The following is a 72,089-nucleotide window of genomic DNA, read 5'->3' on the forward strand; positions in this document are numbered from 1 at the left end:
CATAAGTTTCTGTATTCCAGGAGAAAAATCTTTAATAAACATGGGCAAAAAAGGCTATCATCACATTGTTTGTGTCCCATGGACACCAATGTTATCTGTGCTACTAGCAGCACCATTCTGTATTTCACAATTCTCCTGTAAAAGCACAATAATCACGTATGCAAAAGCATGGTATGTAAAAAAGATTAAATCTCAGAGCGTAGCTAGACTATTTTTATACCAGAACAATTTCACTGAGGTAGACTTTGGCTCACATTGCCTCGGGCTTTTCAAGCTGTGAGCCAGCAGAAGTAACAGAAGCTGCGACTTCTTAATGAATAAAATGTAAAAAACAATAAAGAGGATCTTCAGTCTTCATATCAAAAGTCCAGTCCTATATACTGTAACATGTCATCTCTCTGCGAAGTCAAAGTCTTAACTCTATTGTCATCTTATCCCATTTTCCCATGTGGGATAAGAGGTCGCTAACTTTAATATGTCCCATTGTCTTTATTTGTTTATTGTGTATACACTTACATGTGTTACCTCCATGGATTTAATGTGTGTTCATTACAAGTGCACTCATGCATGTTTCAGGGATTCCGAAATCTTTTTTTTGTCTGTGCAAGTCACCACAAAGTCACATCACTTCCACTTCAACACCTGCAGATCCGTGAGGTCAGTGTGCCGTGGTTGGATGTTTTTGGTCACATGATCACTCTTTAGCCAAATTTACCCAACCTTCCTTCTCCTTGGCCCTTTTTTTTGGAAAGCAATCCTCCTTCCGACCGTTAACAGGGTGGAAGTGAGCTGATGGATGGGGAGCGACAGCATGTGACCCACAACTCAACTCTTCAATGTGTAGCAATTCCACCCATGGGGGCTTCCCATCAGTCCCACAGCAGGCCAAATTTCCATCTGTGCACAAACACACGCACGCTCACATGCACAACCAAACAGCCTGCTCATGTGACATGGCAACTTTGTGCTGCTGTTGTAGTGATACTGTCAATATAATTATTTTGATCACCAGTACTTTAAAATAAAATACTCACTTCTCTTTTTCCTTCATCTATTTCACAGTTTAGGAAATAGCATCATCAATATTGCTCTTAAGGGATTGCTGCAACCAACACATTTCCACATTTAGCAATTAGTACATTTTCAAATAATAGCAGCCTATTTATGCAAAGTCCAAGTTCATTAACATCTACTTGTCTACAGTTTAGTTACTTACAGTTCGGAGAGAGTGTCTGGGTTTTCCTTTGGCTTACGGATTAAATGCATTCCATGGGACGTTTAATGTTTAATGCTAAATATAAATATTACATCACTGACTTTATGAATGTTTGTGTAACGTGACAGACTCGTCCCAGGTCAGTCTATCAGTGCCTTTGATAAAGATGGTGTGTTAATTGTTGTTGAAATAATACTATGAACTGTGTTGCAATAACCAAAAAACTGTTACTGTAAAGAGTTTGTTTTTTGTTTAGTACCAGTTACAGTATTACACATCATAATAGTTATATTAACATTGAATATTTTACAACATGTCAATACATTAAAACTATAAATATATATTTTGATAATTGAGAAGTTATAAAAGTTAGAAAAAAACAATTACCAAATTGGGTTATTATTATTCTAGTAGTCATATTACATTTACAAGCAATTATTTTAATCGGTGTTACGTACAGTGGAAATATATATTGTAAAATACTTACAAACGATTTTATGTTTTTGCACTACGCAATTGTATTTAAAAAATGCAACTGAAAAGCAAAAGAGACATGAAACCAAACTAAAAACTGTACTTCCAAAAACTGAAGTGTATAATGTAGGTGTTGCCTTCGAACGCAGAATACTTTTCTTTAAAAGGGTTTTTTAAAGCTTATTAACAAACTGTCTGGACCTTTACTGAATGTTCACATTTCTATAAATTAGCCTTGCTTGTAAAATCATTTTACAAAACCAAATAAACATAAAGAACTAATACAGAGAACAAGAAGGCATTTGAGTTATGCTGCGTTTAATATTTATGGAAGCAAGAAACAATTAAACATTCCTACAAGGCACATTTTCAAAATTTTTAGAAAATATATTTTAACTTTCTTCATTTAATTTGTATCAATTGGAATTATTCTCAAATTGCATGTTTTCATGTAAGACGCATGTCGGTATTTATGTGAGATATTGCAATAAAGAGTAATGTGATTCCTTTTTAACCCAGAAAATACGGCATCATATCGGAGCAGATATTACATTACAGAATTGACTGTAAATATCTGGAACATGGTAAATTCAAGAGGAAGGGAACAATTTATCTTATTTGATGTCTCAGCAAAGTGACCTATAAGTCTTTATGTTTAAATCAATATAATTATATGACAAGTTGGTGCCTCATTTTTATAACAAAATCCTTTCATTCGAAAGTCTTAAACTTTTAAAAACTTGACTTTGAAAACTTGAAGAGTGAAGGGCTTTTTTTTTAATTTACTTTATACCCAAGCAAAACCTGAAATGTCCTTTTTTTCCCCGTATTTATAGATAAACAAGATTAGCTTTGGAAGGAAAAAATACGTATACACTCTCCTCAGCCTTTATGAAACTATAAAACCAGCTTTCTATCTTTCATGGCCAGGATTTTATTAGACAATCCACCTCCTCTTTCACATAACTAATTTGATAAATTACTTCCAATAATATGACATACTGCCAAAGTCAAAAATGTTTTGAGGAGTACATCTTTCTGTTTTCTTTTCCCTCCATATATCAAATTCATGTTTACGGGACGCAGTATACATAAAATTCAGCCTAAGTGGTTGTGCCAGGTCATGGATGCTGGCACACTTGTTTGGCTCCGTACGGCCTTAATTCCTTCTGTCAGGCAGTAATCAGGTCTGTTTCACATAACGGGCCATTAGTTTAAAGAGCAAATCTGCTTTGGGCGCTGCTGACAATGGACAATGTGTGTATGTGTGTGTGCTGTGGGAGAGGGTGGGGTGTCTCTGTATGCCAAACCTGACCTGGCAGGGCTGGGATAGAGGGAGGGAGAGGAGGAATTGGATGGAGATGTGGAAATAGAGAGGGAGTTAGAAGAAGAGAAAAAGGAATAGTGTTATAAGAATGGCACAGCCTTACTCATTGAGTCCACTTGAGGAAAATGAGGCGGACAAGTCGGAGTGTGCCCTGAAGATGTTTCTATTTTAGCTCCATTCAAAACTGAAATCACTGCCCTCTGCATGAACCCGCTCTGCTTTACCGCGTGGAGAAAAATAAAACTCAAAGATACAAACCTCAAAAAGGAAGTGGCCTGTATTTGTGTCGCCCCTGGTGGCCGTGGACTTAATCCTCCGTGTGGTTCCTGAGTCCTGCTCTCCCAAAACACAAGGGTGGGTTTTAAAATAAGTGCATGCAGGAGACGGGTATGGACTAGTTGATGACAACTCTGTGCAGTCACCCAACAGCCCAGCCCAGCCGAGCCGGTGGAGATGCCACCGTCTTGTTAGATCAGCTCGCGCCGCCACAGTCCAGCTAGCACATAATTGGAAACACAGCGGGGCAAAAGTCACAGAAATACCTTACACTGCACTTTCACAGAGCCGGAGTTAAAGTAAATTCTCTCATGTGAGAAAGGCAGCTTTGTGTGAGGCAGTATTTTCTGTCCGTCCATGTCTGGCAGACAGGGGTGGGGTTGGTGGGGGGGGGCGTTAGGCCAAACACCATTCCTTACCCTAATAGCTTAAGACACAGCCAGCATTTGCTTTCATCTCTCAGGGGGAGCACTGACACTAACAATTTTCGTTCCTCTCTGACCCCCCCCCCCCCCTCCATTTGCCGGGGAACACATGCACACTGCACTTTTGTGATTCTTTTTCTCCAACAGAATACTTTAGTCAGGAAAGAAGTGAGAAAACAACAAACAGATTGAAGATTAATAAAAAGAAAAAGGGACGTTGTGGAGAGATAGATTTTATATTGCACCTCATCTCTGGTTAAGTGATAAACAATGTTCGAGAGGGCGCAGTCCTTCTTCATGAGGCAGCACATTGATGCTAAAATTACATTTTCTGGTTTGAACATAAATTTGATAATAAGATAACATTTATCAAAAGTCAGATTTACTGTTTATGGAATGTTTAAAGAAATCCTGGGCATAAAAACCCTGAGCTGGACTTTGTTTGTGTCTGTGGTGTTTTTAGGTTTGGACACCAGCAATATGTGCTCAATGAGGCACCTTTTGTTTTTAACGTTGTCCTCCAGAGTGGCTGGGATGTGGCCCACACCTCCTGGCAAATTCTACTCTTCCGGAAGCTCTTTTTCCTCATCATCGCACCCCCCCTCCTCTGCCCAATCCTCCACCCCATCAGGCTCAGTCAGCAAGTAGCACCCCCCACCCAGCCCCCACCCCGCTTGAACCAGCGACATGGCATTTGCACTGCTGAGGAGAATTTGAGCTAATGAAAGTGTAAAGCCTGTGTTCACTAGAGTATAAAATTCACATTTGGCCAAGACCGGCTGTGCAATGTGATATTATGAGCTCCGCCGCAGAGAGAGAGAGCAAGGGCTTGAAGTAGCACTCCAAAAAGCAAACAGCGAGGCGAACACAGGAGAGGGATACACAGCAAGAGCACGTTTTCTGTCGTATGATTATATGTTACAGACAACAGGAATAGACTTTGCTAATAATTTAAAATGAACCTTTATGGAGGGAAAAGAGTCCAAGACATGTCTACCATCCTGTAGCCATGCAGAATCAAATCACGGCGGAACAGTTCTAACAGAAACCTCCTCCAGACGGCTCAGTCTTTGCTTTAAGAAAGAAGAGACGCAAGAGATGAGTGACACACAAGGTACCGTATGCCGCCATCTTGTTTCTTGTGTAAATGCGACAGCCGCTCTCCCTTATTAAATGGAGGTTTGCTGCAGACAGAAATGAGGTCAGCGGTGGCGTAAAGACGTGACGTAAACAGTAGCGAAGAAAAAGGGGAGGAAAAAAGTATAAGCCTCTTTCTGTTGTGACAGAGCGGACAGAGCTGTAGATTGAGAGATTTCAGCACAATTAAGAAATAAAAGAAATACCTCTAACAGCTCCTCCTGCAGTAAAATAAATGATCTCGCATGCTCTTCACGGATTCATCTTTTATCATCTGCGCACTCAGCAGCTTCTTTTTTCGCTTACTGTTTTTGAAGTAGTTATTTCACAGACATAAAAGTGAAATAACGCAGCAAATGAATGTACAAGGGAGATTCAAATTAAATAACAGCAGGAGAAGTTAAGTGGCAGATAGCGTTGGTCTTTTGTTCAAAGACGTTCCACTTCATCCAGGTCAAAAGTTCAGTCACATTAGAAGCGGTTGACCTATTTTCTCTACTGAAACTTTGGAATCCAGATTTCTTCAGTTTGTCCTCTAGCTTCTGTCCATTCAAATGAATCACTGCTATTCTTTTTTAGTACAGAAGTAATAATTTCGTTTGCATGCAGAGAAGTTAAAGTCTTGTTCAAATTCAGCATAAGTGGCTGTGCTTATGACTTGAACTCTAGTTTTTGTCACTAATATAAAACATCTATTATGTTTTTGGACCTGTATATCTACGGCGGATTTAGATAACTACTCTACTCACAAATTTTCTCAAACTACCACTGCCTGTGCTGTTAATCATTGACCATCCATACAAATGAAACTACAACTAATATCCAGCCAATTCTAACTACAACTTCTATCGCCTTCTTAGATGTATTTACCTTCATGCAGGTCTTTCATTTTGGCTTACTTTACTTTTGCTAGTAATAATCTGTTTTACATATTGATTGATTTTTTCTGTATAAAGTATCATTCCCAATTTTTTTAATGCAAATAGTACTACATATTTATATGTCTTATTTTCTAGAAGTTGATGTATATAGTGTAATGTTGCATATAGTGTAATATGTTTACCAAAATTAATGTCTTCATGGATAAAGGTACTTAATATTACTTTAATTATGTAATTATGTAATAACAATCAAGCTAATTGGCAACAACATTAAAACAGAGAAGTGGTTTCAGTGCCTTGTCTGATCGCTTTATGAAACGTATTTACCCAATATAGAGAAGCACTATCGCATCCTAATATTAATTCACATTTCTATTGCCACAGATATTCATGCTATTGGTAATAATGGCCTCTAATGTACATTTTGTTCAAGGACTTGTGTAGTAACATTTCACTGGCATATTGTTACTTTTTACCGCACATGTATGGCTAGTCGGCCAAATATAATGCATTGTACACAATACACCGAGCAGTATGATAATGATACCATCATATTACATACAGTACATTATTGTTAGACAGTCAAAGATAATGTTTTCATATTAAAAGTTCCTTCAGTTCTGACTTTACGTGACAGGGTGACACAGAGGTCTTCGGCTTCGATAATAACTTGGCTGTTTGCAGTTGAGATGGATGAGATGTTTTTGTTTTTTTCACCTGTTATGTTGCACTTCGCGGCACACACACATGCACTGCTTTGTTTTGTGATTGTTTGCTCAATCATAAGTTGTTATATTATTATTTTTACATTAGTCAAGGACAAGTAGGTCCTTGACTATTGCTGGCCTCAGTGCAGCCACTGATAATTACTTACACTTTGACCAAAGTACTACTCTATATATGATATATTTAAATTCATATTGTCGTACAATTACACAAATTGTAATCTAATATTATTCTGACTAATTTGATAGTACTGCGTTTCATGATTAACGATTCGAAACTGGCGGCAGTTTTCATATTATAAGATTCTATTACCAAAACAGTACCATAACCCTCACCTAGAGTTCTGACTTTAAATCAGACACACATTTTCATTTGAATTTCATCATTTCGCAGGTTATCACAGTGACTCATCATTAGTCACCAGCATCAGCTGCGAGTGCAGACCTTTGTTTCAATCGTTCACTCAGAGGATGAGTGTTTGATAAAAGATAAGGTCAAAAGTGGTGGAGGCACAATGGTTGTTTTTCTGCAGCCGAGCAGGATTTGTGTGCAGGGTGCAGCATCCTGACAAGCCAAGCTGGCAATTATCATCAGGCAGGAGCAAAAATTACAGCCATACCTATATGATTGCACACTATCGCCTTTCAGCAGAGCTGGGTGCATACAGCCTGGAAAATACAGCTTGCTCTCCGTCTGGAGGCTTTTTTATTGTACAAAGTGTATTATATTCTACCTACACACACTCAACTGTACATATGATACACGTAGGACAGGAGGACCTGAGAGGCAGTACTATTTTAGCAAGTTCAGTAAGGGTGTATGTAGGCCAGCGTGTGCAAGTGAGTGCAGTGGCCGTTCAGCTATAGGCCATATTATTATGGGCTTGTCTTTCTCTCTCTCTCATGCGTAGCACCTCTCATATGTTCTCTATAACCAGGTAAAGCTGTGTTCTGTTGTCTGGGGGAGTCTGTCTTTCCAGGTGTTTGGCCTTGTCTGCTCAGTGCTCAGCACGTAAAGGTCCCTATTATATATATTAGACATCTTATAACAAAGAGGTGAACTGAACTACATAACATGATTCAGCCAAATACGAAGTGATGGTGAAATAAGGCTGCTTTAAAAACTATATGCTGTTTCCATCTGTAACCATAAAGACGTATTTAAGATCATTTTAAGGTATGTCTCTGAAGATTACCGTCCACATCTCAGTTATGAAATGCTCTACTCTCATGTTTAGGTGCAGTTGGAAGGTGGATTAAATACAAACGGTGTTCCTTTTTATGTAAAAAAAAAACGCTTTAGACATATTAACAAATGTCGAATGAGTTAATATACTTATTTAGACAAAAGCCAAGAATAAACACAATCCCAAATTGTTTTTTTACTTTATTTGAATGTATCACTTTACAATTACTTTTATAATTAATAAGGAACATAACTGCTTATTCATGGTCTGTGATTTATTTTCAAATGTCGCATAACTTTTACACGGATTAACTTCCATTCAATAATATCTATTACGCTTATTAAAACATTTCAGTGAGATAACAGAAATAAGATCATTCATCGCACAAGTTTAATCTTCACTTTTTAACAGATATGATATTTCTAGTCACTCATATTGAATGTTCAAAATAAAATAAAATCGGTGTATCCTGTTGCAAATATATTTTAGTAGCGTCTCATATTTTGAATTCTGAAGATAGCTTCCGTTACCGATGAATTCTTCAATAATAATATTTATCTTATTAGATCAATCATTTAAGGTTGAATTGCATAGGGTCTTCAAAACAATTAGTTACTCAGCAAAAACAATATGTTTTTTTGGGGGGAATATATTCTTCAATAGGCTGATTTGACATTGAGTCTTTTTTCTTGTGTTAACGTAAGTCGTGTACATGCTTTGCACTTGAATGCCACCTTGCATTAAACATTTACCTTCACGATAAAAATATAATATTTTTAAATGAAAAAAACATACATGGACATATTTCTGCTTTTTCCCGTTGAGTGGTTTGTTCTCAGTGTGTCTCATCCTTCGGTGTTTGAGTGAGTGCGAGCAGCTGGTCACTGAGAGTTCACCCGGCGACAGAGAGAAAGAGTCAGAGAATTAGAGAAGTTGTGTGCAACAGAAATACTGAGGAATGGAGAGAGCAGAGGAAATCACATTCAAATGCACACAAATCAAACTCACCTCATGGTGTATTTTTGTAACATTGGGGCTTGGAAAAAGTTGAAAGGGCTGTGTGGAAAAAAGGTAATGCACTTTCATAGTGCCATGTGTATGTGGCATTTCAGCCGGCAATTGCCAGAAAGAGCTGCTCTGCCCTTTTCCATCACACCTTTAAGTCCACACTTCAATCACAGGGCTGGAGTAGTATTTTCTCTGACATGCTGCCCTCCGGTGCTTTTCCATGTCCTGGCCTCTCACGCAGGAAAGTTCACACTTTATACCAATGACAGCCTCGGGCTCCTAACCTTGTTCAGAGGAGAGATTCAACAGGTGAACACCTTGGACTCCTTTAATTTGCCTTGGGTATTCATTTTTCCCCAGTGAGCAGGGAGTGAAGTTTCAGAGGAGCACTGACCTTAAAAGGTGTTGTAAGAAACCGAGCAGCCATAACCGAGCATGCATCACACATTCAGGTCCTCGTGCCATAACAAAGACGCGTGTACACATTTAGTAAAGTGAGTGAAGTTAAATGTATGTAACTAAAATACAATATAAGTTTGTCTCCACATACAAATTGAAAAAAAGTTATGTGAAATCCAAATCAGGTTCGCAATGATCTATTTTGAAGGGTTTAAAAAATAATAAGCCCCCTTTTAAAATGTATTTTATAATTTCATCAAATTTTCTGCAAACAAAAAAGGTGAACTTTGTGAACTTAAATGGTTAATGTGTTTTTTATTTCATTTGTATATTGTAAAAACAAATGTTTATTTTGACTGACTGTTCCATTTTTATAATTAGTTATTCCAACAAATACATTTATTTAATTAAATATTAAATATAATTCCTCCACATGAAGGGTTGAACTTGAAAAGTAGAATTCTTATTGTAGAAAACGTGTGATTAAATAATATATACATTAAATGCTATATCAAAATTGTCAGAGTTAAAATAGAACATTTTTAAAGTTTACATTCTTTCAAATTTAAGATCTATTTTAAATTGTAGAAAAGTATGTTTTAAATTGTATATTATTCAAATAATATTAGATTTTTTTATAATGACATATTTTTGTCGCAATTCAAATTTTAAGTAAACTAACCCGAACCCTAACCATGAATCTAGACGGAAGGAAAAACACCTTCGACAACTTAGGTGACGCTATGTGAATTGTTCAATAAAAAATAATTGTTTTTATGAAAACAAAGCATCATTCTATTATAGCTATGATTTAAAATGTATTAAATGAGACAGGCGTGCATTATGAAGATAGTTGGCTGTATTACATCATATACGATGAAAAATTGTTACAGTTCATAAAATCGTGGCCTTGATTCAGACGTGAGTTTTTCACTCCACATTGCATGTTTCATCAAAGCGAATATGTCCTAATCTCCGGTATTTCTTGTTAAACATGCAGTGCAGACAGAGCGTGTCATGGATTAATGATGACGGGGTCAATTAGTCTGACTGATCGTATGACTGGATGTTTTGCCTTATTGAAGGTATACACAGCAGTGCGTGGGCTCAGCTAGCGGTTTTTCCATCGCTGCCCGGTTTGTACGGTAGACGGCACACTCGCTCCACATTAGATCAGTGCACGCCTAATGGCTGCTGCTGGATCTGACACAATTGTGGCAGTGTGTGGACTGTGTAGACGCGCTGACCGAGCACTCACCTCTCTCTGAACACTTTATTTATTTATTTCTGCTCTTGGATTAAAGCGGTTTTGTGGAGCTAACCTACATAACAGCTTGGTGCTGTGGCAAGCTCGGTGACCAAGCTCCTTGATACAGATATGATGAGGGTGCTTTGAAATGAAGACAATGGATGCTCAATCAGTCCCATTGGCTCAGATCATTACTGAAATATCACACAGACTCTTGATTGAGCCTTATTGAGTTTAGTCACTGAAGCACATTATGCTATATTGAATACCTCGGTGGCCTAATCAAAACTAAATTATATCCATATCTGCCGGGACTGTCAGATAAAAGAGTCATCATTCATCTTTGTTTGTATAAAGTGGACGGTCAGAGTATCGTTTGTTGATTACACCTTTAACCCTTTGTTACGCATATAAGGATCTACATTCACATGAGATCATAACATTTGCAAAGGCCGAATGCGTTACCTTGGACGTGTGTGCTCATGACATAGCTAACATACTTGTTATTATTGTTTTTTTGTGCATAGTATATTTATATATGTAGTAAATGTATAGTGTCACTGTTTGGAATGGTTCTAAATGCCATATTTAGATTGTTGACCTTATTGACGTTCAGTCTTGTAGGTTATTATTACCATTCATTTTTCTATTACTTCAAATTAAGTATCCAGTATGTTTTTTTCATGCTTTTGATATCAATTGGTTTTGTATGCAATGCGAAAAATTACAATAAATTGCATCCCAGGCCGCTTTCCCATTCACTTTAATGGAAAGTATTCATATTCTAAAATATTTTGATATTAAACTTTCTATACCTGTACATTCTGAACCATCACAAATGTGATTTAAAACTTACTTCATAGTTTCACTTATTTTTTCATTGCTTTGTAGTTTGGCTTATCCAAAAACTAATAATAAAAAAAGGTAGATGCTGTGTGTATGGTCTTACTACAGCAAGTCTTATTTATTTTTATTTATTTATTTAGATATATATATAAATTAATAAATTCGTTATGTTAAAGTCATCTTTAACATTCTATTGACTGAATTATTTAGCTGCTTCATTATGATAGTTAACCTTGCGAATGTGTTGCATTGTTAAAAATAAACCCCACACCAATGTGACGCATAAAGTGATGAAAAAAAAACTCCTGTTAATTTTGTAATATTTACGTTGTAGTCTTAACATATCATTACCATATAACACCTGGTAACTGACTGTTTATATAAGACTTTTATTTCAGTTTTTTCGTAGTATTTTTAAATGTTACTCCCTGCACAACTTCCATCACTGCTAACCACTGACTGCTGACACCTGAATATTCACTTCTCGTCGAGTATTTCTTAATGTGCTGTTGCTACCTTTACACACACAAATGTATGCAGACATAAACACACACACACACATGTTGCTCTATGAACTCTTTATAAAGGAATTAGCGGTGTATAAAATCACTTCAGGGAAATCCGGGGATGGACAAGTAACTTCTAAATTCATCAGACAGCTTTAAGTGTCCCGTAATGATATCACAACAACACATCCTGACCTGGTTTAGTTGCTGCTCTGCAATCCTTGCTTGACAAAATCAGGGGGTGAAGGGTTCACAGCCTGGTCCCGAGGCGGGGCGATTGTCTCTGAGGTATTACGCCTTTAATGCTCTCAGGGGAGATGAGGAACATGCGAGGGAAGCAGGGCAGTTTACACACGAGGCACACGTCCCCTGTCCTGCTGCCACTTCACATGTTTCTACATCATGGGGTGGAGGGGATTATTATGGAAAGAAAGTAGTCCCCTGGTAGTTAATCAGTAGCATGTAATGTAGGACTGTGTGTCCTGATTGATGGGCCCGATTTGCCGTGCAGGACTCACTCACAGCCCTCCTGATGGCAGCAGTGTCCCAGTCAAACACCACAAGCAAAAGCAGGGCAAACACAGATTACTCTGTGGGGGATTTCAGTAACTGGGTTTCTGTTTGTCGTAGCTTGTGGAAACGTATTTTTCATGTGATCAGGGTTACGTATAGTATTGGCTGAGTGTGTCTAAAGTTTCACAAACATCACAGAGGGAAATAAGTACAAAACACAAAGAAATCAATGACGTAGATAATAAAGGCCTCATGACAACCTTCATCTCAACAGGTACTCCATGGCTGCAGGACGAGTTCACGATTGAAGCAAAGTCGAGTGTGGCTGACAATGTGCCCTCACATTCGGTAGATCCTCCGCCATGGACACCATTATGAACTCCTGATGAACCTGCTTGTATCTGTGGGAGATGGGCAGATCAGCCCATGTGATTGGATGATGCTGGCGCTCCATATTTGGGAGATTACTGAAGCCAGGTTTGAGTTGCCATCGCTGCCCCCCACTTGTGAGAATAACCTATAATCGCTCCACAGGCTTTTTAATTATCTCATAATATGTGTTGTGTCTCGCTGCCAGGGTCTAGAGGGGAAAGGTCCTGGAATCAGGAGGCTACACGGCGCACTTCTGTGTGCGTTGTTTTTTATTATTCTATATTACTGTAAAATGTGCATCTACGATAAAATAATTTAACCTGTGAAATGAGATTTGGAATATGTTAACAAGTTGTGTCAGTGGTTGTCCTCCTGCAACACACAAAAAGTTTAAATTCCCAAAGGAAAAATAAATCAGAAATAGATCACATAATTATATTTGCATTTTGTAATATAGTGTAGACATGTTCACTTATTTACATTCTGTTAAATCAAATCTACAACACAACTAGTAACCGTATTGCAGTTATTAGTTGTAACCGCAATATTATTGCAGTTACAACTAATAACTGCAATCATTTTTTAATAATAATTTAAAATATAATGTTAATAATAAGAAAATATTATTATTTGATCCAGATTATTTGACACGCTCTACATTTCTTTGTAATTAAAATAAATATTTATATTTATTGATTTGCATGTATTTAAAAAAAGTAAAACAAATAAATGTACGTGAAAATGTTTTGAAGAAATCATTAAAGGTAAAGTAAATGAGTCCAGATTTATAAATGTAACTGATTTGAATAAACAAGCATTTGTTTAATTCCACCAGTAAAATCCCTAAAAAACTATAATAATAATAAATAAGATAAAGGTTATAACAAAATGTTGGAAAATGTTATGTACTGTGTATACTGCACTTACACAGTTAATGATACTTACAATTCAATGTTATGCTAATGTGGTCACAATTTAGAGGTTACTAAATATACAGACACACGCGAACATGACTTGTTTTCATTTAAAATCTAATGAATATTTAGTGATATATGTTTGGGGAATAAAACAGACAGTGTGGTGTTAGCAATCGACCGTACACCTCGCCAAACTCACGCTAGGGTTACTTCAGGTCACAGTGGCCTCTGTTTCACCCTGTGTTTCATGGATTAAAAACAAAACAACTTATCCTAAAAACCTCCTGACCTCGTGACTAAATTAACAGACTTGTCAGGGTTCATGGGGAGTTGAGCGATGCTGATGCACACTCGCGATGATGCCACACGCGATGGCGGCGGCGATGAGGCTGATTTGGCAGAGGCGGAACAGTCGGAGTGGAAGCGGCAGCCCCCTCCTCTTGCCACACTAACCCCTACCTGAACTTGTGATGTCTCTGTCCCATGGGCCTTTGTCTCTGTCCCTCTCAAACTGCCACGCGATTTTTTGATTGTCGGCTTTCACCCCCCCAGCTGTCCAGCCTCCTGACCGCAATGTTTGCATTTACAAAGGATGTGAATCCCTTTCCCTTCGTTATTTCTCTTCTACGTTCACTTCCCATGGAGTGGAACGCATAACTGAATGCACAATGTGGATTTCATCTTACTTTTCTCTAACTTTTTATTTTTTCTTATTATTTATGATTTTTAATATTATTTTACAAAATTGCCCTAGGATAATGTTTTAGTTTTACAATGTCAAAACAATCACAATTTTCTTGGTTCATGAATCGGATCTCTTTCCCCATTGTGAGTGTTTATGAACATGTAATGGTCTTTGCTTCCGTTTTGTGGATGAAGTCAGAGAAAATTGAGTTGTGTGCCGTGTGTTCACTGTAAGTCAGAGTGATTTGTCACTCTGAATATGATCTACACTGACCCCGTCTTGCCACTTACATTTGAAATTCAACTTGTGCCTATGTGTACAGTTCAGTTTCGCTTGAAGCACTGCACTGTCGGACCCGGCCAGAGTCAGTGGTGGCGCAATAACCTCACAGTGGAGCTGTGCTCTTTATTGGGCCTTTTAGATCTGTTTCTCTTAAGCAGGGTTTAGCACGAGGCAACAGCTGGCACAAGTTTATGCATGGAGGCCGTGGGTGGGAAGGGAGAGGGTGGAGGGGGGTCAGATTTTCCCCCTTAATTTTTTTTTCTCAGATAATCCCAACACCCTGACCCTTGAATGAAGCCTGCGGGCACAGTTGCGGGGATGGAGTACAATAAATAACGGCAGTGTTGTGGATAAAAGCTTCCTAAAGCTTCCACAACCGGTCACTTGGCTACACAAGTCCTACTATTTGCTGCTGAAAGTGTTACTTTCGAAAACTCGCCCATCTCTGTTAATGTTTTTCTTTTCGCTCCAGGGCTTCACACTGTGAACGGAGTAAATGTTCTTGGTACACTGAATGTTTTGCACTGACATTTTGCTTCTACACTTTGTTTGTTGTTTATTAAATATTAACATTACAAAATGATAAGTGTATCCTGCAACGTGGAGCTTAATCACACCATATTATAAAATACTGTTATTATTAAATGTTCTGTAACAATGTTTTTTTTGTTTAATATAAGCATATTCAACATAATCAATTGTATACTATATTTATTGACATATCAGTATGATTTCATAATAGCAGAGTTTCATGTGATGAAACCAAATAATTACCAAGTTATTACAACGATCAAACTTTGGGTTAGGGTTAGGGTTAGATAAAATAATATTTTTAATAAATAGGTTTGACCAACAATAATCCTTAATGTGGCTTTGTTTCATATAAACTATGTATAGGAAATGTCACTGTTCCTGGTCTCATTGTATGAACTGTACAAATTGAAGCACATTGTTAAATTTACAATATTTGGATCCACTGTATGAAGTTTATCATTTGTCAGCTGTTTTTTGGACATAATGTAACTGTGTCAGTTTGATAAAAGAGTCTTCTTCTGTTATCTGCCAGAGACAAATTTGACAGGAATTCAGACCGTTTGGCGGCTGGGAACTGTGCACTCCGGGCACGGCACATGAAACATGATAGACCATAGGCTGCACGTGGATAAACCTACGTAAACATTGGACAGTCTGGCATCACGCGCCTGCAGGCTTTATTACTCAGTCCGAGCTGTGCAGGAGGTGCAATTAGGAGAGGTCGAAACCCAAGAGTGTCGGTAAGTTAAGTCAAAGGAAAATAATGAATGGAACGGAGAGGGCGCAGAACAAAATGGTAAAAACCTCTTTGAAACTGTTTGTTGTTGTTTTTTGGGAAATGTTAAGAATTTATCATGTTGTGAAATTATTTAGAAACTATTTTACATTTTCAATGAAGTTGCGTTTTTTCTTTACTTAGGTTTTTTTGGACTCTATTTTGTACACAGATATAACTACAAACTTTTACAATTTATTTAAATATATTAGGTAAATGAAATGTAAAAAAGTAATTTTTGTTCCCCAAACTCTTTTAGAACAACTTGTCCCAGTTTTCAAACTAAGACACTCTGACATCTCTGCCAGAGGATTCATGTTTAAAAAAAAATAGATACGAGTGCCTTGTTGTGAGATTAAAGGTCCAAATATGTCCCTGCTTCATCCACTATACTCTCCATGCTCACAGTTGTCCCTGATATCAATAATAAATCAGTGCAATCGGACAAATGGAACAATTCTTTCAGGGGATTTCTTCAACTGTATTTTTAGCCAGCTTTTATTTGCACGCATTATTTACTGCATAGGAACCAGGCACTGTCGGCAGCTATTAGGGGAACTTCTATTGCACAAAATGCATTCCATTTCCAACACGTGCCGCTCACTACAGGCAGAAGGCTTTCTCTTGCCAGCGATGTGTATTTTTCCATCTGTTTCTATCGTTTATTTCACATCCTTGAGTCCAGCCAGTCAGGGAGCAGATGGAGGCATCACAGCAGACTCTGTGTTAATACTTAATACCATGAAACATCACTCATGCAGCCTTTTAAATGCTTCAAAAGTCACTAAAATGGGATGATTTCATTTTGTTAGTACTTTGAACCGGGTCACGCCATGAATAGAATATTTCTGTACATGTGCAAAGAGATGCTCTCCCCGCCATTTTCTGCTCAGCCACTTTTCAGTTTTAGTTTTTCATCGAGCACAGTTATACTTAATGCTGAAAACTGATTGAATTCAGTGCAAGTCGAGGATAGTCCATCAGTTCATAAACCACTACTAAAAAGGGAACCAAGTAAAAGAGTACCATAAAATAAATAAATGATAAATATATATATAAATATATTCAAGTCAAATCAGACGTGGCCGGACCTCTCCAAAAATGTCTATGATGGAAATGATCAGAGTCTGTCTACCCTGGAACATGTCAATCAGTCTGTGAATAACCACCAGGACAGTCTAACTGGGACACATCCCTTTTACCGGATAGTATTTGCATCATGGGAAGGAACAGTGGTCGGCTGCAACTTATCTCCGAAAATGACCAGTAGGGATGCTGTTGTCTACTAGATCCAGTTCACACACACACACACACACACACACACACATACACACAAAGATAATATCTTTAATCTGTTTTACTCCTATCCAGTCCTGTCCTATTTCGTATGAGACAGAAAAAAAGCTCAGAGGGGGACAAACTGCACTCCTGTGGACTTTGGCTCTGTTAAGCACTCTGAAAAACTCATCTTTTTAGCCTCTCCCTCCTCTATCTTCCACCCTGAGCCTCTTGAGTCCTAGGCCCCATAATGCCACATCAATACCACAGTAGGGAGGAGGCACCGCACTAATGTAAACACGCAGGTCGACCTCATTTTGCTTCCCAGGGCTGACGCCAGAGAATAAAGTATAGTACAAAGGAGGGATGAAAAAGGTGAGACATGTCATTCCGATTAGTTTTAATAAAAGAGACAGAGAAAACCACAACAAGCTGTGGAAAGTGATGGAAAGGCAGTTTAAAGAGGATTGCTGGATGCTGTGCAGTTGTCACTAAAATGGCAGCATGGGCATAAGTCAGGCCCTAAGAATGGCCACCCTCTGAATGCCTCCTGTATGTTGGGTCCTGTGAGAGAGGCGAACAGGACCAGCAGGTAGCCGGGTGTGCCTCACAGGAGCCTAATCCTCCACACTCTGACAGGGAAAAGCAGGAGGAATAGAATTTTTCACACTTGTTACTGTGGCGGTGGGCACCTGCTGCTGCCCTTTCTGTGAGTCATAAAGTATGCAGTCAACGCTCGTCTTCTATTGGACACTTTGTTTTTTCTCCCCCATGTGAACTTTTAGACTTGCTGTTTTTCACTGAATCCAGCACAGTACTCCAGCTGGAACCTTTCTAATGTCCACCCATCACTGCGAATGGTTTTACTAAAAAATTTAAGCTACAGTTTTTTTTGGCCGCTGAGTCAAAATGACATTTTCACAAGTTGAAATCTACCAATCTTTGAGAATTAAAGGAACAACGTTCACTGACCACGGCTGAGGAAATACAAATTGATAGAGCTCCATTGTTTTGGTAGAGCTGCATTCATCAATTGGGGGTAAAACTAAACACAGACATTATCACTATGGAATTGGTGAAATTGGAGTCGTAACACACTTTATTGAGCTCAAAGCTCTCAAACCCTGATAAGTTGTCTGCTAGATATTTGGGAATATTGTTTGTGTGAGTGGAGTTTACAGAGAGTCTAAACCATCAAGATGAGAGGCTTATTGAAGAATCTGTGCTTATCATTTTATTAAACAGTACAACATTTATTTTATATTTTAAATCTTTATCTGTTTCCTGTTTGGTTGTGGCCTTGTAGTATACTGTCTGAACATAAACTGCTGCCAACCTCAGCTGGAAAGTTCTGGCTTTGCCACACACTGTGACTTCTACTTCAATACACAACGTAATTTGATCCATTGCTAACATTAAATATTGAAAAGCTTTAAGGTGAAATAAGAGGTTTTTAATGTAGCATCACTACTGAAGAGGATATATACTTGTCTACAGCAGTGTGTTGTAAAATCATCAATCCTCACGCTGTCTGAGCAACTGGAAACACAAACTTGATCTCCACCCCTAAGATAATCTATAAGACTAACTATGAATGCTTAAGTTTGTTTTGGCTTTTTGTTTTGTTTCTGTATTCCAGCCTCATGTTATGTTACACTTGGCTTCTTGACAATTTACAGACAGCCACAAGAAGAAAGAAAGCACAGAGAAAGGACATTGTGTCAACATTTCGTCTTTTGAAAAACATTCCCTATAGAATGAGAATATGACAGACAAAACGTGTTACTTGCACAATTGGTTATCGAGAAAAGCTAAAGAATATTGTTCTGCAAAGGCAGAATTCTATGTTTCCATAATCAAGGATGTCTATTTTTTTCTGAATAATTTATTGCTTTTTTTCCCCAAGGCAGGCATTAGAAGGTGAAACAATTATATGATTCTGAATAATAACCAGTACAATTAAACAAACTTTGAATGCCCTTTTCTCTGTGTATCTGAATGTATATGTATGTGATGTATTCCCTCAGGGGTTACTCAAGCCAAGAACTACAGAGCAGTGAAAAACAAAGAGAAGGGGAGCGGCTCACCCGCTGGCCTTGGAGTCTAGACACCACGTAGGGGGCTAATCAACTAGATCAAACAGATTTAACACTTTGCTAATACAGATCAAAGACTTACCAGCCCATATTATGGATGAGGAGTACAAAGAAATGAACTGAGCATCCAATGTCAATAGACACAGGAAAATTAACTGATTATAGATTGATGCATTCATGTGGAGCAATAGAACAGAAATGGAAATAAGACAGAGCAATGGGAGACAAACATCATTATCTATGATTTGTTTTTGGTCTATTCAGTGATGTGCCTTTATATTTAGAAAATAGTTGCACTGTTCATCCAAAGACGCATGACCTCACCAACCCACCATTTGTGTTTATGGTTGGACCCCCTGGCTTTGATGCCAATCAGGAAATGAGAGCCTGAGCCCTTCATCAACATAGCCTGCTCCTGCAATCAACAGGTGAAGATAAGGCTTGAATATAAAAAGAAATAAACCCATTCAAAACAGCCCAACTGCTGTTTGAATTCTCCTCAGTCTCTGTGGAAGGAAATGTAAACTATCATTATGTTTTCCATTTCCCATAAAGGCAAAAAATTGTGTATCTTAGCGTCAGTCTCTGGTTTTGCTTCTTTTATCAACACCTGCTGAGTCACCAGCAGCCCAGGAACACTGCAGGTCACAAAGACTCAGGGTTCTCCCAGGGACACCGTTTTTTGGGACACAAGTGAGACACATGCTGCCTCAAACATACTACAGCATATGTAGTCACGGTAGAGCTGAGCGTCTCATTCCTCATTGTATATGCATACAAGGGGGGGACTGTGGAAATCCCAGGAGGAGACATGTTGACAGAAGATGAGGACGCATTCTGCTGGATATACAGAGGTCATGCCATTTTGCGACTGTCAATTCAGCCTTGAAAATGCTCTTGCTCTGAAAATGAGGCATCAAGAGATGAGCCACATAACTCATATTAACATATAATACACTGTATTGTGGTTAATTTTCAGCTAAAAACCAATGAAAAAATACTTTAACTTGATGTAATTGTATTACTGGTGTGCCCAGTACTGGTGCAGTATGAGCACACTCCTGGGTTTATATTTTCTTCATGTTTGTTACTGAATATATGAATGTAAAGAAAATATAAGCACAACATGTGTGCAGCATATTTCCCTTTGACCTGGTTATTCATATCAGCCAATAATTTCTTCCTTTCATGACTTTGGCTAAATACATGAAGACCAACAACTAACTCTGTAATAGTATTAAAGAGGTTTTTACATATAATATTACATACACTTATTACATAGGGACATTTATCTCATTAAACTGTGTGTGGCATGTCACCAGGACTTTAAATGATCCAATTACCTACAGTCTGCAACATTTCCTCTACTAACACAAACGTCTATTTTCTGTACTCCCCACTATACCATGCAAAACTAACTCCATTCCATTTCTCCACATCTGCTAAGACAGAGAGGACCCTGATGAGGCCCGCCACCCCATAGAAATCTGGGCCGATACTGGAATTTCACTCAGTCAGATAAAATAAACCAGGGAAGCCTTAGATGCTGGATAAATAAGCAGTACACTTTAGGTTGGGGGAAAACCGGTGCTCTCCATCTCAGTGATGTAACTGATTGTTCCTTTTCCCCACTGATTAAAAGGAGGTTAAAATATACGATGGTTATTACAGTCTATTGGAAAAATATCCCTAATCCTTGTAAAATAATCAGCGAAAGCGATTTTGATTGGAAAAGACCCACACAAATAGGAAGAATCTGAGGGGCTCTGCACTTTTTGTTGAGGAAAAACACTGGCCCTGAAGGGCTGAAATCTGAAGAGAAGGCTTGCTCTGTGTCTACCAGTTCACTGTAATACTGCTATTCATATGGAAACAGTATTATGGAGAGGCCTTGTACTCTAATTAGGAAGTCAGTGACTACTGGTCTCTGTACAACTTATTTAGAGAAAATTAATGAAATCCTCAATGTCTCAGAGAAACATTCAAGCAAAGTCAGCATGAAACCAAACAAGAGGAACTCTCAGCCAGCACTTTATTAGGGACACCTGTACATCTGCTTATTAATGCAGTTCATCCAATTAGCGAATAATTCAGTTTACTGCTTACAATCCAGCAGATACACTTCAGGAGCTTCAGCTAATGTTCAGGTTAAAAGTGTGGTTTCAGTGACTGTGACTGCTCATTTGAGTGTTTATGAAACTGCTGATCTCACAGATCATCATACACAAGAATCATTAGAGTTTAAATATGGAGCCACACACAAATAATAATGATACTACTATTTACCAATTCATTCGGATAGCACTTTTCAACATCAATATGAGTCGCATGAACAATCAGAATAATAATACAAATAGAAACATATAATACAAGAAATAGACATCACATGATAAAAACTTTGCTTAGATCCTGATCACATATCTATCATTGCCGCTCCCTTTATCTCTATTAGATGTTTTCTTCATTCATGTCCAAATACTTTAAACCCTGACACACCTTCTGTGTGAGACCACCCTACTGCTTGGGTGGTGCTTTTTAAGAGGATTTCAATACATACACAACAGACCTTGGTATGTCCTTCCGAGTACTATAGCAAACTCTATTGAACAAAAACAATCATCAGATAAAAACATACCCACAACCCTATGTCTTTGTCAGTCATTGAAAGTGAATCTTGTACAAGCTGCAATAATCATTACTCTGAACAAAATGTTGTTCAAGTGCTTTCTACATTTTCCATCTCTGGTTTTAAGAGATACCAACAAGAAATATTTGAGCAGTATTTGTTAAAACCAATAGGGATTTGCACACACAATGACACAGACACATGGACACACACACATAAGAAATACTATCCTTATGTACAATGAGGTTCAAAGCCATGTGCTAGAGCCTGCTTTCATCTTCCCAACCCTGAGAAGAAGAGATGGAAAGAGTGAAGTATAAAAAGACCTGCGAAGCTGGACTGAAAAGGCACTTAGAGGCCTCCTCATGGTGTGTCTGTTTGGGAGCAAAATAAAGGTTGCTTACACATATACACATGGATGTATAGAAGGCTGACATCCCTTTCCTGGCCCAGCCTCTGTAAGATACAATCCTCCATTTAGTTATTTTTTTTCATTAGTCTGTAAGGACTCTTTGAAAATCAGAAGCATGTTCCTATAGTTAAATATTATAGGCACTGCAAAAAAAAAAAAAAACTACAAGTGTGGCAATAATGTTCACCATTAACTTTCATCCATACCCATAAAAGTTACTCAGCAATGACACTGCTTTTTATTGCTTTTACAAGAGACATTTACAGTGACCCCTCAAGTTAGTCAGAGAGTCACCTCTTCAGTGACATTAAGTCTGCAAACAATCATTTATGGTCACAAGACAACATCATATTAACTATAATATTTACGATCGCTTTTTAGATAAATGAAGCTAGCCTTACAACATACCAAACCCTGGTGCTGTACATTTAGTTAAGAGTTACTGAAACTGTCCATGTTTTGAATAAAGTTTTCTTTTTTTTCTGTAGTGGAACTGTGTCCCTGTTCAACCCAGTCTCATCAGGAAACGTTCAGTGGGAACGTTGGTCCAATTGGACAAACGTTTCCATCTCACAATCTGGCCTATCAGATTGTGAGATGGAAACGTTTGGTCCGCCCATTGTTTTGCATTGACGTGTTTTCACGTCACGTGACTCCCGAGTTCCCGTCTACGGAAAGGAAAACATGGCGGACAGTCCTTGTTTTTTCAGATAAAAATATGATTTTGTAACTTAGTCTGGGCATAAAAATACATTCTGACACCATTTCTGGCGAAAAATGTGGTCTTTGCTTCCACAGTCTTCAGCCAGTTCGTGCTTATGATATATATTTTAATAGTTATCACGAATGTTTTTTTCGTTGCTATGATGGTTGCTATGGACGCTGCCATGCCGAGAACCACGTCGTAGCGTGCTGTTTAAATCACCGTCCCTGCGTGGTGTCGTTCAGTGCTCGTGAATGTTATTCATGTTAAATAATATTAATATTTGAGGCTAGATTACACCTCTAATGCGGAGGATCCTGCGAGTCTGTTCATACGGAGGCGGACACGAGTGTGACACCGGACCGAGTCCGCCACCGGACCGAGTCCGCCACCGGAAATAACGTGTGGCTGTCAACATCCGGTCCCTTTAACTAGAAGCTGCGTCATACACACGGAGCATTTGGGAGACCACGATGTCGTCTTCCTTCTGTCAGGTAAGTAGTTTATTGTTTTTAAAGATCGTTACGATCTAGGTTCACAGTCCGAGTGCTGAGACAGCGGATGTGGAGTCCGTCGATACCCACAATGGATGCTTTTCTTCAGCTAATATGCCATTGTTAGCCACATGCTTCAGCCCACGGTAGCATGTGATTACCTGGGAGGTGAAAACATGGTTATTCAAACCAGTTCAAGATGCTTAGCTCATCATTGAGGGACGCTACAATATAAATATAAACATGAATTTGATTTATGAATGCTTTAGATTAATAAGAAGCGTATTTCTCTACCAATACTTCACAATAACAGATCAATTTGGTTTAATGTATAGAATGTAATATGACAATAATGTTTTCATGTTATGGAGTTGCGATTCATTTTATAAAACAATTCCTATGTTCTGTTTTTTAATCAAGGAGGATCCAAGTGAAGCTACAGGAGTATGATGAAGAGCAAGAAGGGCAGCCTGGAGAGAAAGAGGAGCCGGGTTGAGCCCACTACTCTCATCGTCGTACCACGAGGAAGATGAGGGAGAGAAATTATCCTACCATTAAAGAGGTACTTTTAAGTTACATACCAGAAACACCATTTTATATAATGTGCCAAATATACATTTTTATTAAATCCCCAAAGTACGCTGGCTGAAATACAAGTTAATATCACACTGAAAGAGTTTTGATCAATCATGCTTCCCTGCTGTGGTTGTTCAACTGGGAAAACAACTTTTTCCACAGGAAGGCAAGTAAATTTAAGGAATGCTTGTGCAAAGTTTTCCTCTGTTATGTATAATGATGACCCCCATCAGACATTATGTTAGCAATATTTACACCTTTTCATTTATACTGTTTATTTCTGTCTACATGTGTGAATTTGCCTTCATTAGTTTCAGAAAAGAGCGATCATGTATCGGTCAGTGGGCGGCAGCCCAAGACTCCGCAAACTAGTCTTTAAGCAAAGTAGACGAAGGCATTGAGGTTGCGGCCTGCCATCATTATTATTTTGCTTAAGGGACTGAATATGTTTCATGCAGAAATATTAGCATTTCCCTTATATCTACCAAAACTGCTTGTTTCACAGACTGCAGTTTTGTTTTGATCCGATGTGGTGTGCAAATACCAACTGTATCTGCAATGGGTTGTTGGGCATTAATATTTGTAACTCTAATTTTGTTTTGACAGACTGTGCAAAGAATGTTGAGAACATCACCACTCTACAGGAATACACAGTCCAGTAATGTGTGTCAGAAGTTCAGTAGTGAACGACAGGTACTGTGGAAAAATGTGTGTCATTGTTGTACAATGTCCTTTGACTCTGTTTACACAAGGTCAACACAAAAAGGTTTGATTGTAAACTGATATTGGTATGAATTCATGTTATACTCCTCTTCACAAGAAACAAACAATTTACAAAAAAAACCACTAGAATTACCGCACTGCGTTGTATGACTCCGCTAACCAGTGCAGTGTCCGTCTACATATTTCTACATATTTTCTCTCATATAAATGTCACTGTAACCTCTTGACAACTGAAACCATAACATGAGGTCAGTGTGGCCTTGACCTTTTGACTTTAAGACAAATACACAGTTAGACAACCCGAAAACATGCAGTAATGCCTCCGGCGACTCGCTATTACAGAGGCATTAAAATGTTAAGTGTAGTAGACTGGATTTTATTGGTGTTACATTGGACATCTTGTATTGGTACACAAAAAATATATTTGGTTTCACATTTTAGATGGCATAAGCAGAGACATCAACTCAGGAAATGGATTTCTGCAGAAAAGAAAGCCTTGTATGTGTGTATATATACATACAAACACACTTTTAAAACGTTTTGTTTTTTATCATATATTCTCAGGTAGTACTGACGCATTTACGGAGATGGGACATGAGGGCCTTGTCTGCGTGCCCAAGAGAAGATTCCACAGAGTTCAAGCTGAGCAGGCTGCAGCAGGTTTGGAGGAATCCTCCTCTGAAGAGGAAACATGGCGAGGTTCTTCTCCACTGATGAAGAAATGTGAGTGCTGTGATTAGGTCAAATCTGCTAAAATGATACTGTGGCTCCTGGGCCCTGCTATTAGCTTGGTGTTTGGTAGCTGTTAGCTTTAGCATATTTATTTTTTAGGGGCCTGTCCCACGTTTATGTTTTAAAAAAAAAAATCAGAGGGAACCATCTTCATAATTTAACACTATGGTTTCTTTGTGTCCTTCAGATCTTCTCAAGAGAAGCTGCCTCAGCTCCACGGTCCCTCCTGCAGCCTCCACTCCTGATGCTAACCCCCGGTCTCCATCACACCATCCGGGCAGACCTGGAGTCACAGAACTTTGTCCAGAGCTGCCGTCTGAGAATTGTTGATCATATAATTTTCAGCAGATGCCTTAATGTAATGTTTGTGCACAATAAATGACATTGATCATAACATATTGGTATTTCCTTGCAGTCATACACCATGATATTGGCAGATAAGATGTTGATTACATTAAAGCAGTGAATGCTCTGCTTTAAGCAACATAAACACACAATGATCCAATGGATTTGAAGTAGAATGGGCACGTTACATTCTGTAGAGAGTACCTCAGTAACGGAAGTCAGAAAATAACTTTATCTGAGGTTCAGTGAGTTATAGTCACAGCAAAGCACACAGGTCTTGTTGTCTAAGTGGCAACCATATCATATTGTTTAAGATGTGTAACATCAAGCTTGTGTATCAGGGCTAAATACATCCAGTCATAAGTAAGTTCACCCTCTTGTTAACACTAAAAGTAGGTGACCCAGATGTTTCACAATGCAATCTGATAAGGTCTTATGAGAAACATTCTTAACATTAAAGAAATGAACACAGAGGATAGCAATAGATGTTTCACTTTAAATCAGTAGCTGGTAATCGGCAGACTGACTTATTCAAACACATTAATACTACAATGAATGAGGCAGGTGCTTCCTATCAGAAATCAACTATATCGTCACATTAGGTTTCTCTTGAGCTCATGGAAATGACCTTCACCTTCCACTTACTGTCACCTGAACCATACTGTTGTTTCTGTATCTACAATGACTTAGGAAAACATATACTAGAGGGCAATGTATAAACAATAATACATCTTATTTATATAGAGCTTTTCAAGAAGTGCAAGTACTTCACTGAGGGACAGCTAATACAAACAATATATATATCTTAAATCCATGAGATGGGACAGCCTCTCACTTGGATGTAAACCAATTTTAGAACACATTTGCTTATACTGGAGATCTTTTAAATTAATGTCCCAGAAATAATTTCTGATAGCAAACCCCTGCCTCATTCATTGTAGTATTAATGTGTTTGAATAAGTCAGTCTGCCGATTACCAGCTACTGATTTAAAGTGAAACATCTATTGCTATCCTCTGTGTTCATTTCTTTAATGTTAAGAATGTTTCTCATAAGACCTTATCAGATTGCATTGTGAAACATCTGGGTCACCTACTTTTAGTGTTAACAAGAGGGTGAACTTACTTATGACTGGATGTATTTAGCCCTGATACACAAGCTTGATGTTACACATCTTAAACAATATGATATGGTTGCCACTTAGACAACAAGACCTGTGTGCTTTGCTGTGACTATAACTCACTGAACCTCAGATAAAGTTATTTTCTGACTTCCGTTACTGAGGTACTCTCTACAGAATGTAACGTGCCCATTCTACTTCAAATCCATTGGATCATTGTGTGTTTATGTTGCTTAAAGCAGAGCATTCACTGCTTTAATGTAATCAACATCTTATCTGCCAATATCATGGTGTATGACTGCAAGGAAATACCAATATGTTATGATCAATGTCATTTATTGTGCACAAACATTGCATTAAGGCATCTGCTGAAAATTATATGATCAACAATTCTCAGACGGCAGCTCTGGACAAAGTTCTGTGACTCCAGGTCTGCCCGGATGGTGTGATGGAGACCGGGGGTTAGCATCAGGAGTGGAGGCTGCAGGAGGGACCGTGGAGCTGAGGCAGCTTCTCTTGAGAAGATCTGAAGGACACAAAGAAACCATAGTGTTAAATTATGAAGATGGTTCCCTCTGATTTTTTTTTTTAAAACATAAACGTGGGACAGGCCCCTAAAAAATAAATATGCTAAAGCTAACAGCTACCAAACACCAAGCTAATAGCAGGGCCCAGGAGCCACAGTATCATTTTAGCAGATTTGACCTAATCACAGCACTCACATTTCTTCATCAGTGGAGAAGAACCTCGCCATGTTTCCTCTTCAGAGGAGGATTCCTCCAAACCTGCTGCAGCCTGCTCAGCTTGAACTCTGTGGAATCTTCTCTTGGGCACGCAGACAAGGCCCTCATGTCCCATCTCCGTAAATGCGTCAGTACTACCTGAGAATATATGATAAAAAACAAAACGTTTTAAAAGTGTGTTTGTATGTATATATACACACATACAAGGCTTTCTTTTCTGCAGAAATCCATTTCCTGAGTTGATGTCTCTGCTTATGCCATCTAAAATGTGAAACCAAATATATTTTTTGTGTACCAATACAAGATGTCCAATGTAACACCAATAAAATCCAGTCTACTACACTTAACATTTTAATGCCTCTGTAATAGCGAGTCGCCGGAGGCATTACTGCATGTTTTCGGGTTGTCTAACTGTGTATTTGTCTTAAAGTCAAAAGGTCAAGGCCACACTGACCTCATGTTATGGTTTCAGTTGTCAAGAGGTTACAGTGACATTTATATGAGAGAAAATATGTAGAAATATGTAGACGGACACTGCACTGGTTAGCGGAGTCATACAACGCAGTGCGGTAATTCTAGTGGTTTTTTTTGTAAATTGTTTGTTTCTTGTGAAGAGGAGTATAACATGAATTCATACCAATATCAGTTTACAATCAAACCTTTTTGTGTTGACCTTGTGTAAACAGAGTCAAAGGACATTGTACAACAATGACACACATTTTTCCACAGTACCTGTCGTTCACTACTGAACTTCTGACACACATTACTGGACTGTGTATTCCTGTAGAGTGGTGATGTTCTCAACATTCTTTGCACAGTCTGTCAAAACAAAATTAGAGTTACAAATATTAATGCCCAACAACCCATTGCAGATACAGTTGGTATTTGCACACCACATCGGATCAAAACAAAACTGCAGTCTGTGAAACAAGCAGTTTTGGTAGATATAAGGGAAATGCTAATATTTCTGCATGAAACATATTCAGTCCCTTAAGCAAAATAATAATGATGGCAGGCCGCAACCTCAATGCCTTCGTCTACTTTGCTTAAAGACTAGTTTGCGGAGTCTTGGGCTGCCGCCCACTGACCGATACATGATCGCTCTTTTCTGAAACTAATGAAGGCAAATTCACACATGTAGACAGAAATAAACAGTATAAATGAAAAGGTGTAAATATTGCTAACATAATGTCTGATGGGGGTCATCATTATACATAACAGAGGAAAACTTTGCACAAGCATTCCTTAAATTTACTTGCCTTCCTGTGGAAAAAGTTGTTTTCCCAGTTGAACAACCACAGCAGGGAAGCATGATTGATCAAAACTCTTTCAGTGTGATATTAACTTGTATTTCAGCCAGCGTACTTTGGGGATTTAATAAAAATGTATATTTGGCACATTATATAAAATGGTGTTTCTGGTATGTAACTTAAAAGTACCTCTTTAATGGTAGGATAATTTCTCTCCCTCATCTTCCTCGTGGTACGACGATGAGAGTAGTGGGCTCAACCCGGCTCCTCTTTCTCTCCAGGCTGCCCTTCTTGCTCTTCATCATACTCCTGTAGCTTCACTTGGATCCTCCTTGATTAAAAAACAGAACATAGGAATTGTTTTATAAAATGAATCGCAACTCCATAACATGAAAACATTATTGTCATATTACATTCTATACATTAAACCAAATTGATCTGTTATTGTGAAGTATTGGTAGAGAAATACGCTCCTTATTAATCTAAAGCATTCATAAATCAAATTCATGTTTATATTTATATTGTAGCGTCCCTCAATGATGAGCTAAGCATCTTGAACTGGTTTGAATAACCATGTTTTCACCTCCCAGGTAATCACATGCTACCGTGGGCTGAAGCATGTGGCTAACAATGGCATATTAGCTGAAGAAAAGCATCCATTGTGGGTATCGACGGACTCCACATCCGCTGTCTCAGCACTCGGACTGTGAACCTAGATCGTAACGATCTTTAAAAACAATAAACTACTTACCTGACAGAAGGAAGACGACATCGTGGTCTCCCAAATGCTCCGTGTGTATGACGCAGCTTCTAGTTAAAGGGACCGGATGTTGACAGCCACACGTTATTTCCGGTGGCGGACTCGGTCCGGTGGCGGACTCGGTCCGGTGTCACACTCGTGTCCGCCTCCGTATGAACAGACTCGCAGGATCCTCCGCATTAGAGGTGTAATCTAGCCTCAAATATTAATATTATTTAACATGAATAACATTCACGAGCACTGAACGACACCACGCAGGGACGGTGATTTAAACAGCACGCTACGACGTGGTTCTCGGCATGGCAGCGTCCATAGCAACCATCATAGCAACGAAAAAAACATTCGTGATAACTATTAAAATATATATCATAAGCACGAACTGGCTGAAGACTGTGGAAGCAAAGACCACATTTCTCGCTAGAAATGGTGTCAGAATGTATTTTTATGCCCAGACTAAGTTACAAAATCATATTTTTATCTGAAAAAACAAGGACTGTCCGCCATGTTTTCCTTTCCGTAGACGGGAGCTCGGGAGTCACGTGACGTGAAAACACGTCAATGCAAAACAATGGGCGGACCAAACGTTTCCATCTCACAATCTGATAGGCCAGATTGTGAGATGGAGCAGTGGCAACAAAAGACAGCAAGGACAACTTGTAAACAAGGACGTAAGCACTGAGTTTAAAATGAAAAAAAATCAGCTTTACAAATGTTTCCTGCTGAACTGCAATTGATACATGACTTCTACTACTGAGTACATTAATACAGACAGATTTACAAAATAAGCAGAGAAATGTTAAGCTTTTTACCAATTGTATGTGGAATTTTGTGGAAAATTGGTCTCAGTCGCCTTGCCTCTATGTTTGACACTGTGCAGTTGTGTTAGCCTGTCTTCAAAAATCTTCACAAATTATACTACTGTCAATCTTGTACTTTATTGTTCAATGACAGTCAAGTGCGCAAAAGTATACGCCTCTTAGCGTCAATAAATCCAGTGCTCAATGCTAAAGCCTACAACAATATTTTTGACCAGCAGTCTGTTTTCAGCTAGTTCGTGTTAGTCTATTTACTGTTACTACCTCTACACAAAGACTGCTCCACAGAGAAGTTTATCCAATAGATGTGGAAGAATCTAAATGACTTGCATAAATCCTGGTCACCAACTGTGACTTTAGCACCCAGCATCACTCTTGAAGTGTCCCTGATGGTGCTGTGGCTTCAGCGAGGCTTGTCTGTTTATTATCAGTCTCAAATCCTGCACAAAAAAACACAATACAACATTGTAGATGGAAAAAGAAAATAAACTGTCATTTCTCTAGTTACCAACAGATTTCCCCCATAAAGTGTCACTGTGTATTTGTCCCTATGTCATGATATTAGCCAATGTCACTCTCTATATTTGGCTGCCTCCACTGTCAGCACACTGTGAAATTGGCATAATTACTTTGTAATGCTAAAATGAATAAAGTGAGGATATTAGCATCACCAGAACATTAGACATCCACCCATGTAAGTACTTTGGGTGCCTATCTACAATCTGCTACCCACCAATTCATTTTGCTTTAAGCTTTGACTGACACTGACAGTGATTTCAGTTGGATCAAATACAAATAGTCCATCTGTGGTGTGTCTAATAACCATCGTTGGAGGCCGAGAGGAGCCCCATGACGCATTGTGTGTGTGTGTGTGTGTGTGTGTGTGTGTGAATGAGGATCTAATGTAGAATTAAAGTGTGCTCCAGCATATCTCTCTCTGCCCCCTTGACCTGTTCTCACTCTTCTCAATCTGCTCTTCTACTTTTAATTTATTCATCTTTTTTTATTCTGTACATGTTGCTGAATACCCATGGCACGTGTGGCTAACAAGCTTTGTCCTCAGCCCGACTTTCAGTGGTGAGCTGCGATCACAGGCCTTCCAGATGGACCTTGGTGTTGGGTGAGTGGTGCATCAGATTGCCTGGCTTCAGCCTCTTAGCCAGATCTTCTCATGGCCCAGACCAGGGTCAGGACAAGAGGGAGCTGTGTAATTCCACTAGACATGAAAATGGGCTTTCTGTAAAAATCTGTAATATTCTGTTTACTTAGAACAGGTCATGAAATCATCACTTTACATGACCCACTTCACAAACACATGATCCAATGTCACCTGCATTGATGACTGGGTCTTCTGATTGTAACTGAGGTTAGGCTGTAGGAGCCTTAGCACTATGTGGCTTGATCACATGATCACATATCATATATATATATATATATATATGTCTGTGTGGGGGGGCGGGGGGGGCAAGTGTTGTGCTAAATTATCAAGGTAAACACTATGTCAAGTTGGGTCCACCTTTGGGCTGGGCAGACTGATGATGGCACAATTCAACATGGCTGCATCCAGCTACTTATTCCACCGATGTCTGTTTTGGGAACCGTTCATATAACGTTTGTTATTGTTAAGGGCCCAGGGAGAAGCTGTTAATATTGGTACGATTTGAACGTGATTTATTGAATATTAATTATATGTGACTTAACCTGTGACCAGCGCTCTGTAACAATCAGTTGGGGTGGACTTGAACACATCTTCATGATTTGTTTTCAAAATAAAAGCACAAGCCTTTGTTCTGTTCAGTAACTGCAGTAGCATTTTTCATCAAATAGTAACTGGGGCCTTTGTTTGCTTCACTCGCAGAAGGTTACAGGCTTTTATGTCTAATCCCCTCTGTGTGTTCAGTAATTTGTCATGTTTCATAATGCAGGCTCCCATGACACTGTTTGAAGCAACACAACACATCCTGTACCTGTTTCAAATTTAAAGCCTATAGCTATTTCATAGAACCGGTCAGTGGGCAACAAAGCAAGGACAATACACACATACTTTACAGCATTTTTAATACTTATTTTTGATTACATAGATAATATATCATTTTTACTTAACCAGTTTAATGAGAGACTCCATCTAACGTTCTAAAATATGCTAAAACAATGAGGCTGTTGTATTTGTCATTGTGTGTTTAAAGTGGCTTATCCATTTGTAAGAGAAAAAAATAAATCTGTAATGTAATCAGGCCTGATTACTTTTTTCACACTGACTACATTTTTAAATTGGTTTTAAAATAAATGCTCTGAAGATGTTTAAACAACCTCAACAAACTGTATTCTGTGTTCACTGTTACATGGTGACAGTGACCCCAGTCATATTGTTTTTTATTTTGATTATATTTGTTCAACCAAATCCACAATCCTTACCTAACCTTACAATCACATTCAAACCCTAGTCTGTGATGTGACAGGTGTGCTCTTCATCAGCTCAATAAAACAAACCAAACCCCCTCCTTGCAACATTACTGCTGTAATGGATAATGTAATTAGCTTAAAAAAAGATCCCATGAACATAATCCAGCTAGTGATGCCATTTCCACGGTTTTGTATTTCTACACGTGTAGCACGGGAGATGCCATGTGTGGATGTAGCAGATTTGTGGATGTTGAAGATTTATAGATGTTGGAAGGCGTCTTTGGCTTTGCTTTTCTGAAAAACAAAATAATATAATAATTTAGACTACTTTAGTTGTATAGCACTTTCTAAAAACATACTTTTGGCAACACAGCAAGAAAAGTAAATAAAAACTTGAACACATTAGATCAGCAATATGATAATAAAAATAAATGAACTGGTGAAATAAAAGGTGAAAAGAACAGTAAAAATACAACATCACATGAAAGTAAGTCTATAAAAATGTGTTTTGAGAAGTGATTTAAAAGAAGTTACTGACATTACGAGTCTTAAAGGAGACCTATTATGCCCATTTCACCGCAGATGATATGGTTCCTTGGGGTCTTAATGAAATGTCTGTAACATTTTTTGGTCAAAATACCACAAGGATAATTTAAAACAGCAGCCTTCTTACCCTGTCTAAAACAGCCCTCTTCAGATTGACCTGTTTTGAGTTCCCCCGCCCCCCCCCCTCTCCTTGCCCCGCCCCCTCTCACCACCTCGCCCCCCCCCCTGTCAATCACACACACACACATCCACTTTCACGTCTTAAATCTCTCCTTAGCATATTTAAGGTTGTTAAAATAATTTTAAGTCACTGTCATACACATATATTTCTGTATTTGTTTGTTGTGTTTCTTCATTGAAGCTACAATTTTAAAACTACAACACCTTCTGATAAGGATGTACATTTATTTAAATACATGCATTAGATATGTGTGTATACAGTATATAATTGTATGTGTATATTTATTCATACAGGGCATATATACACAGACACAGGCACACACACAGATATACACAGACACACACGCACACACACACACACACACACACGCACACTTATAGACACAGACACACACACAGGCTGGCAAAGAGATGTGGGGGCTAGCTTTGGAAGCTAACACTGCTGCAACTTTTGCGGCGAAATGCACTTAAAACCCGGGTATGAGTCTATTATAAAGCGAGCGACGTAGGGGCAACGAGCTGCTGGTGACCGGCACCAGTGCTCGGCTTGCATGGAGCAAATCTATAAGAGCCACAAAAGTTATAATGCGCAGCTCTCTCCCCCCCTCCTCCTCCTCGGCTTCGCTAGCCGGGCGCTGAGCGAGCCCACCGGCACCGGTACAATGCAACCGGAGACCGGGGGAGGGTCCTTGAACACGTTCCGGTGCTAGTTTCTAACAAAGACAGACACACACAGAAGCTACGAGTCGGGTTAGCCTCCGAGTGCATTGTTTTCTATGTAAACATGCTGCCTGCCCGGGACGCCACAGACATACACACACACAAGCTAGACTCCGAGAGCTAACAGCGGCACCTCCGGGTAGCGATCACCGCGACGTCCCGCAGCTAACACCGGCACCTCCGGGTAGCGATCACAGCGACGTCCCGCAGCTAACACCGGCACCTCCGGGTAGCGATCACCGCGATGTCCCGCAGCTAACACCGGCACCTCCGGGTAGCGATCACCGCGACGTCCCGCAGCTAACACCGGCACCTCCGGGTAGCGATCACCACGACGTCCCGCAGCTAACACCGCCACCTCAGGGTAGCGATCACCGGGACGTCCCGCAGCTAACACCGGCACCTCTGGGTAGCGATCACCGGGACGTCCCGCAGCTAACACCGGCACCTCCGGGTAGCGATCACCGGGACGTCCCGCAGCTAACACCGGCACCTCCGGGTAGCGATCACCGGGACGTCCCGCAGCTAACACCGGCACCTCAGGGTAGCGATCACCGGGACGTCCCGCAGCTAACACCGGCACCTCCGGGTAGCGATCACCGGGACGTCCCGCAGCTAACACCGGCACCTCCGGGTAGCGATCACCGGGACGTCCCGCAGCTAACACCGGCACCTCCGGGGAGCAATCACCGGGACGTCCCGGATCTGACAGCGGCGGTGCACGGAGGTGCCGGTGTTAGCTGCTAACGCTAGGCTAGCGTTAGCGTCGCTAGCAGCAAGCTAACGTTATCTCCCGACAAAAAGCTGTTTGGATTCATACATGCTGCTTCTACCGGGGCAAAACACACACAGCTGAGGCAGCACAACCACCGCATCAAAACAGTGAAGCAGCTTCGAGCTCCTACCTGGAAAAAACACCAACAGCTCGCTCTCCCGGCTCCGGGCTCTCGTCTCCCGGGCTCCAGGCTCCGGGCTACGAGCTACGCGGTTCGCTCCGGGCTCCAGGCTCCAGGCTACGAGCTACGAAGTGGGTCCGGGCTCCAGGCTACGAGCTAAGAGCTACGCGGTGGGTCCGGGCTCCAGGCTCCGGTGGTGGCCATCATATATGAACTCAATCCATCTCAAGCTTGTGTCTTCTGAAGCTGGAGTCACATGAAGAGCTTTGTGCTGATTTGTGCAGCCCAGCACTGAGCATCTCAGTGGTCGAATTCGTTTCATGCTGCTAGTTTCCAAGGCTCGCAAGAATGCAATGGCGGCGCACACCGATGGACCGTCAATAAAGTGGGTGGTTCTTAAATCTATGGTGGTTCCATCTATTGGTGGGATAGATCTATGGGGGAGTGGGTTTTGGGCGAGTGTGACGTACATCAGACCAATAATCCCATTGGACGCACTCTCGCACATAGTTTCTGACATAGAGGAAACACAACAAATCGGGGGAGTTGTTTTTTTCCAGAGTTTTTGGGACGGTAGACATGCCAGATACCCAAAATAACGTGTAGAAGCACTACAAAAGTGGCATTTTCATAATAGGTGCCCTTTAAGCCGGCCAAAGCCGAGGGGTCCTGATGGCAAAAGCACAGTCACCTTAAGTTTTCAACCTTGGCTCCACCTGAGGATCTAAGGCTGCGTGCAGTCACATAAGGGGTCAATAATTCTGTGATGATGATCCTTCTGAGTAATAATTGAGTTTGTTTCACAGTAAAATGTAAAATGCCCAATTTTGAAATATATTTGCCTGTATGTATAGCAACCCCACACTTGTATACACTAGCATTGGCTTACACTGATACTAGCTAACAGCTAACTGCAATTAATATGAGCCAATATCTACAAATATCTCACACCTGCATGGTAACTTGCTGATAAAGCACCAAACAGAAGTGTGTGCGCTAGTTCAGACTCTTTTCATTTCCCCATGCAACACCAGCGTTGTTTTAAAAGCGTTTGTAAAAACACTTGTTAACTGAGCACAGCGTGTGCATCGTTGCGGCTACAGTGGAAAGAGATGTACATTTGACCAACAAAGATATGCTTCATCAAGATAGTAATATACGCCTATTTAGCTGTATACTACTGCTCTTGTGAGCAAAGTGAAATCTATTCCTCTGTGCAAGTGCATCTGGAGATGGCACTCTGATTGCTGGATGTCATTTTTATGCCATTAATCTGTGGGAAGGGGATTTGAACCATGTGCTTTTGACCATGAACCAAGATTTGATCAGATTTCTGATGGTTATGCTTGACAGCTACATGTACTCACACGAGTATGGTATCGTGTGTGTCATGCCCATGCTGTCTTAGCTGTCACCGAACAATAGCCAGCGCACACAAACGTTTGAAGAGTTTCTGGTGCATATTCAAATTTTTTTTTCTTAAACCGATTACAGACCAAAACACAATAGATGCATTTGTTTGAATTCAAATGGTGTGACTAAATGTTTTAGTTGCACTTTCAAGTAATATTTGTGTCGTTTAAGTAACACACTATTTCCCCTATACCCCACCCCGAGTGAATTGTTTTTGTCAACAAATTTAAAATGAATTAGATATGGTGCCTTACTGGTGAATTTTAGAGGTCTTAGTAGTATGTTTGATATTTTTACAAAACCAAAATAATATTGCATAGCTTTTTTATATTAAGCTAGGCTAAAAATATAGTAGCTCTCCCTCTGCACTTGACACACTTTTACCAAGATATTGGAATCAATCTTCTCCTCTCTTTTTCAACAACAAAATAAATCATCAAACATTTCCCTAAAATGCTGTACTCTTCCTTCAAATACTGTAGCAGTTCAAATGTGTTTGTCTTTGGCTCAAAAATACTTCCAGGCAGTTTCAGAAAATGTCCACATCCCTCTCTGCCTGTGGTGTCCTGCTTGCACTCAAGCAGGAGTACTGTGTGAGGGGGTTACAGCGGGGGGTGACTTGAGAAAGTGCAGAACCCGGTATAATGGACAAGCATTTGGCACCTTTTCCCCCAGAGAGGCTGCAATGGCCACAGCCCAATCACTGTCTGTTGAGGCACTGTAGCGTGTTGGCTCATTCGACAAAATCCATAGTCTGCCCCCTGCCTGCCTGCCTCGCCCACCCTGGTCAGCACATAGGAACCTGCCGCCAAGCCAAACATTCACTGATGAAAAACAAATACAATACTGTCAGCCTCACTACCTCACAAGCTGCAAATTACTCTGTGAATTCAAGCTTCTAATGCATTTACCTCCCAAGCCCCACCACAGACAATTGTAGAGGTTGATGTAGCTAGTTAACTATGTCGTAAGCATATAAATATTCTGTAGAATATAAACATCCCCAAGGAGGGCTCCTGTTAAACTGCTTGACAAATGTCACTGATCTGTTTGGTTTACAATTACCAGTTACATTAGCATAGCAGCCATATACCTGTCAGGTGTTGGGTGGCCTCTTCAGCCTATCATAAAATATAGCAAGCCGTTTCTTTTTGAGTTTGTTTTTCAACTCCTGTGCCGTTGTCTTTTATTATAGACCATGCTGGCAACTTCAGAGAGACAGGGATCAATATGAGAGCCACTGGAGGGTGCATTAGAGGATTCACCAACTGGGTCCCTCTCTCTGTTCATACTGTATCAAAGGAATCTAATTAGGGAAAGAACAATGGCGTATATGGTTAAGAAGTAGCTTCTGGATGAGAGTCTGAGAGAAACAAAGAGAGATGCTTTGGTTTTTCTCACGAGGTGGGAGGGGAGATAGATGGTCAATTGCTCTATATTCCATCAGTCAGATAATTTCATTTCAGATTGATACTCAGGAGATGAGGGTCAGGATGATCATTGAAAACAGGGAATGTTTTTCTAAAACTTGAAAAACAATTACTGAGTATTTTTGTTTGGGGCTTTATTTTACCCAGGAGGTAGCACAAAATCAAAGTCTGGCTTCCAAGAGATAACTTGGCAAAAAGAAGTCAACTTTGTGAGTGGACGTGCTGTGACAGGGGCACAAGAAAGAGAAATCTGTCAGACAGCCTTCAACAAATGGGACTCGCTCAGCTGTCAAGGACGGTCTCCAATGCTTGAGACCATCCCTGAACAGAGACACACCACCATATCTTAAGATGCTCATCACGTTATGATGCCATCAAAGTTCCGTTCCACCTCATGTATTAAATGTTCAGTTCAAAAAAGAAACTGTTGGAAACACTGATATGTGAGCCTTGAGGTGTAGATATAATCAATAGCCTATAAATAAGTCATGGGCAGCAAACTGCCATCAGTGCTTTATCAGGTTAATAAAAACATAGAATAACCCAAGGACTTTAATGAAAGAGCACAGCATTAAATGCACAATCAATGTGGATGTGTAAAACATACACATCCACAAGAAATAGAATTCAAATCGATAAAAATGTTGCTATTCATCATTGTGTGGAATAAAATCACATACAACTACTAGAACTACTAGACATATAAGAAAAATAGGAAAATTCAAGTTATCTGATGAGTAAAAACAGCATTTAAAATGGATCCAAAAGAAAATGGGAAAGGAAAAAAAAGAACAGTTAGAATTGAATGACATTGTACAAGTGCACAGAGGCAAGTGGACTCATCTTGATCTACTGAGGATACGACGACCTGGATGACTGAGCACTTTGACGGATTTATTAAATAAAATACAATTCAAATAATTTTATATCACATGGAGGGATACAGATCTGTGCAAAAACATATTTTCAAAGACTTTTCACAACCAGCCTTCAGGTATGTGTGTGTTGCATATTCATAAAACTAGTCCCTGTTATGGAGAGAGAACTGTTGGTAACAGTGAGGTGCAAAGATGGGAAGGAAAAAGAAGACAATGCACACCAGAGACTGTCCAAGGGATTTTCGTGATGGGTTAAGCTGGCTGCTGCATATGGAATGTCTCTACCCGGAGAAGTGCTTCAAAACTTACATTTTTCTGCCGAACCATTATTGGAGAGCTAACAGTAAAGGGAGGTAATACAAAATGGAGAGGAAAGTGCAATAAAGGTCCAATGGATTGGATTTGCACATGGACTCTAACCAGGGATGTTGCTGTTACATAATCAGTGTCCTAAACCCCTGAGCTATCTATGTCTCAAAACATCTTGTAGCACATCACTCCTTGTAGGACACAGCAATCATGGACTCTAGGGTAAAAACTAATTAAATAAATGAAGTGTGCGTGTTTTTGTGAGAACACAAAATGCTAATCTAATTTTACCTTTGAGCAAAACCAAAGAAATACAATAAATCTGTAAATAAATAAAGCATAAATATGCAAAAATTTTCATAAAAGTCATCTATTTTATAGTGGCAGAGGAAAATAAATTCAAAACAACTATAACATGCACGGAAAGATAAATAGATCAGTGACACTTGCCTTCCACCCTCCAGCCTCCTTCTCTGTGCGCCAGGACCATGGCTATAAATTCTTTCATGGTTTTGGCAATGATACAAAAACACTTGTCCTGTGCACTTTGATCAACAGCCTGATGCAAGATATATATTACCAATGAACCAAAGAGACTAACAGATTAATGTTGAAGGCAAACAACATCCTGTGGAAAACTATAAAAGGTGCCTCAACTTCAGTTGCTTTCTGGGAGGAGGCCATTTTAATTGATGGTCCAAAGTCACACCAATTCGGGCAAAGAAAACACTGCCTGTGTTTGGCTAAGGAGGCCAGTGTCAGCAAAGTCCCCGAAGCAACAGTTGGCTAAATAAGCCTTGTCAGGTCTTACTATCACAGTCAAGATCTGTATGGGGAATTTATAACCCTGCAATTGTTGTTGTTTCAATGGGCCCGAGAGAGCCCCCCAGAGATCTATGCAGTCTTAAGATGCTGAAGAGATCCACACTGAGACTGAACAAACCCAGGGGACAGCCGGCCTGTCAGTGCTGTGTTTGAAGAAGGCCTCAAATAGGTCTGTCTGTCACCACAGAGCAAATGTTTTAATCTGAGAGAAAACAGCACCTCTGAGATTCATCCACTGCTTTATTGAGACCACGCCGACTCTACATTAAGTGTTCACCAAGTGCTGTTTGAGTCTGTCACTTAAGATAGATACTGGTGAGAAAATGTGCTAGCCCCATATGACCTCCCCTCCATGCGTGGGTAATTCAGCTAAAATCTTTTAACACTGCCTGTGTGAGCAATCGGCTAATTCTCGCCATATGCTGTAGTGTACTGATGGATATATGTTAAACCAAATGAGCTAATGTTTCAAAAACATATTTATCATATTTCATATTTCATTACCGATCTCAGTTTTATTCACACATTTATGCTAACATATGTTCTAACCTGAATCAGGTCGCTGTTGCTAAGATCACCAGGATGATAGAAATAAGTTTGTGTTGCCATGGGAACCACACAGTGAGTCATCCTGGCTGCAAACATGGTAAACAACATGGCGGAGTGTTGATGAAATGAGTAAAAAAGAATCAGATGTTTCAATCTCATGACAGTAAATAGAAAACAATTCAATTGGAATATGTGAGTGATCACTTGGTAAGACAGGACACAGTGAACAGCAGAGTCAGCTTTTCTAGCAGCAGATTGTGGATGTAATTGATATTCATGTCATACTGTTAACAGATTTAGAGGACAAAGGTAAAATATTCCTCAACTGGGCTGTTTATAGCAGAGCCGCTCTGTTGTTGCAATACGAGTTGGAGTCAAAACACAGTTTATAGAGTTAGCAGCCTCCTCCAGAGAGCCAGAGCGTGAAACAAGATAAGTGGAGATGAAATTTCACTATATGGTGCTGTGGTTATTGAACTACTAATACCTCATTGGACATCCTCCTACTCCTAAAAGCACAACTTTCTGACTAAACAAGCTCAAGGCTTTTGTGGCAGCCTCAAGCTTACACTGTGTGTGATGTTTCTTCGTGAGTGGCATATTGTTGGATGCCTGTGTGGTTGAAGTTTATGACTAATTTTGAATATAGTTTATTTACCACTTGAAGTGATTGTGAAAGTTTTAGCACACAGCTGCCTATTTAGACATCCAGCAGACCCAAAGCAACATTTGGGTCATTTGTTGGGCAACCATTGAGAAATATTGTATATTTACTCCCCTTTTATCTCTGTTTTGGTCTCCACAACCACATAATTATAGAATATATTAGTTTGTAAATTCTGACAGAGTTTGTTACAAAAGTTGTTGGTTGGAAATCAGCTGGAAATGAGGATAATACGATTGTTGAGACCGAACTACAACGATCAAGCTGTAGGCAGTGAAACAAAAAATGATCCAAGGACACTGAAGACGTCTGTAGAGTTCGAAAATTGGTTGTAAATCAGTGATGCCCGGGCCACACTGGCTCTGTGAGCCTGTGATCTGCTGCATCTCACAGGCGCCTGTTGTTCACACAGGGAGTGTGTCTGCAGTGGAGCTGCTTTGTGAGGTTTCTGGTATGACTACTGTATTTTCACATACGCCATTCTCACAGCCAGTGTGGCCAATGTGTGAGTTTACCAACACGAATGGTTAACATAGCTTCATGGAGTTATTGGATAACATTGAGAGGATACATGGGTGGTGGTACGTTTTGTCTTCTGCAAGCTTATATAACTATCAACCCTAATGCTAATTGTTATTCACAGATCATTCAATTCAATTTAATAAAACGAATGCCCTTATCCATTCGTGGCATTTTCCTCTAATTAATTGACATAAATAAAACTAAAACTAAAGCATAGGCATTGAATGGGTTACACAATCACTCTACAAAATAGTTTTACATTGACTAAAGTGCAGCTCTACTCATTACTACAACATTAAACAGTCTTATTTTAATAATTTATTCATCTTAATTTGTAATGAGGACATGGCTGTCTTGAAACATTAACAACATAGAGCTATTCAGTACTTATTAGGGATGCTGATGGCTGTCAAGGCTATGTGATCACTGAATGAATAATTTCTAAGACACATTTTTAGATCAACTGTGATTCATTTTTAATGAACTTGGTTGATCAGTGATACATTTTTTAAATTTTATAACCAACACAGCTCAGAGAACAGAGATCTGTTTGATCACACCAGTGTTGAACACAACGACCAAGCAAGTGAGAATTGTCCTCCCCAGACCAGCTGTCCCCTGTCCTCCCCACCAGAGAGCATCTGGTCTGGGGATCATAGTGTACCGATGGACTCTGCTTATTATATAATTTTAGGAAAATCACAGTAATCCAGTAAATGTACAAAGATTGTGTCTTATTTGATTTCAGACTGTGTACAGAACCAATATCTGTCTCATGCCTGTATGCTAAATCAGTATCCATCGATTAAGCGTTGCGTCCTTTTGTCAAACTCAAAGGAGATAATCAAAAAGATGATCAAAAACAATGCTACAGAACTAGAGGCAGGTTTATTTCATATCCTTTACATTGGTTCTTGTCAAAGCCTGGCAGCTGCATTACACCATATATTATTATATACATAATTACCAATGCTAATCAATAAGAGACTTTCAGTCAGAGACCTGGGTGCCATTTTGCTACTAGCAGCTAATGTTGCACTTAGCAGCTAACCTCAAGCAGACATAAGCTCAACAGAGCTCTGGATTACTCTCTTGATTAACTACAGAAAATGCAGTTGACGTCACTTAGGGACATGTATCAGACTTCATGCAGCTAAACTGCTTTTGCATATAGGCTATCAACGCGTTGCGGTTCGTCTTAACAGGTCTCACAAAATGAAACTTACATTTTTAGGTTTGGTCCTCTCTTAGCTGTGTTATGACAAATTATAAATATATAACAAAAAAGATAACAACACAAGTATTTTTACATCTCATCCTCTGTCTTTAGCTGTAGACCTCGAACATGTTTGATGACTCATCCTGCATTAAGTGACTCATTAATTCTGTGTCCAATGATGAAGTGTCTGGAATTTCTAGCTTCCTCCCTATGACTAGTAATTCTGCCAGTTAACGGCTGGTGCACCAGGAACGACAATTCATTGGTTAATTAACTTCACAGGAGGATGGTGGTGAGGACTCCTCGGCAGAAGACATCAGGCTTTCATCATAACATGTTTAACTGCTAATTCCAGTCCAGGGCGGCGATGTGCATTCAGTGCTACTTGCTACTGTACATGTCACGACCATTCCCTTCATAACTGCATGTTTCCATCTCACTCAAATATAAGGAGTGGAATAAAACTCTGACCTCCATTTAAATTACTGCAGGTGATCCACAAATTCAGCACAGTCTAGTGGGGGTATCAAGCTTTGGCTATCCAAGGTTGGAAAATTCAAAAAGAATTTATAAAAAAGGGTTAATGTACATGATCCACTTTATTTGTTTAAACTGAAAAAAATCTAAATATTTTGAATATTTTTAGGTTGGTGACATCAAGACTCTATCATTCTTCAGTCTCTTACCCAGCTGTCACACACACACACAAACACACACAAAAGTTTGTTAACACGCTGTTCCATTCACTCTGCTGCCTCTGTGTCTTATTACCACCCCTGGTCTCCAGTCTTATCTGATAAAAATTCAGTTTTGTGTCGTCTCTCTCTTTTTGTGTGTTGCTCTCCTTTCTCATCCCTTCACGAGGAGACAGTAGAAAGCATGGGTGCTGAGCTGATTTTATTTCAAGCCATGCTGGTTCATCAGAATGCAAGTTGACAAGGCTGCCATCTGTACAGTTCATCATGGATGCATATCACATACAGCTGGCCATGCATGTAAAATATGACTCTGCTCTGTGTTGTGCATTGTAAATTTCTTTGTATCAGCAAGTTTGGGATTCTTCCCTTTATTTTTTGAAAAAGATGTTTCACACTTTCCTGTGGGTTTGTATCATACACAATGAGAGCAACACTAAGGTCTTTCTCTTCATTTCCTTATAATTCATGCTTTCATTCATCAATAGATTACATTACATTTAGTGATTATATGCGATTGTCCCTTTCATTCATTCTGTAAAATGTGAGATCCAGAACCACATGAGGAATATAATAAAATCAAGCACAAGCAAGCACGCACACACACACACACACACACACACACACACACAGCACTCACTACTCTTCCTTCAACATGAATAACCGCAATGTACAGTTTCCAATGGCAACTGCTGCTTACAGCTACTTAATAAATAAAAACAACCAGACGAACCCAACGGGAACACAGACCAACAGTTCAGATCACTTTAAACAGCCTGGGTCTCTAAATGGAGTCTGAAGTGGCACCATGTAATGAAAAAGGCTGAGTAGTGCATATAGATTTGTCAGCATTCTGCTCCGTGACTGTTTGCGTACCATAGTGGACAACATGGGCTCAGCATCACTGTATCTCTGTGTCAACACCATTAAATGAAAAGGGGGAGCACTGAGTGTCGGAGAGAGAGGGACTGAGGGATTGCATTTCATGTCATGATGGGTTTCTGGTAGTAAATATTTTATACTGACTCATGGCGTTTTTGTGTATGATAACGTGTATGTAGTTGATATGCTGTTCATTTAAAAGAACATCTAGATTTATTACAAATATGGTCTTTATTATTGCAACTTTGGCTTAAAAAACATATGAAAAGAATAAAATCATCTTTGTCTGCAATAGTAACAATAAAAACCCTGGTAAAACAAATGAATGATCCAATCAACCGAAAGGCTGGAGTGCTTTTGCTTTGAAATAGATACAGTGAATGTTGAAAATATTAATGTTTGTGACATATTCAACAGATAGACTTAAAACTGTGGTGAAAGATCATTTTCACTTTGTATTTTGCTGTGAATCGCAGTATTCCGAGGAAATAGGCGAGACCCAAAGAGGAACCTGAGACATGCACTGATGCTACAGTGTGGCTGCTCTAACCCGTTAACATGGGTATGAAAAGCAGGAGGTTGAGCTCACACATCCACTGTGGCCTGGTGGTCCCCACACTGGTTAATGATATTATTTATAGTCTCAGTACAATGAACAGATCAGTTGATAAGTGGAGAATGTATCTGAGCTAACAGAGCGACACAAATTTGCATCTGTTGCTATGGAGCCTTACACAAGCAGGTCGGTTTTGAGGGTCGCCATGGTTGCACCTTTGCCTCTGATAAAAAAACAATTGACATGGATTTTTTTTTTTTAAATGGATGGTGTGTGTGTCAAATGTCAAAGAGTGAAGGAGAGGAAGGTGTTTTGAATGTTTTTTTCTCTCATGCATAATTATTTTTCTGCTAGAGAGTTTGAGGTGTGACTCCTATAGGCTGTTATAATACAGTAAAGGCAAAAGCAGGGGGAGGGTAAACTAGGGCTGAATGTTGCATGATGCCTGACTTCTCTTTCCCAATATTTCTATTGTTTCTCAGAAAAAAAGGGTGAAGCTTGAATAAGATCTTAGGTCTGTGATCAAACTATCTCAAATAAATGCCCACTTAAAGCCTTTGAACTGCATTTGAAGTCATTTTAGTGGAGGGAACCGTTACCCCTGTCTCGGTCAACGATGGTCTTCGGCAGGGGTGGACTGGCCATCTGGCATACCGGGCATAGTCCCGGTGGGCCGTTGACCCAATGTGGGCCGGTCTGGTCCGCTATGTTGTTGTTTTTTTTTTTTTTCTCTTCTTCCTCTCTAAATTCCCTCCAATTGGGCCGGCCAATTGGCTACAGAGGGCTAGCAGTGTGTTGCCAGCATCGACACATATTATTGGTCTATTGTTTGTTTGTCATTGTCAATCAATCATGGGCTGACAGGCTCAGAGAGCCCTGACAGTGCTGTCAATCACAACACAAACCAGGGTGGGGCGGGACCTCATGGCATTGGCGGGGGGAGTCGCGGGACGGGCTGCTGCTGAGACAGAAACTTAAAATGGATAATAAGAGTAAAAAACGCATCGGGAAAAAAAGCTGAAGTCTCTGGAGGTGGAGGCTGCTAAATGTGCCAAACTGACGGACCTATGTGGTGCCGGGTTCACCAGCCCAGCAGCAGCAGGTGCGCCGGGAGACGAGCGAGGAGGACTCGACAATGATGAGCGAGTGGAGGCAGACATGTGAGCGCGCATTTTCAATTTTCAATACATTCTCCAAACTGGCTCGTTACTTGAGCAGCGGAGGTTGGCGTCGCACGCCTCTACCCACGGCGCACCTCTCTCTCTCTCTCTCACTCGCTGCCCCCTCCCTCCTGAGATGTGCAGGTCCCGGTGGCGTGTTTGCCGTCGGGGGGGGCAGCGCGAGAGGTTGGTCTATCCCTCCGCAGGTTCACCTTCAGAAATCTTGTTACGACTTTTACTTCCTCTAGAATAGGATAAGAGATAGTGTCTTATTTTGTGTGCCTAGATCTGGTTTCCCTTTGCTGAGTTATCATAAGGGGCATTGTGTATCACTCTTGCTACTGATGAGAGGTCCATGTTTAGTGATATTTACAGAATGTTTTAGTGGTTATACTGTGGTTTATTAATGTTCTTGGGCAGACACAAGAGGCATTTGTTTATAGTTAATTCTTTGTTGTCTCTAGATGCACTGGTCCATTACTATTTGAACCTCAGCATCTAGGGTTCAAAATTGGTAAAATTATACATTATATGCATATTGTTGTTGTAATTTTTCAGTCAGTTGAGATAAATCTTGAGGAGAAACATTTTGGGTTGTTTTGTGTCTGTATAGGCCTACTATAAAAAGCACTTTGCATTTTTAATTTTAGTACTTGTACTTTTACTTTTGATACTTAAGTACATTTCAACACCAGATACTTTTGATACTTAAGTACTTTTAATATGAGCTACTTTAAGACTTTTACTCAAGTCACCCTGGGCCTGCCCTTTAGGGCTGGGCTTCAGCTGCAGATCTAAAGGCTGCTTCCAGGGGCATGGGGCCCTCAGCCTTTGTTTTTCTTTGCTTCTGCACCTTACAACATACATCACACCTTATTTTCACACATCCAAACACTTTTATCACCACTGACACGTAACATATTTTACACATCCCACTACGTAGTTAGAGCTATCTTGATTTGGAGTTAAATAAATTTACTTTTGGCTTGAGAGGTTTGTGTGTGGCCTCCCTTCTTGTTGCCATCTTTGAGCTAGGTGGTAACAGTAGTATGCATGAGAGAAGACGCCGCGAGATTTGTGGACTTCTATGTGGTGTCCGCTGATAATGTAGTGGGCTGGTCTGGACAGACAATGCCAGGGCTGAATTTTTGTCCCAGTCCACCCCTGGTCTTCGGTGTCAAATGAGACCCATATCCTACATTAAGGTGAATAATAAGACATCATGCTCAAGATGCAGGTTGTTATTTTAACGTTATTCCTCAGTCTTTTTTTCTAAAAGTGTGAGTAGAATATTGATAATGTATGCTGTCAGAGATTGTTAAATTTTCATAATTCTCCTACATTTCTTGTCTCAAACATATTCAATAGTCTTTTGTACTTCAGAGTTATCTAAATATTTTGTTTAATGACTGTCGGTCTTTCATCACATTTTTTTAATCAGTACAACAGGTTCCACTCTGAAGTTTGAATACCACGTCCTATGTTTTCAACTTCCTAAATAATGAAGCATAATGCCAGGGAGATTCTCAGAGACACTTGTTTCCTGCAGGGATCTAATCAGGAGGCAGCACCAGCGTTGCATCGCTCTACCTCCACTCAGTGCATCAACAGATGTGCAGGAAGTTCACACCAGAGTAATTATACTTTCTTTGTGTGTATTCAGCATGTCCATATGCTACTTGAGCAGAAGCATGCATCTGCCCTGCCTCACCCCTTGGCACTTCCCAGTCAAGCTGCTGCCAAAGCCAGTGAAGAAGAGTAGTGATGAAGAAGTGCAAGAAATACACAAGCAGTCACAGGTCTTTGTATGGTGGTGGTGGTGGTTTTGCCACATATTCTTTTTTCATTGCTGATGCAGTGATAATTAGAAATGTGATAATTAGAAAAAAGGCAATGATATCAGTAGTTTTATATTGAGAGGCCTTTTTGATTCCACTAAGAAAATCCAGTTTAAGAAATTGCTTTTATATGTTGTGCTGGTTTTGAACAATATTGGATATTTTGACTTCTAAAGGAAGTATGATTGAAGTGTGGGTTATTAAATGATCACTGTGTGGGATTGGCCGTGCTTCAAGTCGCAGCACAACCGTTTCAACTAAATCCCCCTTTAGCTTGTGGTGTGACTGGATATTTTCAAGTGTTGCTGTACTTCAGTCTACTTTTTCCAATGAAGAAGAGGTTACAGTTTAAAGTACATTCCCCAACACTTCTTTGAGAGCTGTAAGTGGTCTTGTGCTGCACACTGACCCAGAGAAGTAGGGGTGGATGGTGCATGGTCGTGCAAATCACAGGACAGTTGTAGGCTGTAGGCTTAATCTTAGATTAAGGCAAAGGAAAAACTGGTTTGAATAAAAATGCAACAATAACACATGTCTGGCTACTTGGCGTAGTGAAGTGAGCAGTGACTAACACTGAGATAATACTCATACAAAGTTGGTATGCAAGATGTGTTTTACATTGAGAGAAACAGAGCAACATAAGTATTCTCTGGAATTTATTAGTTAAAAAACAACGTCACACATTTCAATGCTTTACAATCAATTGTAAATGTGTAAGTGTACAGGAGTATTCTTTCTGCACCCTTTGATAACATGCTTTTTGAAACTGAAAATGAAAATGCACTGACCGCTCATTACCAATTCCCAAACGTGATGCCAGGCTACTCAATGTGAACTCATTAAGCTCTGATTTTGGTCTCCATCAGATTCTATGAAAAGTATAACATTTAAATCAAAATCAACCACAACAATGCTGATCATGCATTAGTTTATTTTAACTATCTTTAGGAAAAAATAAGTCCTCTTGTGGCTTTGCAGACATATTTAATATAAGGGAAAACCTGCAGCATTCAGATTCAACTTAATTGCTTTTGCTTATACCACAACGAAATACAGTTTAACACCAACATTTCAAAAGTGATGTAAAGATAGACTGTACAGTACCAGTTAGATCATGAGTAAGTGGTTGGAAATCAAAGACATTACAATTCTCCTAAAGTGTTCTTTTGAGCATGTGGTAGAATGAGTAGAATGAATAGAAAAATATGTTGTTTCCACTTAATATTTCATTCACAGGAGAAACTGTTCACTTGGCAGAATATTTATGAGCAGGGCTAAGAAAAGTGCAAAAAGTGCAAAAAGAAAACTGGTGTTTAAATCTCTTTACATCTGCTGTTGTCTACCTTGTGTTTGCAGATGAGAAGTTTTGTAGGAACCAATGCAATCTCATTGTCTCGACACTTCATTTTTCCAGTTGACATGTCCACCAAATCCCAGAGGCTAGAGATTTATGCCTACAGTGACTGTGGAGAGGACATGATGGCTTCCCAACACTGACAACAGCTCCACTCCTCAGAGTGCGCTCATTATCGGTTCTCGTGCCCAAGATGATGAGATGTGCAGGAATGTGTCAGGACATGCCTGTCCTTGTCTGCATGTATAGACAAGGGCAGGCACTTCCTGTGTGTGAGGTATACAGGGATGCACCGTGGGCACAAAAGCACAAGAGACACATTGACACACGGATGCACACCAGTGTTAATTTCGTTGACGATCACGATAACGAAAAATATTCGTTAACGCCCCTTTTCCCATGACTAAGACGAGACGAAGACGTAACGAAATGGATCTTTGAAAATAAAAACTATGACGAAATCTATTTTAATTTTCGTTAATGAGACGAGACGAAACGAAAATGTTGGCGGTTGACTAAGTCACAACAACTTTTAAAAACATAATAGTATCAGGCCGTCATGAAGTACCCGGAGCGGCGAGTGTGTGTGTCTGTGTGTGTGTGCGTGTGTGGTTGTGTGCTGCCAGACAGCGCACCGGTCCCGAGGCTCCGCCCCCGCGCACTCGCTCAGAGAGACAGTGAGATTAGAGCTCGTTCATGTGAACCCGGCCGGTCACTGACTCACCTGCTTCTTAACTATGGAAACAGTGAAAACACAGAGTTTCTCTGGTCTCAGCTGCTCTGAGATCAGCGCCGCAGCTTCTTGACCAGAGCAGAGGCTGCAGTTGGTTTCTACAGACCTTCAGTTTCCTCCTCCGGTCTGATCTGCTTTCACTTTTTGTTTTCACATTTCGCCAACGCCAACTAAAATATATAGGCTGCAGCTATATGTTTTTATTTATTTCAAAATAGGGTACTTCTTATTTCATACATTTCCCACAAATATGGGGATGACTCAAATAACCCTACATAGTTCTGCGTTTAATTTATTTCAAAGTAGGCCTACACTTGCCTGTGTATTTTCTTCTCCTCTTCATAAGCATTTGGTGTTTCCCTTTGTTGTAACAGGTAAAAATAAATAAAATGTCAACAGTTTTCTTTATTGTTGTTCCATAATTTCATAAATGCAATAATCCACAATCTATGAATGTGTGTATGAATGGGTGAATGTGAAACTGTACTGTAAAGCGCTTTGAGTGGTCTTCATCAGACTAGAAAAGCGCTATATAAATACAAATCCATTTACCATTTAACTTTATATAAAATTTTATCAGCTTTGTTATCAAATATGTTTTGCGGCTCCAGACAAATTTTATTTGGGGGAAGAGGGGGCAAAATGGCTCTTTTGATAGTAAAGGTTGCCGACCCCTGCTATAGACCTATAGGAGGGACATCTAATGGACAACCTAAGTACTGCAAGCTAGACTAGTACGCAGTTGTAGACACAACACAGGGGGTCCCTGGACCTGAGAAGGGAAGATAAGGAGTTTAATGTGGCTATTAAATGTGACTAAAACTAGACTAAAATGTAATTTGTTTTCGTCGACTAAAACTAGACTAAAACTAAGAAGGATAAAAATGACTAAAACTAGACTAAAACTAATATGCATTTTCGTCAAGACTAAGACTAAGACTAAATCAAAAATAGCTGCCAAAATTAACACTGATGCACACACATTTAGTCAAAGATGCATTTGACGAAAGTGACTACACCTGCAATAGCCAACCTCTCATCCACTCCCGTCATGGAATTGTTTAATCAATTTGTACATGCAGATGTAGTTTCCTCATTAGGCTTGATTTAGTCACTTCAAATGCAGGAAGATGAATCGTTCCATCTGCTGCGCTGAGAAGTGACTTTCATTTCACATCTCGCCACACTTTCATTTTCACACGCAAAACAACACAAATTCGCAACTCTTCAATCTGTAAATTGTCTGTGCCAGCTCAGCCCCTCATTTCCATACAATGGGTGGTGATGTTGACAAAAACAAGCAAAACAAAATCTGAAAAAAAAGGTAGAATGATAAATCCCTCAGAGGGACTGTGGCAGACTCAGCAGACATGAGTGAGCAAGAATGGCAGCTGTCTGCCATTCATCAGTGACTCTGTGACATCCTCGCACCCTGCTCCTTCTTCATGTTGTCCCAGCAGCTGATGAGCAGCGCTGGCAGGAAGCGTGACATGCACTAGACTTCATCGTCGCTCTGCGGACAGCGATCTGTCTCTGCACAGACACACCAGTTCATTCTGGGGTGGTGGGAGGGAGAAGCGTTTTACAGATGACATGCTATTCCACTTCACCTGACAAAACGCAGGCTCCGCTTAAATGCCTTCCCTGCCTGACCCCTTTTTTTCCTCTTTCATTTAGCCTCAACCTTGCGGTTTTCAAGTGGCTTTCTCTTCCTCTTGTCTCTCCTTCCATTTCATGTGTGACAATGCATCCTCCATTAAGCCTTTATAGGTTGATGGAAATGTCATAAGGGCACTGAGACGGCCATACATCACCCTATGCACTCCCTTCTTCTGCTGAGGTTTCATTTTCCTTTGCTCTGTTCCCCCACTCTGTCACAATGCAGAGCCAGACTAGTGTCTGCTCACAAGCACCACATCGCCCGTGTGCTCACAACAACCCACCCACATTCATTCCTACATCTTCAGCTACGAAACTGCCGTAATCTACACATGCAACACAAGCACAGCCACAGTGGGTCTGCATGTAACTGAAGGATTTACACTCTGACACACTGTGGCTGTGCCCCCACACCCCCCCTTTAGATCCATGTGCCTTGAGGGAGATGCAGGCTGCCGTAGTTGTATCAGTCTGAGTGCAGCGCTGGCACACACCAGCTGCAGGGATTTACAGGGGATCTGCTTATTTTGGAGCGATTTTGATAAGCGGGAAGAATAAGATATTTCCCCATTTCTTGTAACCGCACTGTAGTCACCTTCGAGGCTTTGGAGGTGTGGGTGTAATAGGAAAAGGAGCAATGTCAGATGATGAATTGAGAGTATGTTAGCTGTGTGGAGCACCTGCCGGTTCCCTGTTCTCCACCCTGTCCCCCTTATCACATTACAGCTCAGATAGATGGTACCCGAACCCCAGAGGTAAGGGATTAATTTCTTTAAAGCTTTGACTGACCTTGGTTGGAGAGAGAGAGAGGGAGAGTGAGACAGAAAAAAGAAAGAATCATTTTTCTGTCCTCCTCCTGCACAGCACATTTGCCTGGAGGGCGAGGGAAAAGATTAAGAGTAAGTTGAGGCCCTATCTCTCCTTTCAGAAAATGAAATCACAAAGTAAGAAAGCCACTGGGCTGTTTCTTGTTTGCATAATTAGTGTGTTAACCTCGTGATTTTACCATCGGCAAACCCCTGCCACAGTAAAATTCTTTATATCTCACTTTTTAATTTGTTTCCTAAAGATGACATGGTGAGTGATTACATGCACAGTTTAGAGATTTATCCATCACCACCAGCAGGGGGATGTACACATGAATGCCAGTGTGTATATGGTAATGTCAGAGTGTGTATGTTTTTGGTGTATAGGCCAATTGGGAATCAGAAAAAAACCCTACAAAACTCTTCAACTAACCCAGGACTGTAAACTGGATCACAGCTATTTTCTCTTTTAGCCGTGCTAAAATTCCCTCTATTGTCACTAAATCTGGTAAAATTACCAAATCACAGTCAAACACTCAGGTTCATGTGAACAAGATGATTGCATGATGAGAAGGTTGATAAAACAATAACCATTACATAGGGGTTTCATTACATTGAACAGTAGGCGTTCATATGTGTTTTGGATTACCTGTTTTAATCCCAAAAGCTGCGACTCATGGCCCCAAGCCTATACATTTCAACTGAAGACATAAAAGGGTACAATGGTGTGTTTGGGCTGTTGTAGGTTTTTGTTACTGAACCACCTGCAGTGAATGAACTAACTTGTGCCTGGTGCACAACTGAGGATTTGCAATCTCACAGAAACTGATTCTTCTTCTTTGGCGGTTGGCAAACCATTTTATGTGACTTCAGTTTTGCAGCAGCAAACGTAAAAGAGAACAAAAACTATGCATGTATTTCAGTCAGACAACTGGCGTTCAAACGTTTACTGCAGCAGTAGAACAGGTTTCGTGTTTGGTGTCTAGGCTCCAACCTAATCACTCCCCCATATGATTACATAGGAATGATGGGAGTGATGAACAAATACTTGTAACCCCCCCCCCCCGTTGGAGCCTACAGGTGGATGCTGGGGTGGTGGAGGGGCTGAAGCAATAGGTACTATTACTGCAGCAGTTGTGCGAGCAAAGGGCATGATGGGAAATTCCTCTCTGCTTAAATAGACCACCTGATAGGTGGGTGTGTTATAGATGGTTGTGGAGAGTGAGGTACAGTATGTCACATGATGAGTGTCACATGATTGGAGCAGCGCAGCTCAAGTTGGCTGCCTGAACCAGCTCGCAGGCGTCGCTCCATTTATGGCTAAGAAGTCGGAATTGGCACATTTTGCGGTGTCAGCTAGAGGTGTGAGTAGGACAATTATTGTTGTTTTTAGTCGAAGCTTTGCAAGTTAGAAACATCAGGTTGGAAATGTTTCCCGGTCAGATCACTCTCATCAGCTAATGTCGGTTTGCTCAGTATTCGGTCAGAGACGACTATGTGTGACATGTTTGATATGTACTATTCAATTTTGGGGGAGGCTCCGACTCAGTCAGTAGCATTAAGATTATTTTGTAAACCCCTCACACTTAAGGATTATTTGGGCAGAAAATCCGCACCAACTGGCCTCCAATCAGGAAGGGGCAAATCGGGTCTAATATCGGCCTGATAATCCTCTAGTGTGCAGCAGCGCTAATAGCAGTTGCATACTTTGCTATTCGATTTAGCTACAAGGAAGGACCTGTGAGTTTAGCTGAGAATCTGGTATGGTTGAATGGGTGAACCTGAAAGCAAAACACAGTTACAAGTGATAAAGTGAGGCTTTATTAGGGAGGTGAGGTTTCTGGCAGGCAGAGGCTGAGGGCAAAGAGGGAGTGAGGCTTTGCAGAGAAGACCAGAGGAGGCTAATCTGTAAGCAGGGTTGGACGAATGGCCAGCAGACAGGAGAATGAGACACTTCTAAACTAGGGAGGTGTGATGTGTGATGAGTGTGGCAGGCAGAGAGTCGAACAGGAACCATGAAGTGATCCTGAGGCTCACTGAGAAAAAGAAATAACCATTTTGAATGAAAGAGATGGAACCAGTGATCTCCCTGAATCTGACCATTATGTTCCTGATCAAATGCAATATCTTTGACTGTGATCTGAGAGAATATCTGTGTGTTTCTTCTCAATTTGTACAATTCTGTGTTTATTCTCACAGTATTACCCCTTCCGGGTGCATATGTCTGTTTTGTCAACTACAAGAGTCATTATATGCCTTTATCAATTAGTCATAAACGTAAACTGTATTCATATTATTAATATATGTATTTCTTAAAGCAGCTTGGCATTTCGTTTTTAACAAAGTTATCCAGATACAAAAAGAACGATGTGTTTAATCTGTCTAAAATTGAGAATGTGTCAGCCGTAGATTAATACAGACTTGTTCTGGTATGAGACTAAGGCATGTACACAGGTTTCAAACTATTTTACACATGTGCAGCACGCACACACACACGCATGCACACACACACACACACACACACACACACACACACACACACACACACACACACACACACAAAATTCCAATCACTCTTCCATTCATTAGTAACATTTCAGACCTTTGAGATGAGCGTGCTATTCGGAAGGTGTGGCTGTCAACATCAATAAGGGCCTTCCAGTGTGAGGGGCCATTAATACCAAAGTAGCCACTCCGCATGTTGTCAGATATGAATAATGGTTTGCATAACAAATCATTTTGCTGTCTGACAGATATTCCAGCATCTGCACGGGTGGAGGCTCCGGTTGCAGCACTTTGCTCCCATCAGCAGCCCCGCCGCCTGATCAAAGCTGAAGTTGAGGACTGAAGGACAGCGAATGGGCAAAACTGATTTTTCCACACGGATGACACCTTATTCTGCGGCCACAGAGAAGATAATACAGGAAAAGGTTGCACACCGTGGTGATGGAATGAATCATCAGCAGTCATAAATAGTTAGTGTCCCACAGCTGGGATGTAATGATGTTTTCTAATCATCCCCGGAGGTCGCTGCACCTCATCTTTCACTGATGACATCTTTGTGGCAAATGCAATTTGACCGGAAAACAACAACCTGTGTCTCCTGTCAGTGGAGAACTGTCTGCTTCAATCTTGCCCCAAAACGTCGAGTTTATCCGACAATAAGGACATCTCGACTATTTCTCCCTATTCTGGTCTTTCTACCTGAAATGAAATGCTCTCATAAAGCTGCCGCTATGGCAGGAATCAATTTCTAACAACCAAGAAATAAAAAGAAATCAACCTGAATATGTTTTTCCACAAGGTAAATTTCAAGATCTCTTTTGAGTGCACTCACACCGTCTCTAGTCTTTCTGTCAGTGTGGTAGGTAGAGGATGTATCTGAGCATGTAGTGAACAGCTTTGGGGCACAGCAGTGTGCCGTGCAAGGACAGGACAGCTGACACCTGCTGAACGGAGAGAGCTGGCAGAGAAATAGAGGAGCATTCAGAGAAACCAGGTTACACACTGCATTGCGTAGCCTGTACTGTAACACTCCAGGATGCCTATGAAATGGGTCACTGGTGGCTTCGGCACATGCAAGGAATTTAAATCTATTTGAAGTTTTGGTGCAGAGAAAAAATGCACTGTGGAACTTAAGCATTAATTTATCTATTTTACAAGTCAATTCCATTTCATATTCATGCACCAATGGATTCATAATGGATTCGTCATATTGAGTGAGATGTCTCTTACTTAACTTCTCCACAAAGTCCCAGGTAGGTGAAATGTACATTTCTAATAGGATGAACTTATCAAAGCACTCAGACGATCTCAATTTTACCCTCCCAGCCTATTCTTCTTCTAATCACTGATTACCAGTCTCAGCAAATTGGTGTTTTTTGTTTTTTGTCCTATAGCAGAATTACTAAATTCACAGAAATCTCCAAAAATTTTAATTTGTCCAGAATCTACGAAAGAAAAAGATATTGAACAAGGTAACCAATATACCTCCATGATTTGTGTCATCACAACTGATACAAATAAGGATAACTAAGGGTACTAAGTTTACTGTGGAATGAATGCTAAAAATCAATATATTGTGGGCAGAGTGAAGACTAGAATATCTAAATGTGTGTGTATGATCTACCTCTGAGGGTGCTGGGCGTTTCCGACTAAACTCAACCTCTTCACATTTATGCGCATACATAATTTATGTATGATTTTGATACCGAAAGATTGGTTTGAAGATTTGAATCAAGTGGTTTGGTATCATATGTTTTTTTTTTTAGTTTGATGTAGGGCCCAAAAGACTCTTGTTGTGGGCTGCCAAAAAGTTAGATGACGGCTGCGGTGCATATCACAACCTTCTTCAGATAAACTACATTCTCATGTTAGCTGAAAGGTCCAAGTGGCAGAAAGGTGTTATGCAACCTTTTCTCAATCAGAAATTGAGGTAATCTGGTGATGTATCCAACTCCAGGTATTTTCTAAAACTTTCAAAGACACACATAATATTCAATATTCCATTGGTCTCTTAACAGCATATGCAATTTAATAGGTCCACTGTTGTCCTGATCCTGATTTAGTCATGACAATAAGAATTTGAAAACAACCCTCTGCCAATTCATTGCAGTATTTTTTCATTACGGTAACACAGTCATGTGCATTATTTATCTGACCATTGGAACTATATGAACACAAAATATAGGTTTCACTATGAAAGTATAGATACTGTCAAGTCATATACTTACATTGTATCAGATAAAAAGCATGTCAGGAATATTTCAGTTAAAATGTGTGGCAGAGAACTTGATTAAGCCATGATACCAAATCTATGGTGCCTTGTGATTATCTTCAACATGACTTCTAGATGCTCTAGCAGTTTGCACCTCTTCCATGGCCACCAAGACTAAATTCAACAAAATGGGGATCAAATAAGGTCGAAGTTAACTTAAGACATGCTATCATCACTCCAACAGACCGAGGTTGTGGGTCGGCTTGCTGAGGTTTTACATTGTGCTGGCGTTTCAGCAAATGTCATTGTCATATTCTTCATGCACTTCTTCAGCCCTCAGCTAACCTCCATTTGCTGCTGTGTATGTCTGTCCTGACATTTATGAAATTGGCTTCTGCAAGGTTAAACTCTGGCAACAAAAGTTTCAAAAGTGCAATGCGCTCTGGCACTGCACACTCATGCACCTGCAGTAGAGGTCAAAACTTCCCTGGAATTGCTCTGAAACTTTGCATCAGTCAGCTGCACGTGTTGTTCCCGTTACTTGTCTGAGAAATTTGAATGGCAGGATTATATGTGGTTGCATCACGTTGCCTCTAACGAGGCACTGCGAGGACTGCAATTGTAGGAAAGGCCCAAGAACTGATAGTCCTCATCAGACCTGGGAGTAAGGAAAGGCTGACTTAGAGGCTTTTTGTTGGTCTATATTGCTGAAACACCGTTATTGCATTTCCCTCTGTAAGTCATGTGGCAGGGTAGCCACCCCCCCATCTCCCCCTCTCTCCCACGCTGTCCGTTGAGATGTCTCCCTCTCCATCTGCAGGTTGATGAGATCAGTGGTAGCTGTGGCTGAGGCAACAACACGGACTGAAGGGAGAACACGTCAGAGATCATAATGAGCTGCACTGATATGTAGTCAAGTTTGAAAATTGTCAAACTTCTGTGCCTTCTGGCATTTATGAAATATGGCAGCAAACAGCAAAAACGGAAGAGATAACAATTGACGAATCTTTAAAATCCTTTTGTGGAACTGTACATAAATTCTTTATAATCAGCGGTGACATTCATCGACTAACATTTTATAAGCTAAATTTAAAATGTATTGTCCAAAAAAACCTGAAACCTGAACTGATATAACCAACATGTCACATAATCCACTTTACATGCAATGGATCTCCCCCACATTAAATGCATTTTGAAGTGAAGGCAGGGTGAGGCTTTGACTGTGAATATGACTTTATCATAGTCAACAGAAGAACTGTGACATGTTTGGCTGCATCCACACCAAACGCATCAGTACAGGGTGGAATAGATTACCTGGAGGAATAGATTATTTGGTGGAATTAAGTGCTGTCATTGGCAGGCATTTGTATAACTTCATCTGCATGCAGTACATATTCAAGTGCATCTTCATCAATGAGAACAATAAAAAATGACCCACTCATGAACATTATTGCATAGTATTAAGAGTAGCTTTGCCAATTACCTTTTCAATATGCCACATTATCCCATATACGTTTTCTTCTATTAGATTTGCATATTGTTGTGTCTGAAATATCCCAAACATATTCTGAATGAATGTTTTTTCTTACATGCCTGTAAAGACTGACGAAGATGGGTGGGATTTCATCTCAATTGCGCCAAACAGAGGGAGACCACACAGCTCAGGAGGCAGTGTCTTTGTGAGTGAGAGGTGATTGTAAAACAAATTATACAATCACAGAAAAAGAAATTGTGCGGTTCTTGAGGGTTATTTATTTATTGCTTTATAGCCTCCTGAGCCCGGCCTGCCTGGGGCGTGCTGCATCTCTGACCAAGTCTCAGCTTTGCCATGCCACCTACTTCTAGAAACAAACAACACAAAACCAAACAGGGGGACAATATAGATGTCACTAAATTCAGTGAAGCCTTTTCCAGAAGCAAACACATGTTAAGAGTTTAGGACTGGTTGTTGTCGTAGCATATCCACAGAGCAGGTCTGTTTGTAAGGTCTGTATTTGCACACAGATTAGGGATGTTGTCTATTTGCAAGTTAAAAGAACTGTGGCAACAAGATAAAACATGAATTTGACTTGCAGTCAAAGTCTAAATCCCTTTGATGTGAGTGGAGGTAAAGAAGTAAGAAGGACTTTTCAGTTTGCCCTTTTAAGAATTGATTTCCGATCTCACTGGGTTGAAATGATGTGATGTTGATAAAATAGAGACAAGTATCAAACTCATGACATTTGAATTTTGGAATAGACTTGAGGTGTGATACTACGTGTGTGAGCACCCATGTCAAATGAAGTCCTAACACAATAGGTATGCAGTGCGCAAACAGTTGAATGTTTAATTTGTCAAGGACAGTTGCTCAGTGTAATCCAAGAACAGGCAAAGAAAAATGAATCTTAGAATTGGAAAAGATTAAATTCTGCTCAACTAAAGAGAGAAAAAGATGGATAACCATAAGTGGGAATTAACACCAACCAGTGAAATAAATGGAAGAGGGAGTGTCGTGGCTGGTGTCAGGAAATAGTCAGAGGGAGAAAGGAGTAATCTGATTGCAATAGGACATTACTCTCTGCCCGTGTCCTGAAGGAAGAGCAGAAAGCGGCTGTGTCCTCTCTTAAGTCCTCTCCCCATTAGACCTTGCATCGTTTGGGAGATTAATAGACGCTCACGCGTGAACACTGCCACATTTGTCAGCTGCCTCATCCGATAATATGGGGCTGCGGGCGTGCCTTCTTCTACCTCCACTTTAAAAAGACTTTAAAAGGTCACAGAGGGAGATGCTGGCAAATAGAAGGTGAACAAATACATCTTAGCTGTGAATGTTAAAATAAAATGAAATAATTTGAAATAAAGACAATCTATATATTTTTAAAGTTAACACAAATGCTTGGTAAACACAAAAAAAAACTATAAATACCAGTATTGTGTTTATTGATTACTGCACTGTATAGTTAAACCTTATGATCCACAGAGTTGGTTTTATTATGCCATTGTGCTTTGGCAAATACTGCATCACAACATTCCTGGGAGAAAGAAAGGGAGGAAGTTACATTTCAACATATGTCAAAAAAATTATTGCAGAGAGCAAATTACGATCTGAAAAACTTCATGAATTACTACATTATACAATTCTTGACTAGCCTCACTGATAACTCTGACCAGTTATTTATATGTTGTTGATTTTGGATATCATAGTGGATGCGATCTTGGTTCTATCTCAGGAGGAGTATATGTTTGTCCATTCGAGCGTACAAATGAACCGCTTGGCCAGTGGCCCCGGCCTTTGAGCTCTTTCTCTAAAGAGTCCATGGCAATTTTGCTCCCTTCTCCAATGACACCCAACCTGTTTGCTGAGATACCCCGGCTAGGTAGGGCAAGGTCTGAACAGTGTTGTTGTTTACCTCCACAGCCGTGGCTATGAAGACCCTGGTTCCGTCCAGGACGACGATCGGCGACTGCCAGGGCCTCGGGAAACATGACAAGGAAGGAAGGAGAAATTTCCCATTAACTCAGGAAATTGGTACAAGCTGTGCTGCCACACAATCCAATCAGCTTTCTTATTTTACTGACTGCACAGTCTGACACATGCTTGCAACTAAGTGGTACTTTTCTTTTTTAGATTCACCATTACCCAGAACAGGTTCCAGCCATTTCCTTTTACTTCCTCAATAGGATAAAAAAGACTAATGTCATGTGCTAAACTAATTATTTTAATTAAAAAAATACAGGAAATAGAAACATATATTTGTCCTGTGAATGTTTGTCTGTGAAGTATCACATTGTGTTGACTCTTTTTGAAACAAGCCAAAAAACAAATAGGTTTCGTTGGAAATAGATTAAGGAGTTTCACTTTAAAAATATAGGGGTCAGTGGGTAAAGATGAGCCCAGCTAACGGCCTGGCAGGGGGCCATGCAAAGGTCATCTAGAGGTCAATAGTAAGACTATATATCTACTGACAATGTACATTTATATGTATGTATGTTTATGTCATCCGATACCCCACCACCCGCTGTTAATGTATAAGTGGAGCAGGGGGAACAATTGGCCACTGAGATGTGCAGAACATGTGCCAATAACGGACCGAAATAAAAAACTATTTTTGTTCCCTATTCTATTCTGTGTTAATATTATAGGAGTAATATGAATAAGTCATATGTGTCTTAATTAAAATAGAAAATTACTGACTTGACCTTTAACCTCTTTTTGCTTCATCATATTTTTTATACAAAATTATGTCAAACAAAGCAAGGCTTGGATTGGTCCATAACATACTATTTGGAACTGATTATAAGAGACTGCTAGTGATGTACTCAGCATTGAGGGTAGTGAGGTCAGGACTTCTGTATTATTTCCATGGTGTATGCCTTTCATCCCCACCACACATCATCTGGCCACTGGCTAATTTGTCTCATTTGGGTAAATTCGATAGTGAGTTAGCTCACTTAAATTCCATCCATCCAAAATGAGATAAATAAAAAAAAGAGAAATTATCGTACAAACAAGAGAAAAAAAAAAAAAAAAATCAAAAAGATCATGTGTGGCTACTGACTGACTAAGTGATAAAGGATTAATCTGCTGTTTATTTTCTCCATCGTTGTAAAAAAATCCAAGAGAAAATAGTTATACATGTAGTCACAAGTCTTCTAAATGATTATCAACATAGTTTACTGTGGCTCCCAGACTGATTCTGTCTGCAACTTTTACTGTCACACAACTCACTTTTGTCAGCCCCTTGAGCTGCAAAGGTTTCTGTGTGTTTCTTTATGGGGTCAGTGTGTTTCTGTTTCTAAGGCAGAGGTTGGACAGACCGGCAAAGCAGATGTAGCTGGGAGCCAGGATGTGGACAATTCTTTTGAGGACAATTCAATTACGATCGACACACATTTCAGTGGGGATTAAGTTATAAATGGGACACACACTTTGATCTGCACAGATGGATGGTGTTGAGGAAGATGGGAGAACATGTTTAATTTGTTTCTGCCTTTTTGTTCATTCCTTCATGACATAGCTGTTACCAAGGAGACACCAGTTTTTTCCAACAACACCACAAAACCTGTTGCACTGATGATAAATGCAAAAGCTATCTTGGCTCTGTGTCCCTTTGCCATATAAACTTCATTACACTGTTTAAATGAAAATAATTAAGCATCTTAAAGGAGAGCTGCTTTACACCAATTAAACCAAACACAATGAAAGCTCCATCGAGCTGTACCAGTAAAGCCTTTAATCCGAATCAAGACACCGATAGATGACTGACAGGTATTTTGACGTCAACCCGAATAAAGGAAGGACAGACGAGTGTGACAGGAATATTGTACTTCTTGGCTCAAAGAGAAAGATGCAGGGGGAAAAATGGAAGTAGCATTTATCTACCTCAGCTGCAGAGAGAGAACCAGACCTTCACTTGAAGCTGAATTATACTAGATAGTCCTACATTTCTAATTCTCCTGTTTAGTCTACTTTATCATATTTCAGAAGGAAGATTTGTTTTCCAACATGCTATAGATCTGTTTAATGCAAACACAAATTTGACCAAATGTGTTTGTTTGCATAATTTACTCTTTACCGGGCATTTCTGTTTTTTGTGTTAAAAATACCTGTTCAGCTAGAATTTACGTAATCCCAGTCTAGATTTATGCTGCTCTAATTAACAAACCAACTGTGTTCTCACACAGTGGGAGGAGATAACTAAGATCAGAATGGAGTCATAGGCCAGTGTTTTCACAACATAAAGGACCACTCCATTTTTACTTCCCCTTTAAATAACACTCTCTCAATTAAAGTCCATTCGTCTTGCCCTTGTGTGGGGGGACTTTGCGTTAGTGTGTGTGTGTATGTGTGTGGGGGGACTTTGCATGTGTGTATGTCTGTGTGCTTTAATTAAAGCCCCATGTGAGCAAAGCAATAGTCATTAATCAGGGGTCCGTCCCTCCACTGCAGAGGTGAGGAGAGTGGCGCTCTGGGGTTAGGGTTCCCTGACAACAACCTCACAGGGTGGAGAGATTTTCTCTGCAAAACCTGAAAACTTATGAGGGTATCGGGTAGATTAAGGTGGTGCACAATAATGACATGTCAGTGTTCACACAGGTATGTGTTACTGCTGCTTCAGGCTGAACATGTATTAGATTTTTCAAGGTTTACATACATGTGTGCAGTTTATTCATACAAAGTAAGATAATCAGGGACAATACTCACAAAGCATCCTGGTAAAACTGTTTCAAGTCGACAGCTCTGAAAAGTTTCTTAAGTAAGCGGTTGCCGATAAGTTGTATAGAACCTGCACGACGGATCCCATTTTTGTCCTGCAGTGTCCCCTCTCACCTTTTGACTACAACACTTTCCCCATTTTTGCTAACGCCTAAAATGTGCATAGCACTAGCAGAGAACAGCAGCTCAACAGTGACTCAAATCCATTCACCCAACATATTGCTAGCATAGCACTGGGGCAAGTCTCTGTTTCTGTCCCTGAGCTGCCCAGACAGAGTCCAGACTGACGCCTCATTTGCACAAAGCGCTGTCGACTCCGACTGGATGTCTTTTTATTCCTATGGGAACCTCTGAGCTTGAAGACACTGACCCAGGATGACTTAAAGCTGTGATTGCTCCAGAGGGGGCTTTATGAGGTACTGAATTAGCGGTTTGAATACTTCACTATAAGAGAAACCTCCGTTTTTGATTTTTAATATATTTGCAACAATTTCTACAAACATGTTTTCACTTAATGGGTATATAATTGGTTACCAAAAAGCATCTGAATGCATCCGAGTACTTTCTGAAGCCACTTAAAATTACCGTCAAGATAAGCTGAAGAGTTGATGGTGGGAACTTGCTACCCTTCGATTGTGCCCTCATGAATGTTAGTATCAAGCTAACGTGTGACACTGGTTGGCCCCTACGTGTCATGTTGCTATTCCATTGATTTGCCAAGGCGAACAGTAATTACCACTAATCCCAGTCAGAAGACATGGCAATTTGTGTCATGTCTCTCCCAGGCCCCCATAGGCCATTATCTGCTGGTTCATTAAAGAGGAAGACAGATCGAGCCTGACCCCATGGCTGGCTGAGTGTTGAGTGAATTGACACGACACAGGGAGCTGAGCTAAGCATGAAACGTTCACTGAGCTAAACCAGCTGTGACATGCAGTGCAAATGTAGCCATTGTGGAAGCCCCAATCTTTACTTCTTTTCATCCCCTGAAAAAAAAACTGTAAGCTAGAGCTCAACGGTTTGGTCACTGCTGCAAGTTCTCTTACAAAGTGTGAATTAGATCATGTGATAAACCATGTAATCATGGAAATTGAGCAGTATTAATTCAAGAGATTGAGGGTAACTATATATGAAATAATTTCTACAACAGCATAAACTGTACACTCAGCCTGGCTGATTTTGTTGCAGAACTGCAAAAATAATTTGAGAGTGGAACATAGCTTTAAAGCTTTGACATTGGAGTGGGTGCAAGCAGAGCTTAGGTTAATTCACTGGCATAAAGTGCTCTCCACCTTTGATGTAATGGACATAACAGTTTTATGAAACCAACTCAGGTGTGTCAAGCCAAACAGGACTAAACAAGAAATTATGCAACTTCCTCTATTCTGAAATGAAACAGCAAACAAGAGGGTGTGAAGGACAAACAGGGGAAGTAGTTAGAATTGAGCTGTTTAAGTGAAGTTTAGAAGTTTTGTAATATTGAAGAATTAAACTGGTGTAATGTTTGACCTTTTGTTTTACTTTTTCTACTTTTCATTACCAATTACACTGAAATTATGATCCTCCCAAACCGAAACCAAGTTTGAGTTGCCTGAATGTGACCACTGCAGTGACCCGGCTCAGAAGCACTGACAAAAAGACAGGAAGACGCAGGTTGAAAAGTAATTTATTTCAATAAAGTGTGTGACAATGAAGATAACTTGAACTACGAATGCATTGAGGTGTGTTTATCAGTACAATAAGTAAGGGTGAGAGTATGCATGAGTGAAGTGTGTGTGTGTGGTGAGCAGGTGATGTTGAAGGGCTGAAAACAAAGTAACATGTGCAGGAGTTAGGTGAGTGACAGAGAATGTCAGCCGGAAGGGTCCCGTCACAACTACAAAATGTTAACCACTAAGTTCAAGTGAAGATTGAACCAATTGCTCATTTTGCAAACACATTCAATATGAAGATATTGTGACTTTGGAGGTTGAATCTTTTAACAAAAGCGTTTTTACCTATTGTCATTCATCATAGTTCATTATTTATTTCATTGCCTGTTTATGCCATTATTATTACCTGCCAGCCCACTCGTCCCACTTTTCAGCCACCTGACACTTCCTCACCCAAATACTCATCTAGTCTTTATCCTCTAATCACTTCCATGTATATACACTCACTGGGACGATGCACTTACACTGGGTAATTCCCACTTTTGCTCTCAGACAGCCTCGGTTCTTCATGCAATGGATTCTACAACATGTTGGAATCTGCTTCACGTAGACCATCCATGATTCCTATCCCCTGTTCTACTACATCCCCAAGGTGTTTGACTGGATTCACATCTTACTGGAACACGTAACTCATTGCCATGCTCATGAGACCTCTAATGAAGCCTTAATGCAATGGTAAATTGAGGCCATACAGAAATGAACATGCAGCAATAACACTGACAGGATGTGGCATTCAAACAGATATTGATTGGTGTTAATAATCCAAAGTGTGCCAAGTAAACACCATTATACTACTCCTTCTGATTTTCCCTGCTCCATTTGTCTGCCACATCTGACTCAACATTAGGTAATTTGGACTGAATTATATTGTTATCTCAGACTTGTGCATTTGATTTGTTCCTATTCTGAGCTGTGACATCGTAAAGATGTAATCCAGGTGGCATTGCACGATAATATATTTGCTGTTTCAAATCAGTAGCACACAAACATGTATTTTAAAAAATACAGGATTTAAGATCAAAACACGACTGACATGAATAAAATCACCACTGACATATCGTGTGTTACATATCGTGTGTTACTCGTGCCTGACTCAGCTTTTTCCTTGGCCCTCCAGTACACTTGTCCATGTCAGTGATTGGTCATATGCTGTAAATCCCGCCCCACTTTTATGTGAACATGCTAATATCTAAAGAACCTGGGTTGAGTTATCAAGTTGATAACAATGTCATGTGATTGTTAAGCCTGACAGCGTTTGTTAGGTTAAGTTCAGCCAGATATCCAAAAGAAATGCAGGGATGTTTTACCTTTGTTTATTTGAATTGTCATTATTCTTATTATTATAGAGATTCCTGCAGAATGAGATTGAGAGAGAGAGATAGAAAGAAAGAGAGGGATAGAGCATTATCAAAGAGGAATGTATATAATATTAGATTAGATAATAAGATTAGCCTTGAATTTGGAAATGACGATTGCCACCCAAACAAGGAACTAGTTCCACAGGTTTCTCATGGAGCAAATGCATGGAAGCTATATGGGAGGCATGTGGAATTTTTTTCCAGCAGGACTCATGCTGCAGACTTCAGTCTTGTTGGGACATTATGATAAAAAATAATAATTGGAATGGACTGGATTTTCATCATACTTTTGAGACAGGATATTTCTAAATGTCATTCTAATTGTATCCATTGAAGGAGGCTATGTTTAATTAGTAAATGCAAAATGACTATTCCTAAAATAATTCCCAAAATAAAAATAACTGTAGAGGTAACCTCAGTTTATAGTCAAGTATTTGATAGCTGACCTCTTTGGTCTCTTCCCTTATCTCCATGTGGCGCATCACTGCCCTGGACTTTGTAGCCTTACAGCAACTGAGGGGCCTCTGATGTAAACATTAACTATCCTGATCCATGGAAGCTATGAGAAGGCTTCTCCTCAAATCTCCCCTCGGCACAGCAGTAAAACAGAGCCAACATGATTGAATTCAACAAATCAATAAAAATGTAATCAATTACTCATTAGCAAAAGACATCTGTTGCATGATTCTGCTTAGCTCTGTAAATGTGGCCTTTCAACAATTCTATAGCATCCACACCGCTCTCATCTTGTGTATTTAATAAACTACATGAAGTATTGCAATAGCTACATTATTGCGATAACTATACTAAGTATGTTTCTTTGCCACAGTCTTAAAGTCAAGGATATTCAGTTTACTGTTCTAGTTGACACAGAAAACCATCAAATGAATATGAAGAAAATGATTCTGCAACTTTAAACATTGTTTTTGATTTACTTTCCATTTACCAGCTGCTTTAATCTAATTTGCGGCACGTCAATATGAATATACAGCGAGCGCTAATTATAGATAGACATCTATATAAAAAAATATTTAAAAAAATGTTCACTAACCTATAGTGGTTCAAAATGTATATGAATGAATCAGATATAAAAAAACATTGGTCAGCAGTACTAACCTAAAAATTGATTCTTAGATTATCACTTCATTATTTCTAGATGGAAAATTATAGCTTCTCTTTCATCAATTTAGATCTATCAGTTGAGTACTATCAAAGACTGAGAAATTGCACTTAAGATAAACTACTGAATAACTAACTACTATGTTGCAAGTCACAGAGATATCTAAAAATGTTCACTCAAAGACTTTAACTGTTCACATAAAATTACTTAATATCATTATTTTAACGTGGCACAGTCCAGTGAAAGATTCCACCTCTCACATTTTATTGTTAGCTGCTTGTTGTTTCCAAGGTTTAGTTGTAGACGTTTGTTTATGTGGCCTTAATCCCGTCCCTCTAACTCATGTTTTACGCCGACAGTCATTATGGAGCAGGCTTCCTGCAAAGCTCTGTGTCGGGGCTGTGCTGCTGCAGAGAGATGCTGGCTGTCTTCTTAGGATTTCATTTGAAAGTGATTTGTGGAAATTCTTCTAAATCAAGCTGTCACATGAAAGAAAAAAAGTTAATAGGATTTATTTGCTTTAAGCGTTTGTGTAAATTCAATTATTCGTCAGTGCATCATTTATACATGAATTTGATACATGCAGAAGCCACAAAGGCATGACAATTTCAACACATATTAATTTAATAATGCAGTCATAGGACATGTCCAAACATTATGACTGTAATCAAAACCTCAACTACATAGCAAGGCCTAATGGTTTTAATAGCATCACATATTCAGATTGGTAACCTCACTTAGTTATGGTGCTGGGATAGAGTGTACTTTCCTCTTTGTATATGCAGCATGCAGACCTCTAAGAGTACTTAGGTTTTTAGAGTGATGAGTCATGTGCAGCTTTCAGGCAGCAGGGTACACTAATAAGAAAGGCTGGAAACAAGTGCAAGGGAAACAACATACTTTGTCTTATCCACCAAACATGTGGAAGAAATCAAAATGACTTTGAGATGATACAACTTTTTAAATCACCATATAGAACAATGATTGACATTACCAGGAACTCAAAGCTATGTAACATAGCCGCAGTAGTAAATCTCTTCAATGTCTGCAGGAAGCAGGAGGAACATCCACAGACCTATGAGCTAAACAGATCTTGTCTGCGGTAGATCAAGGAATCTGGTGAATCTTCGGTGTATGACCTGCAGCTCAGTATGTACGGCCAGTGCAGCCAGGTCAACACGAGTCAAGTATAAAGGTTTTTATAGGTTTATATTACTGCACCGAGCACTTCTCCCCTTCTTTCTGTCTCTCTGCTCCCACATTTTAAAATGTTACTACATGTCACCAACTTCCCCTCCAATAGTTGGTCTCTCTCTCTCTCTCTCTCTCTCTCTCTCTCTCTCTCTCTCTCTCTCTCTCTCTCTCTCTCTCTCTCTCTCTCTCTCTCCCAACAAAAAATATTATTATTATCATTATCTTTGTTATTATTGTTGTTGCTGTTACATCTTTACATCCATAATTATCAATCATATTGTTTTAATTATAACTAGTCAGAGCTGAAACCTGATGGTGCACAAGTGTTCCTGGTATCTCTCTCCTCTCTCTCCCCCTCTCCCCCCCCCCTGTCTCTCTCTCTTGTCTCTCCTCCCCTCTTTCCATCCATCTTTCCTCTCCTCCCCATTTTTCTCTGCTCGCCCCAACCGGTCGAGCCAGACTTTTCTTTCTGTCTTTGATACAACTTTATTTAGTAAATCAGAAAATACAGACACAACCCAGAACAATCCTAGCGAACATCATGCTTTAAAATACAGACATTGGCCTTAAGTTGTTTTTCTGTTTTAGTCTGAGCCACTGATATTTTAAATCCTAAAACTGATTTATTCCTCTTGCATTGTAGCCACCAAATGAGAGTTGGGAAAATGTATGATTTTGGACCTCTGCTTCAAGCCGTACTGTAAATTATATAGCTTGGTTATAAGCAGAAAAAATGGAAGGAGTGATGCCACTTGTCACCCGAACCACATTTTTGTCTCGAAAATAGCCAGTTTCAGATATCCCTGAAAAACCAGGATTTCCAAATATGTTCTGCCGGCCACAGAGTAATTATTTTCTGTGGCCAGTGCACCGTACTGTGAGGAAAATAATTCTGACTTCTATTTAGTCTCATTATATGATGTCATGCTGCTGAGTGTACTATAAGTAGATTCTAAAGAGAACATACAAGAAGGTAGGCAGGTATATCAAGCTTCCACTAATCCAATGATAAGGATCTAGTAAACATTTATTCCAACCACAGTAACAAGCTGTGGCCTTGGGGATATTGCAGTTGAATCTAGAGTTACCAGGCAATATTAGCTGTTAGTCTCCTCCTTAGCCGTTTCCTGCTCTGCCCCCTCACAGAACCCCTGCCCCCAGCTGCCACAGATGAGAAAATAGATTCCAGTTTGGAGTGGGTTCTGTCCAAAACCACTGTGCCACTCAAAGCCAGAGTCGCTTGTGTCATTTTTCCACTGGGTTTCCGTGGTATATTTTGACAGGCCATTCCAGCTAAGCTTCGATAAATAGGGGGAGGCTCTTTTTTCCTTTTTCCTCTTCTATCGTTTCCATTTAGAATGTGTAGCATTCAAGAGGAACTCATGCTCATTTATGTGGCTTTAACTCTTGTATAACAGATTTGACCAAGCCACAAAAAAATCAAACTGGCTTTAATTATTTATTCCTTCTTATTGATTGTGTTGTCTGACCGTACTTGCAATCTACCTCTCTCTACATTAGTAATTGATGGTCAGTGTCTGGATTAGGGTCCGTTAATACTACTGCTGGCTGTGGAATAATTAGCAAATAAATAGCGATCAAGATGGATGTCCACGGTTCTTCCCTCTGGGAATCTAAAAACTAGAGTGGTGATTGGTTGAATAACTTGTAAAACTAACTACCACTATGTTTCAAGGGTAAACAGACCTTCCTTTAGGCAGTCTGGCATATACTAAACACTTTAGCACATTTTCTGCTTGATAAAACCTTGTTCAATTTCCTGTGCTTTGTACCACTTAGATAGGTCTGACATGCCAGCACTTCCCCATATTCTCTCGGAATGTGAATTACAAAGAGGAGCGGCACGACCAGTCGATCAGGCGTCCATACTCCCTCCTGAATGAAATTACTTCAATTAGAGGTTGCAGTCAAGCACAAGAGGACGAAGCGTGTCGTCTTTTATGAACATTTATTGTTACACAGTGTAATGACCATGCACACTGTGACCCAGGCTAATGACACCATAGATTAACTTCAGTGGGTAGCCTGTGGGAAAGTCCAAAACTATTCCAAAGGTATTGATTTCGAGGCTTGCTGTGGAATTGAACTGTCAGGTGTTCCACTGGGCCCTGATATGATATTGATCCCTCTGCTTAGCGACCAACAAAGAGTCTGGTTACCTGGAACAGCCCGGTCTGGGTCAACGACAGGGGATCCCTCTCCCCCTATAACTGCCTATTGGAATTTTAAATAGAAATTTGATAAACTCAAAGTCTCTGGGGGTATCAGTGTTGCAGTTCTGCCTGAAGACACTGTCTAACTTCTTCAACTCAGAATATAAGCCATGCTTTGTGGTTTGAATCAACCTCTGCATTAGCCGAAAGCCTAATGTAAAGATGCACAGCTCTAGCATTGACATTGTGCTCATGGTTTTGCCGCTGAACACAGGTTAAAGGGAACGTTTGCAATTAACGATTCTTCCTCAAGATTCCCCCCAACATTAATGGTGTGACACTCAATGCAAGGTCACTCGGTAAAAGAGAAAGAAAAGAAAGAGGGAACAAAGACTGGCGGCTGGCAGGGAAATCGCAGAGAGCAGCTTTATTTCTCTCTTCCCATACTCTCCATTTTAATTAGGGTGTCTTTAGCCAAGCTGAGTGGTGTCAGTGAGTGCATGGAAGCAATCACTACCCTGCGTGGCAGGAGTCAAATGGCTTTGATCAGCTCATGGAGACTGATCCACGGGGACTGTGAGAGGTTTGGGTGATCCCACTTGTGTCTGCATGCCAGCCAGGACAGCCGCCACTGCAGTGGCAACCTGCACCCCTCCTCGAGTCGCTCACACTGGGGAAATGTTAATGATAGAGGACTGTCCTAATGTGCTGCTGTCACTTCACTGTTTTATCCGTCTCGGTGTATTATCTGAGGTGTTTCACTTCACTTGACTTCATGTGAAGCACTCATCAGTCACACTGATCAATGTTAGTGCAAGACCCCCCTGCATTTGGCTGTGCAATGAAAAAAAGAAATGATAGAAAAGTAATCCTTACAGACCTCTCCCACTTGGTATTTTTTTTAGCATTTTTTTTTTATGGTGACGTTAAAGAAAATAATTTTTTCAAAGTGAGTGGCAGGAATACAGTATACTA

General features: G+C 40.0%; 2 long non-coding RNA genes across 2 annotated transcripts; one reads left to right on the forward strand and one right to left on the reverse strand.

Annotated features, from left to right (window-relative positions):
- The first annotated feature begins 23,271 nt into the window (after positions 1-23,271).
- On the forward strand, positions 23,272-25,768 carry LOC133021742 (uncharacterized). Its single transcript, XR_009682979.1, has 5 exons — positions 23,272-23,343; positions 23,764-23,905; positions 24,526-24,612; positions 25,207-25,365; positions 25,562-25,768. It is a non-coding gene; the product is annotated as an uncharacterized LOC133021742 (long non-coding RNA).
- Positions 25,769-27,157: 1,389 nt separating this feature from the next.
- On the reverse strand, positions 27,158-29,654 carry LOC133021748 (uncharacterized). The gene is made up of 5 exons (XR_009682980.1): positions 29,583-29,654; positions 29,021-29,162; positions 28,314-28,400; positions 27,561-27,719; positions 27,158-27,364 (listed from the first exon to the last, which is right to left on the reverse strand). It is a non-coding gene; the product is annotated as an uncharacterized LOC133021748 (long non-coding RNA).
- Positions 29,655-72,089: the final 42,435 nt, after the last annotated feature.

The sequence above is a fragment of the Limanda limanda genome, chromosome 16, assembly GCF_963576545.1.
Source record: "Limanda limanda chromosome 16, fLimLim1.1, whole genome shotgun sequence".
NCBI classification, from domain to species: Eukaryota; Metazoa; Chordata; class Actinopteri; order Pleuronectiformes; family Pleuronectidae; genus Limanda; species Limanda limanda.